The sequence below is a fragment of the Triturus cristatus genome, chromosome 5_1 (genome assembly GCF_964204655.1).
Source record: "Triturus cristatus chromosome 5_1, aTriCri1.1, whole genome shotgun sequence".
Classification (NCBI taxonomy): domain Eukaryota; kingdom Metazoa; phylum Chordata; class Amphibia; order Caudata; family Salamandridae; genus Triturus; species Triturus cristatus.
In genome coordinates this window covers 13930882-14002970 of record NC_140587.1, presented here as the reverse complement: position 1 = coordinate 14002970, position 72089 = coordinate 13930882, and the positions used below count along the sequence as shown (strand labels likewise).

General features: G+C 46.0%; 1 protein-coding gene across 1 annotated transcript; it reads right to left on the bottom strand.

Moving 5' to 3' along the window:
* Positions 1-25539: 25539 nt before the first annotated feature.
* Positions 25540-71253, bottom strand: LOC146829962 (GTPase IMAP family member 7-like). The gene is made up of 4 exons (XM_085604217.1): positions 71207-71253; positions 49942-49977; positions 47809-47865; positions 25540-27018 (listed from the first exon to the last, which is right to left on the bottom strand). The coding sequence occupies exons 2-4, from the start codon at positions 49961-49963 to the stop codon at positions 25850-25852; spliced, it is 1248 nt and encodes a 415-aa protein (XP_085460343.1). The 5' UTR covers positions 49964-49977; positions 71207-71253; the 3' UTR covers positions 25540-25849.
* Between the last annotated feature and the right edge of the window lie 836 nt (positions 71254-72089).

The window sequence follows — 72089 nt, the reverse complement described above, 5'->3', positions numbered from 1 at the left end:
AATGCCAGACCTGGCTGCCCTGCAGGAACGGGACTGTATACGACGCTACAGATTCACCGAAGGGTTGATTGATGAGTTGACTGGCCGGCTGGCAGCACACCTCCTCCCGCGACACAGGTATCCCAGTGCACTGACACCCAAGATGAAGGTGATGGCAGCCCTACATTTCCTTGCCACGGGTACGTTTCAACACACCATTGCTGATGTCGGGGGCATGTCTCAGACCATGTTCAGCCGTGTGCTGCATGATTTCTTAGAGGCCATGTTGGTTCACCTGGATGAGTACATTAAATTCCCTACTCCTGAGCAGTTGACAGGTGTCAAGCGTGATTTCTATGCCCTGGGAGGGATGCCCCATGTCATTGGGTCCATAGATGGGACACATGTTGCTTTGGTACCACCACAGGCACAGGAGGTAGTGTATAGGAACCGCAAGCATTACCACTCCATTAATGCCCTTGTGGTGTGTCTTGCCAACATGGTGATTTCACATGTCTGTGTTCGCTTTCCAGGATCAGCACACGATGCTTACATCATGAGGCGTAGCAGGGTGCCCGAAATGATGCTACAGCTGCGGAACGAGCGAGCATGTATTGTCGGTGGGTATACTCTGGCAATCCAGTGTTTAGCGTCATCTTCCTGTCTCACTGCTTCTCCTGACCCTCTTTTGTCCATGATGTTTCCATGTAGGGGACGCTGGCTATCCCAACATGCCATGGCTGATCACGCCTGTCCGCAACCCCAGCACGGCTGCCCAGCACCGCTACAACAACGCCCATGGGCGGACCAGGCGAGTCATAGAGAGGATGTTTGGCCTCCTGAAGAGTCGATTCCGGTGCCTCCACAAGACCGGCGGCGCACTCCCATATGCCCCGGTGAAGGTGTGCAAAATCATCATCGTCTGCTGCATGCTGCACAACACAGCAGTGGAGAAAGCTGTTCCACTCATACTGGATCAAGATGACCAGGACCATCCACCCGTGGAGGATGAAGGGCTTGATGACGGTGTGGAAATGTGGATTTTCCTGATCAGTTATGTCCCCTATCTTGGACCCCAACGGTTCTATATGCATGTTACAAGTACATGTATGTTCCCTCCAGTTCCAGTTTCTAAGACGCAAACATATGTGTGTCTACCGTCGACATGTTCTCTGTCAGATCCGCCATCAATGGGCTGGATATTCGATTCCTAAGTATAAAAGACCACCGACTTTATATGGCTAAGTTACTCAATTTTTACAGTTCAGGCAAGTAGGCCCGATTCTGTCCTCAAAGCCTTTCCCTGCTCTCTGTCTCTGACAGCTTCAGCTTGAGCTCGCATCTGTATCCATGAACTTTGTCCTACTCCCTGTGCAGCTAACGGTGCCTGCCTCGGCCAGTTTTCGCCTGCCTGCCAAGAAGTTGTATTTCACCTTCGAATTATCTATTTTGCTCTTCAGCCGATGCATTCCTGTCTAGTGATTTAGGTAAACATTTCCCTTAGCTCACAAGCAAGGACTCAGCCTTTCCGTCCTCCTGCAAGTGATTCATAGCCCTGCTGCCATGGAAAGTTTTCTATCCCTCGCATCTCATATAGACACTTAGACGTTTGTGCACGCACACAGTCAGTATAGACTAGATTCTGTCCGAGAGTCCTTCCTTGTGGATAACATAGTTCTTTAAACATAGGATGTTAGATATGATTTGGGATTAGGTTGACTTGACCCCCCAGACTTCTCGTCTCCACATGTAGAGCTAAATGTCAAGTCCCCTTCACCCCTAGTTGCACGTCTATCACACGTCATGCTGCTGCGCGCGCATCTATGCCAAGTATTATCTTATAGATCCACCTATGTCTGATAATCCTAACCAATCATGTTTCTTTTACTCCTTATTACGCCTAGTTTCGATTACGTACCTGTCATGTCACTCTTCTTATCAAATGTTACGCCTTCTACATTCATTTCATTGTAATGTACTTATTATAAAAATGCATGTCTGTCAATAAAGTATTGTACTTCACTTCCTGAACCCTCGTGGTGACGGAACCTGAAGGCCGCGACTCGAGTCGGCCATTTTGAATGGAATAAAGCCCATTTAGAAAACCTCTTATACCACGGATTCTGCCTCTTGTTATTTTGAGCTATTTTACTTTATTTTAAGATTCCGTATGAAATTCAGTCCGGTAAAGAAGATTTTATTTACCACATAATGGCGCCCGAACAGGGACACTTTCTCATCTCACGCGCCGGCGGTGCGTTGCAGGCCCGGTCTCCTGCCACAGCTGGACGGACCATAAACGCGTACCAGCAGGATTTCCTGTAAGCTCCCTCCGGTCAAGCGGGGGCGACTGAGGCTGCGATCAACCCAGACGAGGCGGTGAGAAGTGCGAAGTATCCCGACCAGAGCCTAGCTGAGAGAGCAAGATCCGAGGTATACAGAGGCCCACCAGGTCTTTCGAAATCCCGATGTCCAGAGGGTCCGCTGTCCGCAGTTATCGAGTCCTGTCCATTCTCTGAGGCCTTCCGTTTCAAGGAGCTACTCGGTGAGTACCATCGCCGGGGAGGCGTGTTGACGCGCACATAGGTTGTGCCGGTCAAGACGGATTTGGGTACACAAATCCGGTCTGCACTGTTTAGCAGTGTATATGTACTGTTTAGCAGTATATCAAGTATTCCGAAGAATTCAGTTATTGTCAAGAATTCAGCGTGGTGATTAGTTAGGCAGACTGTCATCATTGTCGATCATTGTTACAATGTTTAATGTTTAAAGTGTTCAAAATATTGTAGTATGAATGACTGTTCATTGTTCACTGTTCATTTATTGTGTTTTTCGTATTAAGAAAATTCAAGAGTAAGTATCAGATCAGTTGTAAATATGCCGCTCTTCTCGAAGTTAAGACAGATTACTACCAGAAAAGGGGTGCTTGAAGAAGCAGTTCCTATTCCTCCTAGGGACACTCCAGGGCATTTTATGTACCATAAACATGGCTTAGATGCCATATTGTTTCTTGATCTATGGGTAGATTATACCAAGGGATTGCCGGAAAGTCAAAGGTGGCCCGTAGCGGGAACCTGGGATGCAGAATGCATCATGAAAGTGGAGGAAGAGTTATGGAAAAGAAAGGTCAGACAGTCACAGAAAGACGCTGTTGAGTTATGGCGTAAAGAATCTCATAGACGAACAGAAAAAGCACGTAGACAAGAAGAGAGGAGTAAAGAAAGTTCAAATAAAGTTCAAGAAAATCTATTAATTAAGGAAGGTATCCGAGTGAAATCAGAACAAGTGAATAGACAAAGAAATGCTCTTATGAATGGTATGTATCCCCTTCTAGCCGAAGGACTACCTAAAGCTGTTACAGAAATACCAAAAGACTTGCCACCCCCATTATTTCCAATTAAGGTACATCCAAAGGGGCTTCCCAGAACCGCAGAAGATGTTTTTCTTTCCTCATATCTAGATGACGCAGCTCCCGAGTATGCTAACGCCACACCACATAGACCGTCTGGCGGAGGGGTTCAACGTCAGGATCAGGTATCTGTCCCCGTGCAACAGCAAGTCCCGACACAAGCTTCGGCAAGCACATCTGTTTCCGCATCTGTCTCCGCAGTCGATTCCACAGGGGTATCGACACCCATAGTTGCTGTGTCACGTTCAACGAACCCATTCACACCCGACGCCCCAGATGGGGCCACGGGAGGGGCTAGCAATACCTTCACACCACCTAGAATAAATAAACTTGTCTTTCAAGAGTCAGCACATTCACGTACACCTAAATTCGTAAGTGAACGTACGCTTAAGGAACTCCTTGTAAATTGTAGATATGACCCGGTGGTTGGTAAAGAGGACGAAATGGTCCTGGCATCATTACGTATCAGGCGAGCCGCAGAGTATTTAGCGAGGTTACCAGGGATGACTACGCATCTGGATAACATATATCATTTTGTTCAAACAGGACGAGATCCAGGATGTATTAACAGAGCTATGGAATTCCAGAAAGTAGAGATACAGGGGGAACTGTTACGTTTCCTCATAAACTGTGTAATCAGAAATCAAGATCGTCCGGGGGTAGACCCGAATGCAATGCTTATTCTTACAAGATGGAGTCAGAATATATCAGAAGGGAGACACGATAAGCAAAATTGTATAATAGCCATGTGCCGAAAAATACGTAAAGAAATAGAGCGTATTCATGAAGAAAGATTGGGAACAGACGAGTTTGAGCAAGATGAAGTGTCCGAATCAGGGAATTCCGCAAGACAGTCAGAGACCATAGCCTATGTAGGCAGAGGAAGATCCTGTGAAAATACTAGATGTTTTTCTGATCCCATACACTCTGTATGTCCAAATAATAGCAGAACGTATCCGACGCCTGTAATAAATCTGAAATCTCCTGAACATTCGTTTCAAGCCGCAGATAAGATACTACGAGAACGAAGGGGTTACCACCTCCTCGATTCCATGGATGAGCAAGAATTAGCCAGATCAGCCGTTCACTGGATTGACAGTCCTGAAAAATACGGTGATGAGACCGTAGCACACACGTTTTTTAATCTCAGTACAGATGAACAACGCTTAGCTGGAATCTATATGATTCAGCAACTCCTCATATTATATAAGAGCCAACATGCTGACCCCGGTCCTTTACCTGATATATTAACGGAACTACTCACGAACAGATGGAGAGGTTCTAGTAACAAGCTAATTAAAGAGATATTAGTGTCACGTAAACAGTATGTCCTTTTTGTAAATCCAGATTCTCTCTCCCTGCCCCGCAGAGAAAGAGCACCGTACTATATGGATAGACAAAATCCTTTACGAGAAGTGCACCCAATAAAAGGCGAAGACAATGAGTTTCACCGTGTATTTGTTTACACACCCATATCAAAAATGGAATTATTAGAAATGAAGAAAGTAGTACCTAGTCACGACAAGGACCCAGCGGGTTTCCACCGAGAAATTAAAGACATGTTACTGATGGGAGAGTACACCTTTCCTGATATTATGACGATATTAAAGGTGCTTTTGCCTGCTGGCATTTATGAAAAACTGAAAGAAAAAGAGTGGGAAGTAGGAGACCAAAAGATAGACTGGACAGCATTAGCAGAGGAAGAAAGGGGCCGAACTGCAGGTTCGGGGCTCGGGGATAAAGTTAAACTGTTACCAGGTTTACTAGTACAGGTACTGCCACGTTTATTAACTACAAAAAAGGAAGATTGGGGTGCAATCACAGCCTGCAAACAAAAGCAAGATGAAGACACAAGCGATTATTATGCTCGATTTGAAAAATGTTTTGGTATAAATAGTGGTATAAAAGCAAGTAGTGACTCATATCCACATTTATTTGTGACAAAATTGGTGGAAAATGCATTGCCTCCAGTGAAGAATAGAATATTGAAATTCGAGAGTACCTGGCAAAGTAACACTCCGTCGCAAATGCTACAAATGTTACAGTATCATCACAATAGAATTAGGGATGAACAAGAACATGAGCATAGACGCATGAAGGATACAAAAATGAAAATGCTAGTTTCTCAGACAGTACCAGCAGATGGTCACAAAAAGGGTGTGACACATTCTGGTGATTCTGTAGTTCCTGTAAAAGGAACCTGCAATTACTGTAAACAACTAGGCCATTATGTACATGATTGTCCAGTCCTGAAACGTAATATAGCTACAGGTATTGCAAAAGAGAGACCACGATTAGTTAGACAAGATCAGAATGAACAAGGAGCTATGCAGCATGGACAGTCCATGCCAGTTCAGCAACAGGCAATGCCAGCCTCACAGCAACCCATACAGTTTGCGCCAGCTGCACCACCGTTGCCTGCTACTGCCACACAAACAACGACACGACAAATGTATCAGACTGCACAGTATGAATACCCTGAATATCAGCATTACGCATGAACCAGCCTAGAGAGGGAAGTTGACTTACCGCTCATCGAGATTCCTGTAGATCAAGAAGGACCTTATGTACATAGTGAATTATTAGGTCAAAATAGAAAATTCTTACTCGATACAGGGGCAAGTCGAACAACAATAAAACGTAGTGAAGTTCCAGGGGCACCCCTCTCAGGCTCTCAAAATGTTTCCCTTGGTTTTTCAGGAAAACCTATTGTTAATGAAGTATCACAGCCTCTACCACTTACGATAGGACCTTTGACACGAACTACAGATTTATTGCTTACTAAATCATGCCCAGAAAATCTGTTAGGAATTAAAACTCTGAAAGCACTAGGAGCCATAATATGTTGTTCTCCGGAAGGAGTAAGGTTGTTTTTACGTGATTTTAAAGGTCACTATGTGTCTAGAGACATGGATCCCCGACTACAGACTTTACCAGTACATCTATGGGCACAAGGCCCTACGGATGTTGGCTGCATGAACATTACACCCTATCGAGTTACATTGAAAGCAGGAGTGGTACTACCACGAATGCGACAATACAAGTTACCGCATGATGCTGTAGTGGCTTTGCTGAAAATCATTGATGAGCTGATTGCCCAGGGAGTAGTTATAGAAACAGACTCCAATATATGTAATTCACCGATAATTCCGATTCTTAAACGAACTGACCCTACTGCCCCACCAGTATACCGATTGGTCATTGATTTGCGTGAACTAAACAAATGCATTGTACCACAATTCCCTGTGGTCCCTGATATATCATCATTGTTGACAGCAATTGATTCCGAAGCAACATTCTTTACTGTAATCGATCTCAAGAATGCCTTCTTTAGCGTCCCAATAGATCCGGAAAGCCAATACTTGTTCGGATTCAGTTTAAATGGGCGCAGCTTTAAATTCTCACGCGCTCCCCAAGGATTCACAGAAAGCCCCAGCATCTACAGCCAAGCACTGAAACGAGAACTTGACAGTATCCGCATGCCAGTCAATACTGCACTGCTTCAATATGTCGATGATCTGCTGATCACCGCAAGAAGCGAGTCAGAATGTGAAAAGGCTTCTCTGACAGTTTTACATTTTCTAGCCGACAAGGGGCACAAGGTGTCTCCTTCTAAGCTGCAATTCTGTGTCCAGCGAGTTATTTATCTTGGTCACTCGCTGTCCAAGGAGGGAAGGCAGCTTACACCAGATCGCATCCAGTTAATTGCTAACATGTCAATACCCCAGACACAAAAGGAGGTGCGGGCTTTCATAGGCCTCACTTCATATTGTAGGCAGTGGATCCCTCAGTACGCATTTCTAGCAAAACCACTCATTCAGTTAACCACACAGGAGGCAGCCACATCGACTGTTCTCCCTTGGACTCAGGAACATACACAAGCTTTTGAAAGCCTAAAGGAAGCTTTATGTCAAGCACCTGTTTTAGCAACGCCATGTTATAGCAAACATTTTACACTCTTTGTTACAGAACGCGAAGGTACTGCCTTGTCAGTACTCACTCAGGATCAAGCAGGATCACGCAAGCCATGTGCTTATTTTTCCAGTACATTAGATCCCGTAGCTCAGGCTTTGCCTGCATGCCTGAAATCAGTGGCAGCGACAGCCTTAGCTATCAGACAAAGCGATGCCATAGTATTAGGACACCCATTGACAGTACAAGTACCACATGCAGTAGAGGTTCTTGTGAACCGAACACAAACACAACACTTGACCATAGCAAGACTTACCGGTTATGAACTGACATTGTTTCAACCACACATAGAGATCCGACGGTGTAATACATTGAATCCTGCTACACTATTACCTGTAATTGGAACAGACCCACTAGCTCATGATTGTGTTGAAATCATTGAAATAAAGACGAAACCTAGACAAGACTTGACAGACGTTCCATTGTTAGATCCAGACCTGACGTTGTATGTAGACGGATCGTGCATGAGAGCAAGTACAGGAGACTTAGTGGCCGCGTATGCAGTCACAACAGACACTGAAGTTATTGAGACAAATTGTATAGATACTTTGTCAGCCCAAGCAGCAGAACTTATTGCTCTAACACAAGCCTGTATTCAAGCCACAAATAAGAAAGTTAATGTATACACTGACTCACGTTATGCATTCGGAGTTGTACACGACTTCGGCGTGCTGTGGCGAGAGAGAGGTTATTTAACCTCCCATGGTGCCCACATTCAGCACGGACCCCTCATTCATGCTTTGTTAGACGCAATACATCTACCCACTGCTATATCGATTATGAAATGTAAAGCACACACGAAGGTTACTGATACCATTTCTCAAGGCAATGATTTAGCTGACAAAACAGCTAAACAGACTGCTCAGAATCGCACATTAGACATGACAAAGCCAATAGTTCAGACACCAACACAGTGTATGACAATTAAGGATCCCGCACTTGACGTAATTGACATACAGACACATGCCACAGCAGAAGAAATAAAGAAGTGGACTGAACTAGGAGGGATCCAGACAGATCAAGGATGGATGACGAAGGAGAAATCTGTATGGTTTCTCCCTGATTCCATGGTTCAAGCCATTATAGCTACAGTTCACAGTCCAGCACATTTAGGAGAGAAGGCTATGCTAGACAGCATTCAGCACATTTGGTTCAATAAACATTTACGAGCAGCAGCTAAACAAAAAGTTCGTACCTGTATGATATGTTGTCAGTTTAATCCAGGAAAAAGTGTTCCCGTAGAGCAGGGTGGATTTCAGCCTCCTGACCATCCTTTTGAAGTCCTCCAGATGGATTATATTCAGATGGAACGTTGTCGAGGATTCAAATATGTTCTCGTAGTTGTCTGCGCTCTCTCCCGTTGGACAGAGGCGTATCCCGTATCAGATTACACTGCCCCAACTACTGCCAAGCAGCTAATTAGAGAATTCTTCCCACGGTACGGTTTACCACGTGTTGTATATTCAGATAACGGTCAGCCTTTCTCATCCGAATTAATGAAACATGTCTCACTCTTGTTGGGATATCAGTGGAAATTCCACTGTGTCCGACACCCCGAGGCAGCAGGTCTCGTGGAACGACATAATCAACTTTTAAAAATCAGATTGTCTAAAATATGTCAGGAAAAGGGTGTGGACTGGATAGTAGCCTTACCAGTTGCGCTATTTTACATGAGGATGGTAGCACACTCTCGAACAGGGCTATCGCCTTATGAGGTGATCTTTGGTAGGCCACCGAATATGTGGGGGACGCCTATACCCCGTAAAATAACTGATGTTGACTGTAATATGCTGACAGATTACCTGGCTTCCTTGATGTCTGCACTACAATCTTGCCGTTCACAGGTAGTCGCAGCTTTTCCTGACAACACCGAGGTGAAACCTCATGACGTAATTCCCGGCGATTATGTTCTCGTCAGGAATTTTGATCGGAAAACCCAACTGGAGCCAAGGTGGAGGCTTCCTAAGTTGGTCCTGCTGACGACCAGAACAGCTGTGAAGATCGAAGGGAGGAAAGGCTGGGTGCATTCCAGCCATATAAAAAAATTTCATGGACTTCCTCCTGACACAAACAGTACTCCCCGTGTGTCTTCCCCCATTGACTCAAAGCTACCTTTGGCTGAGGCCAGTAGCACCGAACTCTATAAACAGAAACTCAGGTCCAGATCTAAACTGTCGGACGATTTGATTGTTTAAGTCCTCTCCAAGGTGAAGCGGTTGAATCTGTCCCGACATGTATCCCTTAGGTCTGAATCATGTAGAGTCCAGAATCATAATGAAACGACATGCTTATTGTAAATCACTGCGTAGCCACTGTATTGTGACTTTATTAATTTTGTTTTTCTTGAGTTTTTTAATAGTTACTGCAAGTATATTGTTGCATATGTATTATCCTGTTTCTAAACGTGCTTTCAATATAACTGGAGAACATTCTTTTAGAGACCTACCGCCACATGAGTTGTCCTATAGACTTGCGCTGCGCAATAACACATTCATTAGTATGTTACATCATTCCCATCAGACTAGTAATGCCACCAATTGTTGGGTGTGTGGCCGACTTCCTCCCTATCAGAATAACAAAGGAGTTCTGCCTTTCTTTCCACATCCGTTCACACACAATGGCTCCTGTGGAGCATGGTTTAGTTTATTAAATTCCATAGACCCAGACACAGCAGTTTATCAACAACATTGGATATGGGGAAATCTGAATCTAGTTTTATTCAAAGTCTGTCACCCTAATAAGGAGGGTCACCCCAGTAGAACAGGAACTGATTTAGAAAATGAAGTGTATAAATTAGGTAATTTTACGCCTAATCTTATGATTTTGAATGTCAAATCCGAAGTTGAACTAATTCTGCCCACTATGTCAGTATTTCCAGTTAAGGGTGAATTATGTGTGAGAAAAGTTGGTTCCATACATATGGGCCATAGCCAATGCGTTACTACAGTAGAATATAGTGATCAAGGTAAATCTTCATTTAGAGCTTCTCGCCATTCTTACTTCATATGTGGCCAGACGGCATATATGCGTCTGCCTCTAGATTGGGATGGTACCTGTTACATAGCATTCCTTTTGCCACCTGTTTTCCTAGCTCCCCCTGATTATTATCGGAATGTTCATTTAGTACACAATAGAGAGCGAAGAGATCTCCCAGTTGTCGATTATACTGAGACAGCATGGGACAAATATGTAGATTTCAATAAAGGTATCTTTCCCTATATAGGTACAATATCAAATAGTAAGCTGATACGCAGACTCACCAAGACTCTTGAAGCTGTAGTAAACGAGACTATAGCCGCCCTAGGCAATCTGACAGAGGAACAATCAGCGATGAGAATTGTTGTTCTCCAGAATCGTCTTGTCCTTGACGTCATCCTGGCCGATAGGGGCGGAGCTTGCAGGGTCATCGGATCCAGCTGCTGCATATTCATACCAGAAAATTCGCCATCTGTATATAAAGCTATAACACGCCTTCATAAGATTGTAAGCCAGATACACGAGAATCCAGGCACTTGGACGTGGTCCGGGTGGTTTTGGAGTATGATATCAGCCTGGGGATGGAGAGTCTTATCCTTCCTAGGTATTGGCCTTCTTATGCTTTTCAGTTGTTGTTTATGTCTGCAATGTGGACCAGCGATTTGTGGTCTGTGTGCCACATCATGCATCCCATATCACAGGTCTCGTTCAGAATGCCGGAAGAAGAAGGAAGAAGAAATGATGCTCCATGAGCAAATCGATGGAATGATGAAGATTGATGTCTCTTGAAGGGCAAGAAGGGGACAAGGAGGGAATGTGGAAATGTGGATTTTCCTGATCAGTTATGTCCCCTATCTTGGACCCCAACGGTTCTATATGCATGTTACAAGTACATGTATGTTCCCTCCAGTTCCAGTTTCTAAGACGCAAACATATGTGTGTCTACCGTCGACATGTTCTCTGTCAGATCCGCCATCAATGGGCTGGATATTCGATTCCTAAGTATAAAAGACCACCGACTTTATATGGCTAAGTTACTCCATTTTTACAGTTCAGGCAAGTAGGCCCGATTCTGTCCTCAAAGCCTTTCCCTGCTCTCTGTCTCTGACAGCTTCAGCTTGAGCTCGCATCTGTATCCATGAACTTTGTCCTACTCCCTGTGCAGCTAACGGTGCCTGCCTCGGCCAGTTTTCGCCTGCCTGCCAAGAAGTTGTATTTCACCTTCGAATTATCTATTTTGCTCTTCAGCCGATGCATTCCTGTCTAGTGATTTAGGTAAACATTTCCCTTAGCTCACAAGCAAGGACTCAGCCTTTCCGTCCTCCTGCAAGTGATTCATAGCCCTGCTGCCATGGAAAGTTTTCTATCCCTCGCATCTCATATAGACACTTAGACGTTTGTGCACGCACACAGTCAGTATAGACTAGATTCTGTCCGAGAGTCCTTCCTTGTGGATAACATAGTTCTTTAAACATAGGATGTTAGATATGATTTGGGATTAGGTTGACTTGACCCCCCAGACTTCTCGTCTCCACATGTAGAGCTAAATGTCAAGTCCCCTTCACCCCTAGTTGCACGTCTATCACACGTCATGCTGCTGCGCGCGCATCTATGCCAAGTATTATCTTATAGATCCACCTATGTCTGATAATCCTAACCAATCATGTTTCTTTTACTCCTTATTACGCCTAGTTTCGATTACGTACCTGTCATGTCACTCTTCTTATCAAATGTTACGCCTTCTACATTCATTTCATTGTAATGTACTTATTATAAAAATGCATGTCTGTCAATAAAGTATTGTACTTCACTTCCTGAACCCTCGTGGTGACGGAACCTGAAGGCCGCGACTCGAGTCGGCCATTTTGAATGGAATAAAGCCCATTTAGAAAACCTCTTATACCACGGATTCTGCCTCTTGTTATTTTGAGCTATTTTACTTTATTTTAAGATTCCGTATGAAATTCAGTCCGGTAAAGAAGATTTTATTTACCACAACGGGGCAAGTGATGTGGAGGAGGAGGAGGCGGTAGAGGACATCCGGAGTCGGCTCATACGCGAGTTCTTTGCTTAGTGGTGAGTTCCAGTGTCTGTGTGTGCACGCATTGGGACGTGTGTGGCATGTGTTGCTATGTGTGTGTCCATCTGCATGTCTGCCAAGTGAGTCAGTGGTGTGTATGGATGTGTCACTCGAGTGCTGGCACAATATAAGAATTTTATTCCAGAGTCATCATTGTCACCTAGCATGTTGCCAACCTGATCCGTGTTGAGTACATGCACATGCTTGCGGATGTGCTTCTTTGGGCTGACTCCTTGTGTGTCTCTCTTCCACAGGTACCTGCGCATGCTGTCTGCTGGTGGCATTGTTGTGCTCCTGCTACTCCTCATGAACACAGCAACATGTGCTGAATCAGCGTCACATGCACGGACAAATTTGGAAATCACCTTAGGGTAAGGGATGCATCACGGCTTTTTGTGTGTGGTAATACTTTGTAATGTGTGTGCACTGCTCCAGTTCATGTTTGGTCATTAGCATACATGTGGATTCAACATGGGGTACATGACATGGAGCAGACTTCACCTGACTCAAAGGTCAGACTTGGTGACTGTCATGGGATTGGGGATTGTGATGAAGCCATCAGTGTGTGTAACACTGGCCTCGGAAACATACAGGTTGCACCGGGTTGACATGGTGTGTGATTGCCCCATCAGAGCCTCAATGGTGTATAGCAGCCTCTCCGTGGGCAGCAGGGGGTGTTTAGCTGTTACCCGTCACTTGTGTGCCAGTTCAATGGATTACCAGCATCTGTGTTGCAATGGGGGGTGCCAGTGTTGCTCCCACATGTTCATCCACATGACCTGTGTATGTGTTGACAGAGTTGCATTGTCATTCCAACACACATGACTAATAAATGTGTCCCTCTGTCTCCAAGGTGCCTCATCTCTGTCAATGGTGGTCTGTTGCCACTGTGCATGCGGCATGTCTGGCATAGTTTACAGGGGTGGTGCATATGAGTCTATGTGTAGAGTAGCAAGATGCTAGCAGTTTGTCAGGGATTAGATTCTGTGTTAGTGCACAAGATGCACAGTTCCATCCACCTCAAGGCAAGGGAGATCATCCCCCAGGGCAACTGCAACATCTGTGTCTTATCCTGCCCTGCAGTCTACGGACATGTGCGTTACTACTCCCATGATACTTGTCCACATCCAGGGTGCATCTGCACAGCTCCACTAATGCATCAGGCAACCAGGCCACATCAACGTCCAAACGAGATGGTGGGAATGTTTCACTGGCAGCTGCAGGATGAGCTTCTCAATCCACGCCCACACTCATGATGCAGCCCACAAGCCCAACACTACCTTGTGACACTGTGATCCAATCCACATTGTGCCATCTCCATGCGTCCAACCTTGGCCTGGCCAACCTTCTCAACATCCACCTGACTCAAGCATGCAGGACATGGTTGAGCCACATGTCGACACATACCTGGGAGTAGCAACCCAGGACACTCCACATGATCCCTGACCTCTGCGCATGACTGTTGCTCTCCTGAATATGTCTGTACCCACTGTTGTCCCGGCACCCCCTCAGCTGGTATGGCCCGGCACAGGTGAGTATGGTGCTCCATGTCTGTATGGGATGATACATTGTGACCCATGTGTGTCCTGTGCCAGACTGCCACCCCAGGGTTTGGATGGTTGGAGTTACTTCTGCTATCAGGCATGGTTTGACTTTCCAACACACACATGTAGTGGAATAATGCAATAAGACGGCATCAACTCGTGATAGTGGTGACTTTATTTGTGGTGGGATACAGGTTTGTGGGGATGACAAGAGGTGCTTTGCGGGAGTGTAGAATCCAAAGTTCACTGGGTGAGTTGGTATCCTTGCCATTGGTAATCCTCAGAGTCTATGCCACAGTCTTTGTCAACATTGGTCAGACAGTGACCAGCAAGTCCATGTGGCAGGGAATGTCTTTTGCTGCTGTGCTGCTGTTGGGCCAGAGGGCCAGGTGCCAGGCCAGGTGACCTGGGAGATGGTGATGTTCCGCTGACTCTCACAGTCTTCTGCATGGACGGCCCACCCTCCTGCGGGGACCCTCAGGTGCAGGCTGTGACGGTGCTTGTGATGCTCCGTCGGATGAATCCCCCTCCTCCTGATCCCTCCCTGTGGGCGGTGATGTTCTGCGCCTGGTGGCACAGGGAGGGTTGCCCATGTTGTCGGCAATCCGACGGAGTGCACGGCTCATATCCGTCTGCACCGCCACGAGCTCAGCCTGTCTTGCCTCCATCCGTTCCTGGTGTCGCTGTTGACAGGCATATTGCTCGGCCTGCAGGGTCTTCATCTCCTCGAGGGTCCCCTTGATGTCAGTGAGGGTTGACACAAGCTGGTCCATGCCCCTGTGGTCACGCCGGTATGTGTCCAGGATGTTGCCGACCTGGGACACTACCGGGTCCTGAGCTGCCTGGTCAGGTTCGCGCCTTCGCCGTCCTCCACTCCCGCCACCCCTGCCCACTTGCACCTGGCCTGCCGTTGTGGGCACATCGGGTCTCCGGGACCCCGGAGGGATGGCATTTGCGGTGTCGCCTGCCTCCTCCTGGGTGCCCGGAGGACCGTGTCCCTCCTGGGCAGGCTGGCTGCGTTGTTGTGTGCGGGCAGGGCTCCTGGATGTCTCCTGGGATGTGGCAGGAATGGGGGTGGTGGTTGGCACAGTTGTACCTGACGCAGGTGCTGCAGGTGGTTGGACCCCAGAGGTGCCAGGTTGGTCTGGGTCATCCACAGAGTGGTGAGAGTCGTCGGTGCCGGTGGGGTCCTCATCCCGCAGATCCTGGTCCAGTGAGTCTTCCCCCCCAGTGTTGGGGGGAGATTGACGACGTTGACCTGTATGTGAGAGAGACAATGTTAATTGTGTTACATGCGACATCCATGTTTCATTCATTTTTGAGTTGGCACAGTTCCTCTGGGTAGTTGGATATGTCTTGCATTCCTCCCACAGTGCACTTGTGCATGGGTATGTCCCTTGGTCACAGCTTTCAATACTTTTCCTATGTGTGACACGATCCCTCTGTCTCCCTCCCTCAGTCACCCTCCTCCCTCTGTCCGTCTCCCTCTGTCTCCCTCCCTCAGTCACCCTCCTCCCTCTGTCCGTCTCCCTCTGTCTCCCTTTCACCCTCCCTCTGTCACCCTCCTCCCTCTGTCCGTCTCCCTCTGTCTCCCTCCCTCTCTCTCCCCCTCTCCCTCCCTCTGTCCGTCTCCCTCAGTCTCCCTCCCTCTCTCTCCCCCTCTCCCTCCCTCTGTCCGTCTCCCTCTGTCTCCCTCAGTCACCCTCCTCCCTCTGTCCGTCTCCCTCTGTCTCCCTTTCACCCTCTCTCTCCCCCTCTCCCTCCCTCTGTCCGTCTCCCTCTGTCTCCCTCAGTCACCCTCCTCCCTCTGTCCGTCTCCCTCTGTCTCCCTTTCACCCTCCCTCTGGCAACCTCCTCCCTCTGTCCGTCTCCCTCTGTCTCCCTCAGTCACCCTCCTCCCTCTGTCCGTCTCCCTCTGTCTCCCTTTCACCCTCCCTCTGGCAACCTCCTCCCTCTGTCCGTCTCCCTCTGTCTCCCTCAGCCACCCTCCTCCCTCTGTCCGTCTCCCTCTGTCTCCCTTTCACCCTCCCTCTGGCAACCTCCTCCCTCTGTCCGTCTCCCTCTGTCTCCCTCAGTCACCCTCCTCCCTCTGTCCGTCCCCCTCTGTCTCCCTCCCTCTCTCTCCCCCTCTCCCTCCCTCTGTGTGTCACCCTCTGTCACCTCAGGCCAGCTTCCTGGGCACACACAGTTTTCAGGTCTGTCAATGGACATTGGTTTGTTCATGTTGGGTTTTGTCTCTTCCCCGGGCACCCATTGGGCATTGTGTCTGAGTCTGCGCTGCTGCTGTGGCGGTGTGTGCTGCCACTCTTTCAGAGTGATGCATCTTCCTTGGCTGCTGTTATGTGCAAATTGTGCCTTCATACCCATGTCATCCTGCTACGCAGCCACCCTTTGGAGGCAACACAGTACTGTGTGGGGACACACTGTTTGTATGGCTGTGCCCTAGGCCATGTAGGCTGAGGGCATTGTTGTGTGCTTGTGAGTTGGTCAATGTTAGTTTTGATGCCCCCCTCCCAGCATCGGGGATATCCTGTGTTGTGTTGTTGTTTTGTGTGGCCTGTGACTTGGCATAGCCGTGATTGGTGCATGGGGCATGGAGGCGCTAGTGGCATGTGTGTGTTTGTGGAGTGTGGTTGTGTCAGGTGCTGGCTGGGGGGGGTGCATACATGATTTGTATGTTGGTTGTGTATGGCGTTCCCCGCTCATGTGAGATGAGTTGTTTGTGTACTCACCAGGGTCTGGGAGTCCTTCTAGTCCGTGGAGTCCCTCCGGCGCCAGCGTGGCCATCACCTTCTCCTCCCAGGGATGGTATTGTACCGTTCTGCGGGGCGGCCCTCCTCCAGTGATGTTCCCCTGGTTGTGCTCGTCGGTCATTTTCCTCTTGACCGTCCTCCGCAGATCGTACCACCTGGCTTGGCACTCATGCCTGGTCCTTCTGGTGGCCCCAACAGCATTCACAGAATCGACAATCCTCTGCCACATGGCCGATTTTTCAGATATGCTGGTCTGTCTGACCAATGTTCCAAAGAGCTGTGGCTCGACTCTGAGGATTTCGTCGACAAGGATCTCCAGCTCATCCTTAGTGAACTTTGGATTCTTGGTGGTGGACATGGCGTGGGGTGTGGGTGTGGATGGTTGTGGGGGTGTGGGTGTGGATGGTTGTGGGTGTGTGAGTGTGGTAGTGAAGGTGTGTGTGTGAATGTAATGAGGGTGTGTTTGTGAAGGTGGTTGTGTGTAGGTATGCAAGTGTAAGGTGTAAGGTTGAAGTATGGTGCTGTGTGTTGTCTGTGGGCTCTGGCAGCAGTGTGTCTGTTGCAAAGGCTCATGGTTTGTGTGTGTGGTCCATTTTTATTGGCCCATTTGTGGGTGTGGCTGTGTTTGAAATTTGGGTGGGTGTGCTATAAGGAGTGGTTGTGTTTTGGGCCTCTGTTTAGCTGTTTGGCAGTTGCAGGTCAGTGTATGGGATGTTTATGGGCTTTTTGGGCATGTGTTGTGGTGTTGTGCGAATCAAATTGACTCTCCTTGTGTTATTTTGTTTAGTCCTGGTTCAGTATGAGCGTTTTGTGCATCTGTAGGGTGCGTACATGGTCCATGTTGTACAGTGCGGACCATTGGTGTGGCTTAGTCCTACTCGTACATGCGCGATGTTGTTTGAGCGTGCTGGTGTAGGGGCCTGGAGTTGGGCGCGTCCATACACGGTTGGGGGTACGGTCCGTACATACACGGGTGGGGGTTCGGTGCGTACATACACGGGTGGGGGTTCGGTCCGTACATACACGGGTGTGGGTACGGTCCGTACATACACGGGTGGGGTGTGGGTACGGTCCGTACATACACGGGTGGGGGTTCGGTGCGTACATACACAGGTGGGGTGTGGGTACGGTGCGTACATACACGGTTGGGGTGTGGGTACGGTCCGTACATACACGGGTGGGGTGTGGGTACGGTCCGTACATACACGGGTGGGGGTTCGGTGCGTACATACACGGGTGGGGGTTTGGTGCGTACATACACGGGTGGGGGTTCGGTCCGTACATACACGGTTGGGGTGTGGGTACGGTCCGTACATACACGGGTGGGGTGTGGGTACGGTCCGTACATACACGGGTGGGGTGGGGGTACGGTCCGTACATACACGGGTGGGGGTTCGGTGCGTACATACACGGGTCGGGGTTTGGTCCGCACATACACGGGTGTGGGTACGGTCCGTACATACACGGGTGGGGGTTCGGTGCGTACATACACGGGTGGGGGTTCGGTGCGTACATACACGGTTGGGGTGTGGGTACGGTCCGTACATACACGGGTGGGGGTTCGGTGCGTACATACACGGTTGGGGTGTGGGTACGGTCCGTACATACACGGGTGGGGGTTCGGTGCGTACATACACGGGTGGGGGTTCGGTGCGTACATACACGGTTGGGGTGTGGGTACGGTCCGTACATACACGGGTGGGGGTTCGGTGCGTACATACACGGGTGGGGTGTGGGTACGGTCCGTACATACACGGGTGGGGGTTCGGTGCGTACATACACGGGTGGGGGTTCGGTGCATACATACACGGGTGGGGGTTCGGTCCGTACATACACGGTTGGGGTGTGGGTACGGTCCGTACATACACGGGTGGGGTGTGGGTACGGTCCGTACATACACGGGTGGGGTGGGGGTACGGTCCGTACATACACGGGTGGGGGTTCGGTGCGTACATACACGGGTGGGGGTTCGGTCCGTACATACATGGGTGTGGGTTCGGTGCGTACATACACGGGTGGGGGTTCGGTGCCTACATACACGGTTGGGGTGTGGGTACGGTCCGTACATACACGGGTGTGGGTACGGTCCGTACATACACGGGTGGGGGTTCGGTGCGTACATACACGGTTGGGGTGTGGGTACGGTCCGTACATACACGGGTGGGGGTTCGGTGCGTACATACACGGGTGGGGGTTCGGTGCGTACATACACGGTTGGGGTGTGGGTACGGTCCGTACATACACGGGTGGGGGTTCGGTGCATACATACACGGGTGGGGTGTGGGTACGGTCCGTACATACACGGGTGGGGGTTCGGTGCGTACATACACGGGTGGGGGTTTGGTGCGTACATACACGGGTGGGGGTTCGGTCCGTACATACACGGTTGGGGTGTGGGTACGGTCCGTACATACACGGGTGGGGTGTGGGTACGGTCCGTACATACACGGGTGGGGTGGGGGTACGGTCCGTACATACACGGGTGGGGGTTCGGTGCGTACATACACGGGTGGGGGTTCGGTCCGTACATACACGGGTGTGGGTTCGGTGCGTACATACACGGGTGGGGGTTCGGTGCGTACATACACGGGTGGGGGTTCGGTCTGTACATACACGGGTGTGGGTTCGGTGCGTACATACATGGGTGGGGGTTCGGTCCGTACATACACGGGTGTGGGTACGGTCCGTACATACACGGGTGGGGGTTCGGTCCGTACATACACGGGTGTGGGTACGGTCCGTACATACACGGGTGGGGGTTCGGTGCGTACATACACGGGTGGGGGTTTGGTGCGTACATACACGGGTGGGGGTTCGGTCCGTACATACACGGTTGGGGTGTGGGTACGGTCCGTACATACACGGGTGGGGTGTGGGTACGGTCCGTACATACACGGGTGGGGTGGGGGTACGGTCCGTACATACACGGGTGGGGGTTCGGTGCGTACATACACGGGTGGGGGTTCGGTCCGTACATACACGGGTGTGGGTTCGGTGCGTACATACACGGGTGGGGGTTCGGTGCGTACATACACGGGTGGGGGTTCGGTCCGTACATACACGGGTGTGGGTTCGGTGCGTACATACATGGGTGGGGGTTCGGTCCGTACATACACGGGTGTGGGTACGGTCCGTACATACACGGGTGGGGGTTCGGTCCGTACATACACGGGTGTGGGTACGGTCTGTACATACACGGGTGGGGGTTCGGTGCGTACATACACGGTTGGGGTGTGGGTACGGTCCGTACATACACGGGTGGGGGTTCGGTGCGTACATACACAGGTGGGGTGTGGGTACGGTCCGTACATACACGGGTGGGGTGTGGGTACGGTCCGTACATACACGGGTGGGGTGGGGGTACGGTCCGTACATACACGGGTGGGGTGGGGGTTCGGTGCGTACATACACGGGTGTGTGTTCGGTGCCTATGCGGGCACATGTCTCCATGGTTGCTCTGGGAGTTCCGTTGGTAGGGTGTATTTTGCATACGGTTGTGAAATGTGAAGGACGGGAGGGATCGTACTTGCGTTGTCGGACTTTATTTTTCCGGTTGGTACGTTTGTTCGACCGGGGATGTGTCGGACACATTTTCCGACCCGAGGACGTGTGGGGAAATTTCCCAATGTGGATTGGACGGTCTTTTTCCCATGCGAATCGTACTTGGCAGTTTGTACGCTACTTGTTCGATTCGGACGGAAAAAAGACCGGATCCCATTCGTACGGGGAAAATTTCTCCAGGATCGGAATCGGCACCATGATGTCAAAACATTTTAAATACCTTTCAAGTTCAGGATCTGACGTTGATGTTAGCTTGATTTTGTTCACGAAAATGTTATCGAATTTGAGGCTTGATTTTCTTATAAGGAGTATAAGGATTTTGATCATGCTAATCTATTTTATTTTGGTTAAGCGTAGGGGCAAGTCACTTCCAGTTCCATTGGTCATAGTGGTCTACGTTGGAAAATTCAACACATACATTCTCACAACGGATCTGAGATATTGGTAATGGCTCCATTGTAGGAGTAAGGACTACGTTACCTGCACCTTTCGCATTGTTCGGTAAAGAGATGGTCCTTACTTGCCGGTTTGTGTCTTATATTTGACTGATGAGTGTGCTTGATCGATAGGTAAGAAAACTGATGGATATTTTTCCTTTGTTATCTCTGCAATCTTAACTCCCCAGTCATGGAACACACTACGCTTCAGTAGAATCAGATTAAACATTTTGGGAGATGACCAAGTTACTGTGTGCGCTCGTATGGATTTACACTCTTAAACTCTATTGTCTCAATACATGTGGATGGTAGATGTTTTAAGTATTTCTGTGCCACTAGTAGTTTCAAAATGTTAGATCTATTTAAAATGTCAATTCTACCCCATGATTTATAATGCGGTTGAAATAGGGTTTTCATATTTTCCCTTCACAAACATTCACTCCCAGTCACAAAGATCTGGGTTTAATTCATTGTTCTTATGCTTACCACGCCACTCCAGTTTGGACCCAGCTATATTCAAATCAGTCTTGACCCTGCTCCCACATGGGAACAATTCAGCCCAAACTGCCAAGCCAGGTACTCTCTGGACCAGAAACAAGCATTCCAGGACCCGTTTTGGAGCATCACCTCTAACCAGCCAGCATGGCTTGAATCCAGTGTGGGAGTGAGCATGGGACCCACGTCTGGGCATACCTTTCCCACTTAGGGTGACAAAAGCAAAAGGAACAAATGATGGATGGAATGCCGAACAATGAAAACATTTACCACCAGTCACAAAGATCTGGGTTTAATCGATTGTTCTTTTGCTAGCCACGCCACCCCAGTTTGGACCCAGCTATATGTACATCAGTATTTACCCTGCTCCTCATAGAAACAGTCCAGCCCAGGTCCTACCTGGATCAGAAACAAGCATCCTGTTTCAGGGCATCAACCAGGCTAGCTTGAATCAAGTGGTGCCGTGAGCACAGGACCTATGCCTGGGCATACCCTTCCCACTTAAGGGAACAAAAGCAATAGGAACATATGATGGATGGAATGCTTAATGATGGAAACATTCTCCCTCCGTCATAAAGATCTGGGTTGAATCCATTGTTCTTTTGCTCAGCAGTCACCCAATTTCTAACAAGCTGAAGCACAGAAGTAATTTTTATTTTCTTCTGAGTTTTTTATGAATGAGAGGATTGCAACTAACACTGGCACTGCAAAGAAGGCCTTTTTGGGACTAATTAACAGAGCAACGAAGGACAACAGTCTTTATTTTACCCAATATTAGGCAGGTGTACTTTCTAGTTCACTGTTTCTGGACTCTTGGAATATGCTTATCAATGCAACTTTATGATTTTTTTTGTAAATCAGCAGCATACGAGAAATATAAGTTTAAGGAGCCATTGTTTATTATCTGTTTCTGTATTTATGTAAATATAAATAGACCCCTATTGGCTAAGTGGAACAGGCAACAATGTTTGAAGTGCACACAGTGGGCCCGATTCACAGAACTAACTTAAGACAAAATCCTAAACTTACTACCATTTTCGTATTCACAGAAGGCACTTACTCATTTTCGTATTCACAGAAGACACTTACTCACTTCGGTATTCACAGAAGTTAGGAGTCCTAACTTTAGGACTCCTAAATGCCTTCTGTGAATACCGAAAGTCTTAAAATTAGGATTTTTCTCAGTTTAGGAGTCCTAAAGTTAGGACTCCTAACTTTACTACTACTAAACTGAGAAAAATCCTAATTTTAAGGCTTTCATTATTCACAGAAGGCATTTAGGAGTCCTAACTTTACTACTACTAAACTGAGAAAAATCCTAATTTTAAGGCTGTCGGTATTCACAGAAGGCATTTAGGAGTCCTAAAGTTAGGAGTCCTAACTTTACTACTACTAAATTGAGGAAAATCTTAATTTTAAGACTTTCGGTATTCACAGAAGGCATTTAGGAGTCCTAAAGTTGGGAGTCCTAACTTTACTACTACTAAATTGAGAAAAATCCTAATTTTAAGACTTTCGGTAATCACAGAAGGCATTTAGGAGTCCTAAAGTTAGGAGTCCTAACTATACTACTACTAAACTGAGAAAAATCCTAAATTTAAGACTTTCGGTATTCACAGAAGGCATTTAGGAGTCCTAAAGTTAGGACTCCTAACTTCTGTGAATACCGAAATGAGTAAGTGCCTTCTGTGAATACCAAAATGAGTAAGTGCCTTCTGTGAATACCAAAATGGTAGTAAGTTTAGGATTTTGTCTTAAGTTAGTTCTGTGAATCGGGCCCAGTGATTTCATGGCAGAGTATTGGATTGTTTCTAGTAAGATGATTTACAAAACAGATTGTTTTCTTTTAAAGGATGCCTGGTTGCTTATTTTGTCCAACAGCTGCCAATAAATATGCCTTCCATGGAGAGTTTAGGCTCTCAGGGTCATATTTACAACGGGGCAACGGGGTGCATGTGCGACGCAACTGCTCAGTGTGATTTATCAAGCCACCGAAGGCCACCTTGTGTAGCCGTTCATGGCTTGAGAAATCCAGAGAAACTCAACAGAGGTCAAATCGCTGCGTTGCCTTACTCTGGGCTAGGGAGGCGTAACATGGGGAACACCCACGCAACTCCCATGGACTTTGACGCATTCTCAGATTTACCATAAGTTGGAGACCTGGAAATGCCCTAAAACTGCTATCCCTCCCCAGGTGAGGCATTCCTACACATGTTTTGTGTAGGAAGGTGTCCTTTACTGCACAAAAAACAATCCCCCTTCCAAGGCAGGCACCTTGCACCGTGGTGCAAGAGTGCCTGCGTTGGCACTAGGCAGCACATTGTGCACCAGCCCTGGGTAAAAACAGGAATGCCTCTTATGATGTTACATACAGTGCATTCCTGCCCTCTCACTGTCTCATTGCACAGTACAGCAAGGTGGGTTGCTGCATTGCGATGCGTGACTTTTTTAGAAATAGGCCCCTTATTGCAGAAGGAATTTGAAGGGAAAGAACTTAAAATCATAGATAGTTTATCAAAATGATGAATAATGAATGCCAATTAAAAGAAATGCTAATAATTGTTTTTCTGATTAAAGTTTGGCAATTACTTTCTAAAAACTGGATTTAAGTGTACTTAGTTATTAGCAATACATTTCAATAGTGTTGTATTACAGATCCCTGCCACGCACTCAGTATGAAAACACAATGTTCAGTATTGGTCACTTGCTCACCACCCTCCCAGAACCAGCCTGTGTGTCTAAACCCGCCAATCTCAGAGTTTGTCTCTGTGCCCACATACGTAATATGGTGTGGGTGCAGAGGCCAAGGGGTTCCCTCATTTGTGTGAGGCCAAGCCCCCATGCAAATCTGGGAATGCCCTCAAATGATAGCAATGGCACTACACATGCTCTAGCGCTATCTGCATAACAGAAGGGACTGCACATGCGTCTGTGTCCCCTTCTGTAATACACATGCCCCCTTCTGTAATACCTATGTCCCCTTCTGTAATACACATGCCCCCTTCTGTAATACCTATGTCCCCTTCTGTAATACACATGCCCCCTTCTGTAATACACATGCCCCCTTCTGTAATACCTATGTCCCCTTCTGTAATACACATGTCCCCTTCTGTAATACACATGTCCCCTTCTGTAATACCTATGTCCCCTTCTGTAATACACATGTCCCCTTCTGTAATACACATGTCCCCTTCTGTAATACACATGCCCCCTTCTGTAATACACATGCCCCCTTCTGTAATACCTATGTCCCCTTCTGTAATACACATGCCCCCTTCTGTAATACACATGCCCCCTTCTGTAATACCTATGTCCCCTTCTGTAATACACATGTCCCCTTCTGTAATACACATGTCCCCTTCTGTAATACCTATGTCCCCTTCTGTAATACACATGTCCCCTTCTGTAATACACATGTCCCCTTCTGTAATACACATGCCCCCTTCTGTAATACACATGCCCCCTTCTGTAATACCTATGTCCCCTTCTGTAATACACATGTCCCCTTCTGTAATACACATGTCCCCTTCTGTAATACCCATGTCCCCTTCTGTAATACACATGTCCCCTTCTGTAATACACATGTCCCCTTCTGTAATACACATGCCCCCTTCTGTAATACCTATGTCCCCTTCTGTAATACACATGTCCCCTTCTGTAATACACATGTCCCCTTCTGTAATACCCATGTCCCCTTCTGTAATACACATGTCCCCTTCTGTAAAACACATGTCCCCTTCTGTAATACACATGCCCCCTTCTGTAATACACATATCCCCTTCTGTAATACACATGCCCCTTCTGTAATACACGTCCCCTTCTGTAATACACATGGCCCCTTCTGTAATACACATGCCCCCTTCTGTAATACCTATGTCCCCTTCTGTAATACACATGCCCCCTTCTGTAATACACTTGCTGGGCACTCTCGGTAATTCGGCCTCAGGCGTCTACCAATCTCAGCATTTAGGAAAGGGGAGCACAGGTACTTTAGCTCTGGTCAGCAGGGGGACAGTGCACAGCATTTGACAGCCAGCAAAACAGATAGGGCAAAAATATGGGAGCAGACCGCACATAAGAGGGTCATTCAGAGCAGACGGTGTACCTCATTTCTCAATCTATCTGAGCTCGGCATTATCTGTATGAGTGAGGATGGCAGCTGAACCTAAACCCTGTTACCTTGAGCATAAGTTCTGGCGCTGACACTTGCACACCGGGACTTGTTCACAAGGGCAAAGCATTGAAAAGTACCAACAGGAAAGAATTTCAGTTAATTATGTGTATTCAGAATACAGATTCTATTAAAACACGTTAAGCAAAATTATTTGCACAGTAGAAATTAGATATAATCATTTTGATAACATATGGAGCATGAATAAGTGATCTGAAATAAATTTGTCAATGATGATGAAAATTCTCGGTCCTCAGACATGAGTGTTGGTGCATATCACCTGTGACCCCGGGCACAAATTAAACAGATGGCCAAAATTCCATGGAGCGTATGAACGCGCTGATGCTGCAGCCAGTGGCTAGAACTGGAGATGGAACTTCGTATGCAATGAGAAGAAAATATATGATTACTTTAAAAGTAAGTTTAGCAAAAGGGCTCCCGGAAAGAAGTCACTTCTCAGATCAAGCACTAATCAAAACAGTTCCTTAAAGAAACCTGTAACCGCGCCTGCCACCACCCCGACACCTGAGCCAATGACAGCGCCAACTGCTGTCCCTGCCAGCGCGCCCACAGCTGCACCAGCCACCGCTCCCGCTGCCATTCCAACAGGACCCATCACAGCCCCAGCGGCAGCGCCCATCTCTGCCGCCACTACCATGCCTCCTAACGCCCCTGCACACCCAACCGTAGCCCCCCCTGCCACAGCTCCAGATTTAGCCCCCATTTTGGCGCCGTCTTTGATACACTGCATAACTTCAGACTCGGCCTCCTGTCGAGCGTTCTTTAGTTGATCATTTAACCGTTGATCAATTTCTGCAAATTTTTGTTTAGATTTTTCATCAATTTCCTTCTTCTGCTGCTGTGTTATTTCACCGTTGTTTTCCTTCTTTCGCCTCTCAATTAATTCTTCTTTCTCACGCTGTATTTTAGCGGTCTCCCTTTCTTTTTCTTCTTGGATTTTTCTCTTTTTCTCTTCCTCTTTTGCCCGCAGTGCCCGCTGCGCCCTCTCATACATCTCATTTGTGTAGAACCCCCCGTTATTCCTTGCCACCAGGCCTTTAATGACGTCATACAGTTCCCGCCTCTGATGCTCCGCCTCTTCTCCTCTTGCTTTGTTGTTGAGGGCGCAGTAAGGCCTCCCAGGGTTGACGATCAGATCCATAAACTTCCCGCCAGATTCATTAACAAAGGTATCTATCGACTGGTCATCTTCCAGGTCGTCTTTCCGGGTGAACAGGACTATCAGGTGCTCCTCGGCCCCCTTCCCGAAGAGGTCCCGCACCATGTTGACCGCGTTCTGTTCCTCCGCAGTGAACCGCCCCACCTGCAGCACCAGGATGATGGCGTGGGGCCCGGGGACGCTGAGGACCACGCTCTCGGCCACCTTTTTAATGATCTCCTTGTTACAGAGTTGTGTGTCAAAGAGCCCGGGAGTGTCGATGAGTTTGATGTTCTTGCCATTGAAATCACAGCTCGCCGCCGTACAGTCCGTGGTCACTGACTCTGCTGAGGCTTTGGACTCAAACTCTTTCCTCCCCAGGATGGTGTTGGCGGAAGCGCTCTTTCCAGTTCCAGTTTTTCCTACAAGAACTATCCTCAGCTCTGTCTCCTCTTGACTTTGCTTCATTGTAACAAGGTCACCTGACGAGAGAAAGCAAGAGAGAATGTTTCCTGTATCCTGAAAACAACATGCACAATACAACATGTTAAACTGTGATTATTACACTTATAAAATCCCATTTTGTTTCCGTATGAGTTTCAATAAATAGATCTTTTTTACATCCTCCAGTGTAGCATGGAGAGCAGCTCATATCATGCTAATGAGTGAATGTCCCACATTTAATAACATATGGGTGAGGTTTGCCAGTTTATGCTGAAGTATTCAAAATACACCTTATGTGTTGCCTACACATCTTTACTACATACTTTCTTAGTTATTGAAATATTTTCTACATATCCATCTGTATCTTTTTCTTTAGTAAGATAGGTTGATGTCATCAGTCCAAAATATTTTGTAAAAAAAAGCATTGTGGACAAATGACAAATGTATAAACACCTGCAAATTGTAGATGCACCCAGCAGAATAAGTGTCCACTGCATTCCCAGAACCCGGTGTAAAAATGGGCTTTGATAGAAACCTATCTAGAATTTTATGAATATATACTGATTTTCCTTGTTTATTTACATAGAAGTTCAGTACACCTCTGACATTTGACCATATGCAAGTCAAGTCAAGTCAAAAAGTGCTTTATTCGAGTATTACTCATAAAAGCAAACATAGAAACATATAATAAGAAAGAATTAAATCTGAAATGTCATATTGACATACGCACATATCTTAAAAAAAACAAAAAAAACCAAGTTATTTTCAGAGAGAAAAAAAAAAATATATATACATAATCACAAGTGTAAAATACATTGGTGTTAATAATACAATTAAGTACAATTTATAAAATCTTTATACTAAAAAAGAGCCATTTAAAATTTCATTTCACAGGTGTAAAGTTCATTGATGTTGATGATACAGTTAAGTATAATTTATAAAATCTTTATACTAAAAAAGAATCATTTAAAATTTCATTTCCAGATGTCACGATGAATTACACTAAACAGAGAATAGACAATACTCTAGCAGTCTCAGAGTGTCTAGGCAGAGAGTAGTCACCGAACTAGCAATCTCTGCCTTATCATCCATGCCCACCCCAAATACTTAGCGGTGGCAATTATAATCCAAGTTAAAGTAGTCGATCTAACAATACGCAAAGCCATCATACTACTTTTAGTACCCAGGTTCCTACACATAGGTGCCAACCAAACACGCCTTGGAGTAGAGTATGGTTTACAGGAGAACAAAAAATGTCCAAGTGTTTCGTTACCTTCCCCACAAACTGGGCATGTAGCAGGGCCTCCTTCCCTCCACTTAGATGTTAAGTTACGAAGAGGAAGAGAGCCCGCCCTTAGTTGAAAAAACAGTTTCCTATCCAAAGGTTTGGATATATAATCCCAATACAGTTCATACATGGGGTACAATTTAACCTCAAGAAAACTAGCAGTCATGGACCCACAGTTGATGCTAAGCAATCTCATATTAGCAACATTTTCCCCAAAAATATTTTTTAGGGTTGTCTTATTGGGAAATGATGCCCCAGCTGGGTCAGTCCATAATGTATTTAGACCCAGTTCAAATAGTGCAAGTTTTAATGATTTGAACCATCTAATTCTATTGAAGCAATCTGCTTTAATAACGTCAGTGAACCCAGCCGCATAATGAGAGAGCTCAGGTGTGGTCCATAACCTACGCCAGTATAAAATCGGTCGTAGTTTGCCCATTTTGGAGATTTCTTTCCTGCCGAGCTCGTATCTCAAAGGCAATAACGGACTACTCTGTGGAGTACCCGTTAATTTCCTAAAAAAGTTGTTCTCAGAGGTTTGTAACTCCTGTAAATTTTCATGCCCCCATAACTCGGCCCCATATAATACTGACCCAATTGCTTTTGCCTCGTATATAACAAGGGGTGGTTTGATCGGTTTGGTCAATGATTTCCTATGCTCCTTTATAATGGTTCCAGCTAATTGCTTATGCCTTAAAATTGCAATATTTAAATGCTGGTTCCACCTATTATCATTAGATATAAGGATACCCAGGTATGTAAATGATTTTACAACCTCAAGAGTGCGTCCACTCATGGTAATATTAGATTTAAAATTTCGGTACGGATTAAAAACCATGAGTTTTGTTTTAGACGCATTCACCTCCAGTCCGTGATCCCCACAGAACTTATCAAAAATGGCCAATGCTTTTAGCAGACCACTTGGAGTTTTGGATAAAATTAACGTGTCATCGGCGAACATTAAAATCGGAACTTTTACACCTGCAAGAGAGGGAGCATCCACTGCCTGTGATTGAATGCGGGGGACAATGCCATTAATAAAAAGGGTGAACAACGTTGGTGCCATTGCGCACCCTTGCCGAACCCCACGCTCAACAGGAAATTCGGCTGTATCTTTACTGTATCCACCCCATTGGATTTTAGCATAGGTGCCTTCATGTAATCTCATGATCAGAGTCAACAAGACTCCAGGGACCCCTAGGGCCACAAGTACTTCCCACAGTTTCGCCCTAGGTACCAGGTCGAAGGCAGCCCGCAAATCGACAAAAGCCGCATAAACTCTGCCCCCACCTAGCACCACAGTCCTCCACTGGATCAGCTGAAACCGGAAAACTTGATCCACAGTACTAGTGGCCCTACGAAACCCAGCCTGGAAGGGAGATAGAATATTAAATTCTTCCGCCCAATCGAGCAATCGATTAACAATCACTCGCCCAACAATTTTTTGCACTGTATCAATTAGACTAATTGGGCGGTAGTTACAAGGCTGGGTACGATCACCCTTTTTATACACAGGGATAATAACAGCACCCCGCCATGATACCGGGATAGCTGCACCCTTAGCAATGTGGTTTATTAGCAAAAGAATATATTTACACCACCTTCCAGTGTCATTTAAGAAAACGTCCGCTGGGACCCCATCAATGCCAGGAGCACGTCCACTGTGTACGGTTCTAAGGGCCAACAGAATTTCACCCTTCGTGAAGACATTATCTTCAGAAAATGTATAAATAGGGCAGGTACTATTTACAATCTGATCCCTGATAGCATACTGATCACTAAAAAAAATTATCCAGGCGTCCTGCGGGACATTGTTATTACAAGCCTCTTCAGACCTTTCTTGTCCCCATTTGACAATATGCCAAAATAATCTAGAATCTTTTCGATCACTAGCACACTTCAACTTGTCCCAATGGGCTTCGTCCCAATCTTTTTTCGCCTTGGCAATACAAATTTTGTAAAACTTTCTGGCAGAACGGATGTCCCCCAAGTTTTTGCTCTTGATTGCTACTCCCAAAGAAATTCGTGCCACCTTGCAAGCATGGTTATACCATTTAGCTGCTCTATAAACACGTGTCATCTTAGAATTTGCTGGTTTCAGAAAGTAGCTTTTGATTTCTTGGAAAAGAGACTCATGTACTTTAATAGTATTAACTTGACCTGTAGTGATCCCTACTTCACATTCTAGGGCCATAATAGCCTTATCGGTCGCAAATCCTATTTTTTCTATGGTTTGCTGGTCTGTCCTAACACTTGTCCATCTTAGCCTACGCATATCATTTGTTGGTACAATTAGCGGGGGTAGGGGATCATCCAGAGGATTAAAAGCATTGGGTTCGGACGACCACCATTTGTGAGTAACACATAGTGGATTATGGTCGCTCTCTAACATTTCTGTTACAACCATATCACTAACAGTTGACCAAAGGGAAAGGCTACAAATAATATAGTCGATGCGACTTTTGCTTCTCCCATTATTAAAGGTCATTGCTGGTACTCTATCTGACTTTGTCCTTCCATTCAAAGCTCTTAACCCTTGTTCAAGAAACATTGCATTCAGACCCAGAATATCCTCTGTCCAACGAGTTACTGGAATAGTATCTAGTAAGGGGATGTCCCATTGTTTGTCTTCCTCTGCACCTAAAAAGGCTTCACCTGTATCTAGAGGTTCAAACGTGCGGTTTAAATCCCCTGCAATTATTATGTTTTTCCTACTAGAATGTGTCTCAAGGAGATTATACAGGGTAAGAAGAACCTCAGATTTTCCTACATTTCCACCTCTGGCATATATATTATAAATATCGATGGATAAGGATAAATTACTCATGAGTCTAATGAGCTGAATATCTTTTTGACCAATCTCCACAGTTTTTGTAACAACCTTTAAAGATTGTTTGACCCATATAGTAAGGCCCCCCATCGGGCGCCCTGTTGTAAATTAAAACAACGATGTGATTAAGCATTTACTAAAGACATTAGTTCCCTTTCTTTAGAACATGTTTCTTCTGTTATGTTGACCGAAGTTCGGACTCCATTTTGTATTGTCATGCCTCCACGTGTTCACCATGAGAAGAGTCCAGCCTCTGTGTTAGTTGCTCTTGTAATCTGCCTAGTAACAGTCTATAAATAGCTTCTTTGTCCATCTGGCGCATGCCCAGACTTGACCACATCTGTTATCAGTTAGCCTTGCTTGACCATGTCTTCGCGGGCTCAAGGAGTGTGTTAGCTCCGCCCACACATATTGATTCAGTATCGAAAATGACCATAAATGGTAATGTTCTTCGGCCTCATGTTGTATCCTCCCACTTATGAGCCCCTCTGTTGTGTATAAAAGGGGACCATGTACGTAAGTTCTTTGTGCTACTCTATGCAATACTGAAGAGTGTTGTATGGATTGTAGGACCACCCTTAAGGGTTAATAAATCTTGTCTTTGTACTTTGCAGTTTCCGTGCCAACTTCCTTATAGATTCCATTACAGGAGAGCGAACCCTTGTGTCCTGCGGGCCTAGCTGGGGCCTGTATTCATCAATTGGCGCCCGTCACGTGGGGCTCATCGGCGACTCGGATGCTCGAAGGATTGGTCGCGACGAAGGTGAGGAATTTGGCCGGGGAAGTGATCACTGCCAGCGGCGTTTAGCCCTGACATCCCGAGGTTTTTCTTCCTTCCCTTCCGAGCTGACCGTCTGGGTGGCGCCGGTCCTCGACTGAGACCTCTTCTGTCGGTCCTGCCGTGAGAGCCGTTTGGGCGATTTTGGAGCTTGGCAGTTGGAATCTGGACTCTTGATTGGTAAGAACCGTTGTACGGTACTTGCTCCGAGTTTTTGAAGCCTGGTCTGGCTATTTGAGTTTGATTTGTGATGACTAGTCATGTTTTGTATTTGTCTTTGTGAATATATATGCGTTGCAACACATATAGGCAGGTAATGTGGAGAGATTTCTCCGGAGCTGTGTAACTTTGAACGGCGCAACGATTAAGTGCCATTTTCCTTACAATACTGCATATTTTGCATTATTTCTGAACATGCCTGCTTTTAGCGCACTCCGTAAGTGGTGTTGCTGCTTTGGAAACCGGTTGAACCTCGAGGAATCTGCTCCGGCTCCCCCAGAGGGGACTCCTAATAGGGATATGTATGTGAAGCATGGTCTTTCTTCCATAATGTACAGCACAGTATGGAGGAAATATACTAAAAAAGATCCTGAGTTACGATGGCCTTTGTATGGATCGTTTGATATACGTAAGATTGAGTATGTGGAACAGTGTATGTGTAAGCGGCGTGCTCGTCAGGATATGTTTGAGTGTGTACGGTTGTGGGTGAAGGAAGTGCGTGAGCGAGAGAAGCGTGAAAAATCGCTGTTTGATAAAGCACAACGGAAGAATGATCATGTGCGAGTACAGGAAGCGAGGCGTCGGGAGGACAGAGAGCAGACGGACAGACAAGAGAAAGAGCGTAGGCTACAAGTTTCGGGTCAATACGCTGTTCGGCAGCCACTTTATCCTGTCCTTAATAATCTTGATGATGATTTTTATTTACTAGATCGCTCTCCGCCCCCTTATGTTGGCGCGTCTGCTCCGAGGCCACCTGATTCCGACCCGGCTTCGGGTAAGGTAGATACGCGGTCCATGCTGTCAGCCGAGCAAATGGCTGAGCTTCGGCAATTTTCCTTCCGTGCACTTAAGGGCAAGCTATCCGTGGATGACTTATTCCATACTTGGGGGGCGTGGCAGGCGAGAGATAAATTGTATTTTTTGGGCCACTTTGCTGATGAAGTGACTGCTGCTTACCGGAAATATTCCAGTGTTTTTGAGCCTGATGATGTGACATCGGATGCTAAAGCATTGCATAATGGTGTTTTCTCTCCCTCTAAGGCTCCTGACACAGCCCGGCGGCTGTTCGCTTTGCGGGACGAGGTGCTGGCCCTTAAAGAGAAAGCGCGCCAGCGAGCAGGGGAAGAGAAGCAGTCGGATTCATGCACAGCAGAGGGCCACTCATCCATCTCCCAGTCAGATAAGGATGGCATAGTGCATGCTAAACCAATGCGGGAGGCGGCACCTTTGTATGTTCCTCCTAAAGGGGCGGGGACTAGCTCGGACACCTCCTCTGCCGATGCAAAGGGATATTTTGTGTATAATTGGGTTTATACCCCTTGGCATAGGGCTGATGTTATGGCGTTGAAGAATGCATTGCCTGATCCCCGCAAGAATCCAGCGGCCTTCTACGAGGAAGTCGAGGGGGCCTTGAATTCTTGCGTTATGACCTTAGCAGATATAGACCTGTTCTTTGGCCTTATTTTGCCACCGGATATGTGGCGATCTGTCCGAAAGGTAGATGATATAGTTGCCTTTAAGGCTCGATGGTCTGACCTCGAGGATGAAGATAGGGAACGGAAGCCCGCACAGAAACCACCCCAGAGTATCTTAGATCTCCCTGCTGCTATTGTGGCTAAGTTGAAAACGATTATCCCCCCTAAAAAGATTGACTGGAATATGTTAGCTGCATGTAAACAGAAAGTTGACGAGTCAGTTGCAGACTTCTTCACGCGTTTTGAAGAAACGTTTCATGATTTTAGTGGCCAGTCGCTTACTGACGAAACAGGCCGCCACCTTTTCGCGGATAAATATGTGGCCAATCTGCTGCCGGCAGTTGCGGCCCGTCTGAAAGCGAGTGAGAGTTCTTGGTCCTCCGCGACCCCAACGGCTCTCCTGACTATCGCTCAGTATTATGAGCGTCAGGAGCAAGAAGCAAAGGGACAGGAGGATAAGAAATCGAAAGATCTCAAGACGAAGGTGATGTTGGCGCAAGTATATGATCCGCCCCGACGGGGTGTTAACAGAGGTAGGGGAGGATCTTATGGTCCTCCCTCGGGCCGCTCTGATTTGAATAGGAACCAGTGTGCGTATTGTAAGCAATCGGGCCATTGGGCCAGGGATTGCCCAGTGTTGCGTGCTTCGCGTCAGGGACATATTTCGGGTGGCCCGAGAGGTAGAGGGGGTTTCTCGAACTTTAGAGGGAACTCTAACGATAATGCTCGTTTCGACACTGCTGGGCAGCACCGAGATAGATCAAATGTTTTCGATCGCCAGCATCAGTATCACGTGTCGGAGATTGACCGATCGGGGTATCATGATTCTCAGCATGCATAGGAATGCGTTGGATGGGGGTTCGAATCAGTTGAGGTGCCGGTCGATCAGAAGGGTCCTTATGTATCGGCTGAGGTTTTAGGCTCTACTGATCAGTTCCTAGTGGATACAGGAGCGACACGTAGTGCGCTGTCCAAGCAATTGGTTCCGAGGGCTCCCCCATCCGGCTTAATGGTTACATCGGTAGGGTTTGACGGTACACTCTCCCGAAGCCCTCTTTCGCAGCCCCTCACATTTAAGGTTGATTCTTTTTCTGCACCCTGTCCGTTTCTGCTTGCCCCGTACACACCGGATAACATTATGGGCCTTGATATGTTAAAGCATTTTAGGGCTACGATCCGCTGCTCTCCTGCTGGTGTGCGGGTAATATTGAATGACAACTACCCCCGGTCTGAGCGGATGTGTGCGATATCAGAGGATGCGCTGTTAGCTACCCTCCCGCGTGTTTTGTGGGCAACTTCGGATACTGATGTGGGTCGAATGGTGATCCCACCGGTCCACATTAGTGTCCAGGAGGGGGCGGTGTTACCACGCCTCCCACAGTACCGTATTTCCCAGGAGGGCGAGGAGGCTCTCATACAGATTGTGCAAGATTTGATTGCGGTGGGGGTAGTGGAGGAAGTTCCCTATAATATCTGTAACAGTCCGATTCTCCCCATTCTGAAAAAGGATACGGATGCTAAGGTTTATCGGTTTATAATTGATTTACGAGAAGTGAACAAGATAGTGATACCTCAGTACCCAGTGGTTTCCGATATCACGACGTTGCTCACCTTGGTCCCGCCTACGGCGACCATGTTCTCAGTGATCGATTTGAAAAATGCCTTCTTTTCTGTTCCCATTCACCCCGACAGCCGATATCTTTTTGGGTTTACTTTAAATAATAGATCTTACCATTTTTGTAGGATCCCTCAGGGCTATACAGAAAGCCCTAGTATTTACAGTCAGGCTTTGAAAAGGCAATTGGATTCCTTTGTTCTGCTCGAGGGGGTCGCCCTCATTCAATATGTCGATGACATCTTGCTGGCGGCTGACACCCTGGAGTTGTGTGAAAAAAGTACGATATCCTTACTTTCCTTTTTAGCATCCCACAATCATAAGGTATCGAGGAAGAAATTGCAATTCTGTAGACCAAAGGTGACTTATTTGGGTCACCTTTTGTCTAAGGAGGGGCGGGCACTCACACCGGATCGTATTCAAGTAATTTTGGACACACCGAGACCGTCCACGCAGAAGGATGTGCGTGCATTTTTGGGTCTTGTTTCTTTTTGTAGACAGTGGATATTGGGGTTTTCACACATAGCTAAGCCATTGTTAGCTCTCTTGACCAAAGACACGCCCATCCCGATCCCCTGGTCAGATGAGTGTGACGCTGCTTTTCAGCAACTACGACAGGCCCTTTGTTCAGCACCAGTGTTAGGGACCCCTGATTATGCAAAACCCTTTTCGTTGTACGTGCATGAGAAAGATGGATGTGCATTATCAGTTTTAGTGCAGATGCACGGCGATAAGCAGCGCCCTTGTGCATACTTTTCGGCTGTACTTGATCCTGTCGCCCGAGCATTACCAGGGTGTTTTCGCTCGGTTGCGGCGACAGCTGTGTCAATACGCCAAAGTGAAGGAATTGTGTTATCCCATAAGCTGTTGGTGTTAGTTCCCCATGCTGTTGATGCCCTGCTTAATCAAACAAAGACGCAGCATTTGACCAGTGCCCGTTTAACGGGATATGAGTTGACGCTTTTGGCTCCTCATATTACGTTGAAAAGGTGCGTAACGTTAAACCCGGCCACATTGTTGCCATACCCCGAGACCCAGCCTGAGGCGCGGAAAGCGCATGATTGTATCCTTGTGACTGAGGAACAAACAAAGGGTTGTATCGATCTCCAGGATACGCCCTTTCCAGATGTAGATGGAGAACTGTGGGTGAACGGATCATGCCTGAAACTACCAGATGGTACGACTTCAGCAGCGTATGCAATCACCACGTTACAAACGATAGTGGAAACAGCACGCATACCACAGAAATCAGCTCAAGCAGCGGAACTGATAGCATTAACACGAGCATGTGAGCTCAGTACAGGATTATGTGTAAATGTTTATACAGATAGCCGCTATGCCTTCGGAGTAGCGCATGACTTCGGCCTGCTCTGGAAGGAGAGAGGGTTTTTAACGTCACATGGAGTACAGATAATGCATGGAGAGTTAGTTCACAATCTTTTAACTGCATTGACATATCCAAAGAAAATAGCCATCGTTAAATGTAGCGCCCATAGGAAAGTAGTTGATAAAGTTGGAGAAGGGAATGCGTTAGCGGACCGAGTAGCACGGGAGACTGCGATGCAGCCCGGTGCTACTGCCATGTATGTAGTAAAGTCACAGGTGGAAAGATGGCGTGATGCGAAGGAGGAAGTGCGAGAAATGCAAAGGACCGCTTCTGATAAAGAGCGGGAGCAATGGGCTAGAGAGGGGGAATTGGATGATGAAGGCTGCTGGAGAAATAAGCAGATGGATAGATGGAAATTACCCACGGCTTTTGTACAGCCTATGGTTCAGATGGCACATGGGCTAGCACATGTTGGAGCTTCTGCAATTATAAAATTGCTTACCCAAGTCTGGGAGCATCCAGAGATTGCTAGCACGGCAAAGAGGGTGGTGCAGACCTGTATGATCTGCTTGAGGTATAACCCAGGAAAGGGTACTCGGACTCCAGCAGGAGGATTTGTAACACCCACTGCACCCTTCGAGGTGTTGCAGATGGATTACATCCAGCTTGAGCGCTGTAACAATTTGAAGTATGTTCTAGTAGTGGTTTGCGCCTTCAGTAAATGGGTTGAGGCGTACCCTACGAAAGACAATACTGCAATAACAACAGCGAAGCTGCTGCTGAAAGAGTTTTTCCCTCGATATGGCGTCTGTAGACTTCTGTGGAGTGATAATGGGCCTCACTTTGTAGCGGATGTTATAAAGTATGTCTTGAAGGGCCTAGGCATCACTCAGAAGTTCCACGCCGTGTTTCACCCTCAGTCTGCAGGACTAGTCGAGAAGTATAATGGTACACTGAAGCTTAAGATCGCCAAAATTCAAGCTTCGACGTCTTTGACTTGGCCAGACGCTCTACCGCTGGCGTTATTGTCAATTAGATCAGTGCCACACTCTCGAACTGGCCTCACACCGTATGAAATTGTTTTTGGACGCCCAATGAATATTTGGGGTCCACCAAAACCTAAGGCTGTGTACGATGTACCTTGTGTAATGATGAACGATTATCTGGCACAGTTAACGGATAACTTGATTTCTATTCATCAACAGGTCCGAGAGGCGCTCCCTGATCGGTCTACCGGTGAAGGACATGGTCTCCGGCCTGGTGACCATGTCATGGTGAAAGTCTTCGACAGAACGAACAGTTTGGAGCCGAGATGGGTGGGCCCTGAGCAAGTCCTCCTCGCAACGAGGACGGCTGTGCGAGTCTCAAACAGAAAGAATTGGATCCATTCTCTGCACTGTCGAAAGGTACCGCCCGGATTGGTGGAGCCTGCCGTGCTGACCGATCAACGAGAAATCCTGGCTGCAGAGACAGGCCGTGCTGCGGAGCCAAACGTCACTGAGGAGCTCTTTCCGGACCACGCGACTCCTGGAGGAAGGCGATATCATCTTCGACTAAGGAAGTGAGTTTCCTAGTACCGGGACATACTGTCAGAACGGCCCTTGGGTTAGTGAAACGGAGAGCCGATGAGGCAAGGGGGGGGGATCAGCCCTGCATTAGTGTAGCGACACCCGTCTTGGCCCGCTGGTGAAGAAATCGACCGCTGCCCAAGGGGAAGAGTTCTGACAGACTTTTAGTTTCAGGAAGATATTAGGGTATTACTCTTTTTGACATGGAGAAGAAGAAAATTCTTTGTGCGTCAGGGTTCATGCTGACAGTAGCTATTGTTGGGATAACCACATGGTTTGTGGAGGAGGTAACTCCTGCTCGGAAAACACTTGTGTTGACAACTCCGGTGCCTGAAGAGCACTACTTTTATACATTACCGTACCAAGAGTTGAAGCATCGACAGTCTTACTTGAATAACACTTTTATCCAGATGCTGCATCATACCCACGTTGCTACGAATGCTACGAACTGTTGGATATGTGGGATGATGCCAGCCCATCAGAAGAAAGGAGGAACGCCATTTATACCACTTCCTTTCTCTCACAATGGCTCTTGTAGAGCATGGTATACTCTGCTCTTTGCTACTCGAAAACCGACAGTGGGACGATTACTCTTCAGACTCAATAAGGAATGTCAGCAGGATAAAAATGGGTATCCGCAAGCAAATGGGACAATTTGGGAATGGGAAGAGTACCGACCAGACAATGAATCCATTCCCTATATCTTTACGAACACTAGAGACACTGTGGGAAAGGACAAATTTGTGATTCAGGTGGCACAAGCTCAAGCAGACCTGTGTGTCCAGAGTGTGGGTTTTATTCCTGTTGGTGTCAGCGATTGTATCACTGTCCTGAACATTGATGGGTTGAATAATAGTACCTTTTTAGCGTCTCATAATACATATTTTGTGTGTGGAAATAAAGGTTATTACCGTTTGCCGGCTGGGTGGTCTGGGGTATGCTATGTATCATTTCTATTACCTCCTGTATTCCTAGCACCAGCATCCTATCATAAAGATTTGAAATTATTGAATAATGTGACTGTGAATAGGTATAAGCGTACTCTATCAATTGATGATGTAGATCAGACCGATACCAGCTTGCAACAGTATATTGATTTTAACTTAGGACTGTTTTTCTTTGTTGGAGCCGCTTTGAATAGTAGGAAAATCCGAAGATTAACAAGAGTGGTAGAAGCTGTGACTAACCAAACTGCTGCTGCTCTTGGGAATCTTACGGAAGAATTACAAATCACTAGAATTGTTGCATTGCAGAATCGTATGGTATTAGATGTCATGTTAGCCGATCGAGGTGGAGCTTGTAAAATTATTGGAAGTAGCTGTTGTGTGTTTATCCCTGATCATACGCCATCAGTTTATAATGCCATTAATAAGCTACATAAAATTGCAGCTGAAATCCATACAGAAAACGGCACTTGGTCCTTTTCTGGATGGTTTTGGGCATTGGTTACTGCCTGGGGATGGAAGGTCTTAACTGGTTTCTGTATCATTATAGCACTTCTGTTCTTTTGCTGTACCTGTGTTCAATGTGGTCCATTGCTCTGTTCCTTATGTGTATCATTCTGTATCCCTGATAAGAAAGCTATTGCCGATGCTGCTCATCAGAAACGTTTAGCTAAAGAAGTTGAAGAAATGATGACAATTGACATATATGATGATTATCCTAACAAACCGGATGTCTTCAGTAAATGCTGAAAGGGTCGTCTGTTGTAAATTAAAACAACGATGTGATTAAGCATTTACTAAAGACATTAGTTCCCTTTCTTTAGAACATGTTTCTTCTGTTATGTTGACCGAAGTTCGGACTCCATTTTGTATTGTCATGCCTCCACGTGTTCACCATGAGAAGAGTCCAGCCTCTGTGTTAGTTGCTCTTGTAATCTGCCTAGTAACAGTCTATAAATAGCTTCTTTGTCCATCTGGCGCATGCCCAGACTTGACCACATCTGTTATCAGTTAGCCTTGCTTGACCATGTCTTCGCGGGCTCAAGGAGTGTGTTAGCTCCGCCCACACATATTGATTCAGTATCGAAAATGACCATAAATGGTAATGTTCTTCGGCCTCATGTTGTATCCTCCCACTTATGAGCCCCTCTGTTGTGTATAAAAGGGGACCATGTACGTAAGTTCTTTGTGCTACTCTATGCAATACTGAAGAGTGTTGTATGGATTGTAGGACCACCCTTAAGGGTTAATAAATCTTGTCTTTGTACTTTGCAGTTTCCGTGCCAACTTCCTTATAGATTCCATTACAGGAGAGCGAACCCTTGTGTCCTGCGGGCCTAGCTGGGGCCTGTATTCATCAGCCCTTTAGGGCCCTTAGAAGCTGGTACATGAAAATTTAGGTACCCCAAAGCAAAAACGGGGTCACAGGCCCATGTTTCCTGAAAAATACAAACATCGAACTTGCTAACAAACCTAAACCAATCACCACAATCCAACTTGGAACATAGCCCAGCCACATTCCAGGATAATAAATTCCCAATACCCTGTACCATTACAGGTTTGGGACTAGAGACATACCCATTCGACACAATATCATTTATACCATTGTATTTTACATTTTCAATAATTGAATCAGCTATGGCCTCCATATTAACAATCTCAAGTCGAGTGCCTACTCGTTGACCTAGCTCATCAGTAGAGCATGAATCATATGAATGGTGAAATGGTTGTCAATCACAAGCATCCAGGTTTGACAGGGCAGAAAATCTATTTTCCACACATAGACCCCGTTCGCAAAATCCAGCATCATTACTACCCCTATTGGTCACAACATTCCATTTAGTTCTTAAAATGCTAGGATTCGGACCTCTTCCTTTCCGAGGATAAAAAAAGTCCAGGGTCAATGGTACAATTGAAGTTGACCTTCGCGGTGGAGGCAAGATGTTAGGCAAGATGTTTGATAATACCTCGGGGTCAGTAAAGTTAAGGACAACACAATCCCCTCTGAACCTCTTAACTCTATTACCAATCCACTCAACCCTTCTGGCATTAACAAGTTCTACAGATAGTTGTTGCTTCCCCCAGGGGGATATTACCATGTTGTTTGTAAGCCACGATAAAGATTTATTTAATAAAGAAGGGACAGATTCGACCTCCCCAGAAACCAAAGGGGGGACATTTGCAAGGACAAGAACTAATGGAGAGGCTTCAACTACAAGCTCAAAAGACCCTTTCCCCATGTTATAATTATTGGTGGCAGAGATAGAGGGTATATCTACAAAAGCACCACTAGGTACATTAGACAGTGGTACAGGATTAGAGTCAGATCCACTATTCTCAGCAGGTAATGTTTTACTCGTTACTGGCTCTACCCTGGACACAACAACTTCAGTAATATTTCCTGTCTTCACCAAAGTTTTCTCTAGTAAACCACCTAATCTATTAACCTCAGCGGTTAATTTGTCAATTTTACTAACCAGAGGTTTAACTATACCTTTAATTTTTGTGTCCATCATGCTCCATAGTTTAGTAAATTGAGCATTAGAAAGGGTTACGTGAGCTTCACTGAACAGATCATCCTCCTTGTCCACAGATATTTTCCTCGGAGGGGTTGCAATTTTATTTCTGCCAGATCTTAAACCCCCCCGTTTTGGGATAGCCTTGCTTTTACCCCTAGTAACCCTCGGAGCTGGAACAGGGGTTATAGAAAGAGGGGACTCAATATTAGTGGATGTCACTGACACCTCTTCACTATCACTATTGGCTTCAGTAAAAACAACTACGCCACTAGGCAAAATGGTATTTGTATCGTGAAGAGGGTCATGAGCCACACAAGATGTACTACTACTATTATGTAAAGCCAAGGAATCCCCATACTCTTTATCAGCCATAAGAAATTGGTTAGATGAATCTAATCCCAGTGAGGATCTCCTGTCGCTGTTGATTTTAGCCACAACTTGGATAAGATAATTATCTATAGTATTATTAGCTGGAGTTTGTTTTTTTCCAGGCATGAGTAAGGTGAATAAGGTGGCTAAGGTGAACAATACACGTGAAACACAAGATTCAGATAGATGTTATAATTACCCTGATTAGACCAAGCTGCTCATATGTCCAAGAATAGTAAAAGTGAATTTTCAGGCAGGGTCCCTGGCCCAACCCAACCTAGTCCAACCTCGGACGGCCTCAGACGGTCCCGCCCTTGTCCCGGGCTTCTCCCGGCGCGTCCCGCGCGTGTCCCGCGGGACGAGGTTCCACTCGTGGCTTTATTCGCCTCCTGGCGCTCGTGACCAGCGTCGTCGGCGTCCTCGGAATCAGCGGGGCTGCTGGGGGATGAAGTCCGATGTTTCTAAAATCGGCGGAGCCAAGCCCGGCCACAAGGAAATGCAGCAACACAAGGACACAGGAGGGAGAGAACAGCGGAGCAATGCCCGGCCAAAAAAAGAAGTTCAAAAAGGCTTCACAAGGGCCTCGGCCCCACTCGTGGCTTTATTCGCCTCCTGGCGCTCGTGACCAGCGTCGTCGGCATCCTCGGAATCAGCGGGGCTGCTGGGGGATGAAGTCCGATGTTTCTAAAATCGGCGGAGCCAAGCCCGGCCACAAGGAAATGCAGCAACACAAGGACACAGGAGGGAGAGAACAGCGGAGCAATGCCCGGCCAAAAAAAGAAGTTCAAAAAGGCTTCACAAGGGCCTCGGCCCCACTCGTGGCTTTATTCGCCTCCTGGCGCTCGTGACCAGCGTCGTCGGCGTCCTCGGAATCAGCGGGGCTGCTGGGGGATGAAGTCCGATGTTTCTAAAATCGGCGGAGCCAAGCCCGGCCACAAGGAAATGCAGCAACACAAGGACACAGGAGGGAGAGAACAGCGGAGCAATGCCCGGCCAAAAAAAGAAGTTCAAAAAGGCTTCACAAGGGCCGCGGCCCCACTCGTGGCTTTATTCGCCTCCTGGCGCTCGTGACCAGCATCGTCGGCGTCCTCGGAATCGGCGGGGCTGCTGGGGGATGAAGTCTGATGTTTCTAAAATCGGCGGAGCCAAGCCCGGCCACAAGGAAATGCAGCAACACAAGGACACAGGAGGGAGAGAACAGCGGAGCAATGCCCGGCCAAAAAAAGAAGTTCAAAAAGGCTTCACAAGGGCCTCGGCCCCACTCGTGGCTTTATTCGCCTCCTGGCGCTCGTGACCAGCGTCGTCGGCGTCCTCGGAATCAGCGGGGCTGCTGGGGGATGAAGTCCGATGTTTCTAAAATCGGCGGAGCCAAGCCCGGCCACAAGGAAATGCAGCAACACAAGGACACAGGAGGGAGAGAACAGCGGAGCAATGCCCGGCCAAAAAAAGAAGTTCAAAAAGGCTTCACAAGGGCCTCGGCCCCACTCGTGGCTTTATTCGCCTCCTGGCGCTCGTGACCAGCGTCGTCGGCGTCCTCGGAATCAGCGGGGCTGCTGGGGGATGAAGTCCGATGTTTCTAAAATCGGCGGAGCCAAGCCCGGCCACAAGGAAATGCAGTAAGACAAGGACACAGGAGGGAGAGAACAGCGGAGCAATGCCCGGCCAAAAAAAGAAGTTCAAAAAGGCTTCACAAGGGCCTCGGCCCCACTCGTGGCTTTATTCGCCTCCTGGCGCTCGTGACCAGCGTCGTCGGCGTCCTCGGAATCAGCGGGGCTGCTGGGGGATGAAGTCCGATGTTTCTAAAATCGGCGGAGCCAAGCCCGGCCACAAGGAAATGCAGCAACACAAGGACACAGGAGGGAGAGAACAGCGGAGCAATACCCGGCCAAAAAAAGAAGTTCAAAAAGGCTTATGCACAATCTCTCATCGGCTCATTGCCTTCCCTCTTCCAGGGCCTACACAAGACAACGCATGTAACACTGTTTATCCACCTAACTGCTCAAAGTCGGCTTTTGAAAAGTTTTAAAGATAAGGTCACGAGAGAGATCTGAAGGAAATCAGTAGATCCGTTCAGTACCACCACAGACGCAAGAGGAAAACTTACAACTCAAGCTAATGATATCCCAACTTGGATGGACATCTTTTGAATTACTGCCATGGTACTTGTGTCTCCATAATTACTTTTTATCTATATTGTCAGGATCTTCCTCGCTGTTCATAAAAGGAAACTTCAGTCCAATTACAACACATGGATCAGGCTGCGGGTGATCATGGGATCCCAACTCTTCTCAATGTCAGGGTGATGGCAATCTCTCCTGCACCCGCACAGCCTTCACCAAGGGTTGAACCAGGTGGCTGGTCATACTGCCGCAGGAAGACCTGAGGGTCAGATCTTGGTACCCTCACACACCTGTTATGGTGTCATGCTTCATCATTGGGCGCTCCGCGTCAGGCCGGCGTTGCAATGCCTGATGGGCCTGGGGGCTTTGTGTCGGAGATCTTTTGATCCAAAGACGCAGTGTAGATGAGTGTAAATGAGGGGGCTAAATAACCGTGTGACCTTTTAAGATAGAAACACATACAGCATGTGGGGCAATTTCTATCAGAGTGACATAATTCCGCTGAGCTTTACTCACTCAACTCTGTCCCATGACCCAGAGCTCACACCTGATCCTTTACAATGAGGATAGTAGAGTCTTGGTATTTCACACCTTGTTCTCAATCTTTCACATTGCATGCTTCTTTTTTTTCTCTTCTTTTTCTCTCCTATTAAGGTGTCCCTAAACTTGACCGGGAACCTCCATCTTCCCCAAGCAGCATTACTTTGCATCTCTCGAGGTAAGTTACGTTTATGCCAAAATATACATCTGCACACGCTCCGCATCGTGTGCAAGCCTGTTATCCACTAGATCATGTGAGTGGATTTCATGTATGTGATTGTACTACTATCCACATAGCACGTCTACGTGTTGCAACCTAGACCTTTTTCACGTATGTCTGTTGAGCTTTGGACCGTGAGTATTGGACACCTCACTGTCTGGCCGAGCAGGCACACATCACCTGTTTTAGTGGCCTGTATGACTTCACCGTTGCACCACTATGGTGGACCTATTCCTTATTTCTAATTACCTGCATGTATTTCTCCACCTTATGTTTCCCTCTCTTTTAGGTGGAACCATAGGCTGGCAACCATTTAGGGGTAGGCAGGTGAATATTGTTAGGTCATCCCTTAATAGAAGAGAGACCTGAATCCCCAGATTAGGGCATTACTTGACAGTTTTTTTGGACCTGACAAATTGCCACACAATCCTTGGGCTGTCAAGGCACGAAACATGTTGACACATCTCACTAGTAGCTATCCTGGTACTTGGAGATCACGAAATAGCACCACTGTTTTTATTCAGTCCTGGTACCTTTTTCTTATAAATAATTGTTTTTAGGACACCAGAGCCTATTATAGCCACCAATCACTTATCTCACTAGTCACACGGTTAGTTAGCCCTCTCATTTGCTCTCATCTATAGAGCGTCTTCGCATCAAAAGAGCTCTGACAAAAAGCCCCCAGGTCCTTCAGGCATTGCAGCGCTGGCCTGACGCGGAGCGCCCAATGATGAAGCATGACACTGATGGAGCGGGTAGTATAACATTTTGTATACCCCCCTATTCTGCATATTTATACTAATCAGAATAATCTATTAATTGTAATATTATTAATGTGTTTGCATGAAGTCTAATCAACATTACTAATATACGAAATACACGTGGGATTTGCACTGTGCATGGCTAAAATAATTTGCAATTAACACACGTACGCATACTAATACTAGAAAAAATAGAATATCGCATAATATATGTTGCTTTTGTGACGTTATCGTATGTTGCACCAGATGACATCAATGGGTGAATATGAATGCTTTAAATGTCACCATACGCTAGATAATTACCAATCCAGACCTTGATAAGTCAGTTCCCTAAACCACCAGAGTAATCAAAAACCTCACACCATCCACAATTCGATCCACGGCGTGGATCAAATCGCGGATGGTCTGGCTGCCCGCCTTATTATATATGTTCGTTTTACCACTTAAGTGACAGTGTGCCTGTGTACCATGTGGAACATTACAGTGTCCTAGTTGGGGCCACGACTTGTGATGGTGTTCGCTTTACAACATTCAGAAAACCAGATATTAATTACGTATTTGTTAGATTGGTTGATTTGCCAACTATTCCAAGATCTGTTTGATTATTCTTGCTTTTTTCACTTGGACACCACCTACATGAAAGACTTGTTGCGACGTGAAACCCAGTCTCGGTTGTCTAGATTGCCTTCATAAAGTCTGAAAACTGACATTGTACAGACGAAACACGTGTTGGCTTCGATAATTGCTGGGAATTTTCCATACGCAAATAAAGGAGATCTGTTTCTATCTGCTGTGGAAAGTCCTTGAGAACCTGTGTGTGAGTTGGACACGTTTTATTTGCCTTTCAACTTCACGATTTTGACATACAATATTGTGATATATTCCTACATGAAGGATATGTTCTAATGAAATTCATTGTGACTAATTAAGGGTGTGCTATAACTGTATTCTTCAATTGATTATGTGCATGTTCTTGCGACTTGCCTAAATCATCATGTGGGAGTTGGTGCTACTAGTTATTTTGGCACCCCAACCCTTTTACGCTGTTGTACAAACATTCACGCTAATATCATTGAATAATTATACCTGCTTTTCATCTTGAGGTGCGGTTTGTCCCTTTTGGGATTGCTACTACCAATTGTATATATCTGTATTAAGCCAATGGCCGGAAATAAGGGAATCCGCAAAACTACTAAATTAATTCGAAGACATTTCTTGTGGCCAAATATGTCAAAAGACATTAAGCAATATGTGGCAGACTGTGGAATCTGTGCTCGGGGAAAATCTAGTAGACAAGCCCCTCAAGGGCAATTACAGCCCTTACCTATTCCACCTCATCCTTGGCACACTGTGACAATGGATTTGATCGTTGATTTACCCTCTAGCCATGGCCTAAAGACCATTTTGGTAATGGTGGATGCTTACACTAAGATGGCCCATTTTGTTGTCCTAAAAGACACTCCCAATGGAAAACAAATGCTCAGAATAGCTCTACAGGCAATTCGCCTTTCTTTCTAAACTATGGTAGACATCCACATGCATTCCTCAGTACCCGAGAGATATCAGTCCCAGCAGTTCAGGTGATTGTGAAGCGCTTAGGTAAGATTCATAAGTTAGCAAGACAAAATCTGGCCAAATCCAAGAGTCAATATAAGTTAGAAGTAAATTATCAAACTGGAGATAAGGTATGGTTGAGCAAAAGAAACTTGAGGTTGAAAGGATGTAGAAAATTTCAACCCCATTTCATTGGTCCATATTTAATCACAAATAGGTTGAGTTCTCTTACTTACAAACTGAAGCTTCCCCCAAAAATAAAGATTCATCCAGCGTTTCATGTCTCCCTGCTAAAGAGAACTTGGTCAGGCAAAGAGCATTAAAGATAGCCGCATACACCACTGAACAGGTAAGCGATCTAGTCGTCCAGCCGGAGAGCGCTCAAGAGCAGAGATTGGAGTGAAGTGCGAGCAGCACAACCGCTGTGACTGCGCAATTCACCAAAGAAATTCAGGGAGTTAGTGTCTCACTAGAGAGTCTCCTCATTTTTTCCTTTTAGAGTAGTTTTTATGGAAAGTTTAGTTGCGCTTGCACGTCGGAAGTACAGGGAAGCGTCTGGCCATTGGGCTGTCATCTGAACTTACCCGGTACCTCTTTCTAGAGAAATTATTCAAGTTGAACTATTTGTCAAGTTCAGGCAATGTTTACAAATATTCGAAACCCTTCAGTTGACTTCCCCTCCCACTTCCTCAACTCCTTACCAGATTTTCCTGTGAGAGCTTCAGTCACCTCATCATAGGATGCGGACATGCAAGTACCTTAAAAAGAAAAGGAAATAACTTGAGCTGAAATGTTGTTAAAGTCTAATTTACTTGTTATTTAATACTCATATCATTATTGAATTGTCATTGTTATTTTCAAGAGACTACCTGGAGTATTCACTACCCAATTTAGCATTTGGTTCTATGTACTCTGCTGAGTCCTGTCCTGAGGCTAATATTCATCTGTCCTACAGGGCATACACAGGTTATTTTGAAGAGGAGCTATGCCCGTCCTCTCAAGGGGTATGTGTAGAGGTTTAATAGTTAGAAAGACATGAATTGCTAGTCAGTCAGGGCATCGTATTGAATGCTAATGGCTGCCTTTTCTTTCAGGGTGCTATTGTACTTCAGAAAAGAAAATACTTCTGGAAGAACATTGTGCCGTCTAAGAGGAGAGACGAGGCAGACTCTTTGTTATTTTATATTTTATCCACTTCCCCCCTCCCCATCTGAAAATTCTTTAAATCCTGTAAATATCAGTGGGGGTTGAGGAGACACCCAGAAGTGGAAATGGGACTCAGCTTCGTTCTGCTCCCATGATTTCTTGGGAACTACAGATCGCTCTGACACCTTGTCTCATGAAGGTCCTAGAGAGGATGATAAAGGCCCCACAATGAAGCCATTCAAACTGGTGAAATACAAAAAGCCCTCCAGCAAACTCAAACTAAATGGAAAATCTTATGAAAACATTCCATATCGCGAGAAACACGACTAGGACGACGCCTCTCCTCCTTGTTATTTGAGCCGTGAATGGAGCATTTGGTTGCCAGGATTTTCAAAACCAAAACATTAGGGGTGTGAGAGTGGGAGAATAGAGCACAAATAATTTTGATTTTTGCTGATTTCATCTTTTACTTTACAACTAACCCTGAGACATCCTTACTAAACTCAATCAATTCAGAGAAACATTAAGGTACTGTTGGACTTGGCCCTTTTTGCATCTCTAAACTTTTTTGCCTTTCTCCTAGCCTTTTCTCTGACATGGTGTTGGTGGATTTAGGACTCTGGGCACTGCTGTCCAGAGTAAAGTGTGTGTGTGCTCTCTGTGTTAAATATGGTAAGATTGGTCTACGCCTGTTTGGCCTATTTAATTCACCTGTCAGTCCCTTGTAAAGTGGCATCTCATATACCCAGGGCTGGTAAATTAAATGCTACTGTTGGGCTTGCAGCGCTGATTGTGCCACCCACCAAAGTAGCCTTTTAAACCTATCTCAGGTCTCTGCCATTGCAGGGCCTGTGCGCGCAGTGTGACTACCGCTCTGACATGGCACCTAAAGTGTGTGCCATGTCTGTGACCCCCCTTTTACCACGTCAGTCACTATTAAGGTAGGCCCTAGCTAGCCCTACGGGCAGGGTGCATTGTAGGTAAAAGATAGGACATGTACCTTAAAATAAATTGAGCTAAATGAATAACAGACAAAGATCCTCATGTGATGGTGAAGATATTCTATCCATGGAAATGTTCAACATATCACACTGAAAGATGTATCTGTATTATCCGTTTATCTGTCTGTTCCACAAAATCTAAAATAAAGTTGTTATAAAAAAAAAAAACTTGAGCCTGATGAAGGATCTACATGGAATGTTTGAGGGGAAACGGCATTTACAACATGGACTGAGCCACGCATGCTGTTTCAACGCAAGCGGAACAACGCTTGCCTGAAGCACGCATATGTCTTAACCACACATATGTGTGGTTACGGCAGTAAACAGTCTAGATGTGAAGATGGCGGAGTAGAGGAACAAAAAGGATCAGGTGAGGAAGCTCCTGGAAGCGGCCTGGTAAATGGGGATGGGGGTAGCTTTTAGGGCTGGGAACGGTTTTAGGGCTCACGGCGGGGTGTCTGCTTATTTTTTAGTGCTCTGAACTAGGTTTTAGGGCTCAGGGTAGGGTGGAAAGGGTCAGTTTTTAGGGCAAAGGGTCAGTTTTAGGGCTCAGGGAAAGGGGGCTGGGGTTGGGGTAATTGTTCGGTAGGGGGCCAGCTTTTTGGGATCAGGGTGAGGGTGTCAGGGTAGTTTTAGGGTCTTGGTCGGAATGCATTTGGGAAAGAGTTTGCTTGCATATGTACTCACTCAATGTTACACCATCTTCCATTGCAGAAACAGGATCTAAATAAAGAGCATATGATAAGAATTAGAATGTTATACTAACTGTTGGCCAATCTTAAAACAATATTTTAATTAAATATACCTACAGCGAACGAAAAGGGGGAAGCATGCAGGTGTTTATTCCATACAGTTATATCAGCACAGGGCACAATGGCAGACATCCAAATACAATTATTTGTTGTAAAATAATTTTAAAAAGCTGTTCGTAACTACTGAATTGCAGATCCCACTAGAATGTAAAACTCTATCATTAGTCCATGTACTCTGAAGTATTCTCACTTCCATCAGGGAAACTTTGAGCAGTGGGCAATACCAAGAATGTACCCAGTACTGTGTTGTTTATAATGTGCAAAGCTCTCTAGCTGGTGAAGTGTGCCTCCAGAATGTCAAGACCTGTCCACCTTGAATACTGCTTTCAGATCGATTGTCCTTGCAGACACCTGGTCACCTAACACATTCACTGATCGAAGGTCGGACAACGCCCCTTCACGTTTTTCACAGAACAAGCTTCCCTTATCGATAACGGACTTTTAAAAAGTCATTGAAATCCAGACTGATTCCCTTTAACTAGTTCTTGGGGCACACTTATAGCTCCTCGGCTGGCCCTTAGAGCCAGGATACCCTTCTGGGTGACTAAGCAAACTCTGTGGCACGGTTAGGTACCAAGCATTATGGTACGGGATGAGATATAAGATATGATATCATATACAATATGGTACATGAGATGATACATAATTTACGATACAATACATGTTACAACATGATATCATATGATTAACCCGGGCCTTACGGTCAGTATCATTGATTCAATATAATGGGTCGCTTAGTTCCTCCTTGTGACCAAGAGAAAGGAATAAGAGCACTTGTATTCAGTTGTCAGGATGTTCACAGGCCTCAAGGCTAATGCCCAGGAATAATGGTCTGACTTGGCTGGACTACGGAAGTGAAGATGTAAGCATCAAAGGTGACGCCCAGGGTCGTTACCTTTATTAAGGAAGGTGATGGAGCGCAGGCCGGCTACAGGACCCACGAACAGACCGCTGAGTAAAAGTACCATAGTCTTGGTCACAAACACAAGATGCAGGTTGGGTTGATGTCAGTTATGCAGTTGAACAGATGCCTTGATTTTCTCCACACGTTGATGGTGATGTGCCAGTTTACAAAGATGAGTATCGAATCCACGATGCATTGATTTCACACCTGATGTGCCAGGCTTCTCCACGCTTATTGAAGGGATGTGTAGATCGTCTTTCAGTAATGGCAGCGATGCAGCGGTCGATGGGGTGGTTCCGGTGACGCTGCTTAGTCCTAAGTGTGAAGCACCAATTCTGCTCCCGCTTCAGCAGAAATGCATCAATTGTGCTCATTGCAGCAGAAGATGTGTGAATTTTACTGGAGAAAACACCGGGTTCACTCCCAATGACCCAGGCACAAAATCAGGATTAATTACTTTGATGTCCCTGAGTCTTTGAAGAACAGGAGGCTAGTCAGCTAGCCCTTGGAGACATTCTGAGACACTCATAAGGTGTGAGCAGGCAACAGAGAGCACATCAAGGCAGCAGTCTTCCAGAGCAGCAGTTCTGCAAGCAGCACTCATAAGCACGGCAATCCTTCTTCTTGTGAAAGTGGTGTTTCATGGTCCAGAAGTGTACTGAGCTGATAGGGTGTGGTAAAGTGCTCAGATTCCTAGAGCCAACAAAAGAATCAGCAAAAGAGAAAGTAAGCAGGCAAAAAGTCTGGGGTAAGACCACCCTAAGGAGGCCAGGTCTAACACGTGTCCCCCCAGTTGAAAGTGGGGACAGCTACCCAACCTCCTGGGAGTTATCACTAAGGCAGAAGCATCTGGAAAGATCATCAGCACTGGTGTTGTCAACCATAAAGTCCATTCTCTATAGGGAGATGGATCACATCAACAATTTTGGATTCTCAACCCTCATTTGCATTAGCCACCTGGTGTGCCTGTGACATATATGAACCCATAAGTGAGTCCCAAACAGGTTTTGTCTCATCTTCAGAGCCCAGACAACAGCAAAGACTTTCAATAGCCCTCCACCTTTGTAACCTCCTAGAGATGAAGGCAACAGGTTGGTTTAGGCCATTTTAATTTAGCCATGTTCTGAGGCATCTATTTGAGTAATTAAATCCATGGAGAAGTCAGGGGCTATGAGCAAAAGCGATGTGCAGATGGCCTTCTTCAGGGAGTTAAATCCCTTTTGGTATGCCTCTGTCCAAATCACATTACTGGGCTGCTTCTTCGAAGTCAGCTCTGTCAAGGGGGAAACAATGGTGCCATATCCCTTAACAAATCTCCTATGGCACCTAGTGAGGCCTAAGAATGCTCTTTCCTCAGTCTGGATTTTGCTGGGTTCCCAAGCCATGATTGTCTCTATCTTGGCATGGAGGGGATGTATATTACACCACCCCATCAGGTGTCCAAAGTACACCACAAATCCCTGCCCTACTAGGTACTTACTGGCCTTGACATACATGCCTGCCTGTTGAAGAGCCTGATGATCTTCCTGAAGGTGAAAAAGGTGATCCTTCCAGCTGCTCCTGAAGACAGATATGTCATCCATGTAAGAAACCCTAATAGCCACAATCCGGGATAAGACCTAGTTCAGCAACCTCTGGAAGGTGGCAGGGGCATTCTCGAAGCCAAAGAGAGTTGCCCAAAAATGATAATGGCCCTTTGGAGTAGAAAAGGCTGCCCTCTCCTTGGCTCCATCAGTTATGGCAACTTGCAAGTATCCTGAAGTAAGATCAAAGGTACTCAGGCACTAGACAGCTCCCAACTGATCACAGCTCTCAACCAGTCAATCAGCTCATCAGCCCGGGGAATGGGGTGAGCATCAGTCTTAGTGACAGAATTGGGCCCCTATAATCTACATAGTACGTGAGTTCAGATGAAGCGCCCGGTGGGGCAGCTTTTGTTACTAGCACCACAGGGCTGGACCTGGGGCTACTGGAGGGTTCTATCACCCCCATCTCTAGCATCTTAGAAACCTTATCTTTGATGCTGGGCCTCACTTTGTCAAACAACCTGCAAGATTTATTTGTGACACAGAGGCTGTCTTGTTTGTCCAGATCATGGGTAGAGAGCTAGGTAGTTCCAGGAGTGAGGGAAACAGAGAGGCAAGCTTCCCAAGCAACTTGTGACACTATGTCTGCTGTTCAGAAGTACGAGTAGTGGAGAGGATCACACCTTCCACTGGCCCATCCTTCTCCATGGAGGCTAAGAGATTAGGGAAGGATCACTCTCCTCTTCATCTCCTCCATCAGTCACCGGCAGCATGGTGACTTCAGACCACTCAAAGTGTGGTTCAAGACAGTTGATATGAAGTACCCTCTAGGGGTGACTAGAGGTCTTGAGATCCACCAGGTATATGACCTCACCCTTCCTCTCAACTATCTCATAGAGCCCGGTCTACTGGTCTTGGAGGGCATTGGGCTCCTGGGGTTTCATCACACACACTTTTTGGCTACAATTCCACAGGGGTAGCCATTTGGTCATACCACTGCTTCATCTCTTCCTGGTTGGCCTCTAAGTTGTCAGAAGCTTGTCCACAACTTGGATATTTGGCTTCTAAATGCCAGCATGTAGCTTACTACATCCAGGGGCACTTTCCTGGGAGCTTGCTCCCACCCTTCTTTCACCAGACTCAGAGGCCCCCTTACAGGATGACCATACAGATGTTCAAAGGGGCTAAATGTAACCTTCTTCTGTGATACTTCTCTGTAAGTAAAAAGAAAGCATGGCAAGAGGACATCACGCTTACACCTCCGGACCTTGGGTAGGCCCTTGATCATGTCTTTGAGGGTCTTAATGAACCTTTCCACAAGTCCATTGGTTTGTGGATGGTAGGGAGTGGAAAACGTATAAGTTACCCCTCGCTCCTTACACATTGAGGCATATAACCAGACATGAAGTTTGTGCCCCTGTTAGACACCACTTCCTTGGGGAAACCAAGTCTGGTAAAAAAAACAATTAAAGCCTTAGCCACTGTAGGTGCAGTTGGAGCCCTCAGAGGTATGGCCTCTGTGTACCTTGTGGCATGATCCACTAGCAGTAGGAAAAATCTGCAGCCAGCAGCTATCTGGGGATCAACAATCACCAAAGACAGGCAAGGGATGAAATGGGGCTTTCAGTCTCTGCCCTGTCTTCCTGCTGTCTTTGCAGGCCAAGCAAGTCCTTCACTATCCGTCAAAGGAAATCATTGTCCCAGGCCACTAAAAGTGGGGGACAAGCCTAGAAAAGGCCTTGTCCTGGTAATGATGTCCTGCCAGAGGTATTTCATGAGCCAGCTACAGTAGGAAGGGCCTGTAGCATTGGTAGACCACCAAGGACCTTGTAGCCCCATGCACAGCTGCCATAGGCTCACTGTAAGGAGGTTGTTCTCCTAATAAAAGTTGAGATTGCCAGAGGCATCACCTGCTACCTGGGCTTTGGCCTGTTGCCTCATGTCCTCCAGGGTTGGGCACTCTCTCGGTGCCTTACAGAACTTCTCCATTGTGGGTCCTCCTACTTGCCATCCAGCAAGTTCAGTCGGGTTACCAAGGGAGACAATATCCTCCACAGTGGGCTCCGGGGTGGGCTCCGGGGTGTCCTCCTCAGGCGCCCCAACCACCACAGCTGGGAGACATTCAGGGACTGGTTTCCAACACCCCCTGCCCTTCCTCATTTGACAGCTGTCTGGGCTTTGTTCTATGCTCCAGACATTCTTGACTTCCAGGTTGTGTGGTCAAAATCATTGCCCAACAAGCAATCCACAGGCATAGCAGGGTTCACAGCAACTTTGAGAAGACCTGACACCCCCCTATTACTCAAATGGAACAAGGGCCACTGGGTAGTGACCCTCCCTGTTGTCAGCAACCACAACCTGGTGGAATGCATTGGGTATGACTTGCTCTTGGCCACCAGCTGACTCCTTACCATACTCCTGTGTCCCTCAGACCCTCAACACCTTGCCCATTGGTGGAACCATATCCATGTCACCCAGGGACAATTGGGTAACCTCTCTGAGTTCCCCCCACTTACTGGGACAAACTCCTTCTCAAGCAAAATATTCGCCATCCCTGGTGTCATTCCTGCAGTGGGAGGTGGTGCCCTTTTTGGGCATTTGGGATCCCACTTGTTGTTCCTATACTCAAAACACTCATAGCATTTGGAAGATGTTGTCCGACTCTTGTCAGGGAATCTCTTTTTTTGGTGGCCAGATTGGGAATGAGACCCTTTCCCCAGTGAAGTATTTTGGGGGCCTGCAGAGAACTCTTCCCCCCTCCTTCTGTTGGGAACCCTAACCACCTTTTGGGAGTCACCACAACCTGAAATGGTGCTAGTTGACCTCATTGAACAGATATAGAGGCACCTCATAAAGCATCTAGCTCTGCACTCCTCTGCGTTTCAGCTCGAGCTAGACGTTGGGGATGCACTGCCTTTAAGTGCAGCAACATCCCCATTGTTCCTATACTTTACTGTTTCGTGTTGCCTCTGCTAAATTCCGTATGTTAAGTTATGTTATGTGGATTTGTAGACAGTTGTTTGGATGTAGTGGTGTTGGTGTCTGAGGTGTTACAGGTGAAATTTCAATGGGTGCAGGAGAAAGGTCCTACAGTGGAGCTGGTGGATGCGCACCGCAAATTGTTTGATGGAGTGTGTGTTTGAGGTCGCAGGGGAGTAGTGGCGGCTTTCACTGGCTCCGGTGGTGGCTGTGGTTGTAGTGTTGCATTGGATGGTCATGGAGTCAGGGTTCCCAATGCTAGGCACTGGGCAAGGTACAGGCACAGACAAATGCAGACAGGCTTGCCTTTAGTGTGTCTTCAGCGTGCCAGAGCCAGAGGTGCACTCACTGCACACGTCCGCTACGCAGTCATGCTGACGCCTACATGGAGGAGATCCTGGGGTGGGCAGTGCTTCTGTTGGCAGAATAGTTATTTGGAAAACCAGAGCTGAAAATGTGATACAAAGGCCCAAGGTCAGCTGACACTTTAGGAAACTTAGAAAGCCGAGATATTTATGAAAACTAGACATGTGAGAGAGTGCAGTGTTGTGTGGCTAGCGCATATCTAGCTCTGTTTTCTTACCCAGAATGCCAAATAACAGTCAAACATTGTTTAAAACAGGGATCTCCAACCTATTCTGTAGTGAGAGCTACTTATGTTCAGTGAAAATAAAGCTGAACTAATTAAGGCCATTGTTCCCAGAGACACCCTCTCCCCCGATGCACAGAAATATAGGCTGCAGGCTGGGCGGAGAGGTGGCAACTGGAATAGAATGTGCACTGTTCTGGGCAGCAGACTGCTTTTTAAAGAGTGCAACTATTCTGAATTGGGAGGTTACAAAACTGTGGCATTCAGTGCACCACAATCTGGCACTGCAGTATAATGTGCATCTCTATTTGGAGGTGGAGCCACAATGGTACAATATGCCTCTCAGTCTGGGAGAAGGTACTGCCGGTTGTTTGCATAGTGCCCCTTCAAGGCAGGGCGAAATTAAGCTTTCTCTCTGGCAACCCAAGGGAGCTGCTGCTGCTTTCTGACTGACATGCTTCATATATTCTGCTACCCTAAACACCCCGCTTTCACCGATATTACACCTTGAAGATTTTCCAAACCAATCACAGTGCAATTAATGCAATACTATAATCCATCAGATGAAACAGCATTCTAAAAACAAGCATTGAAAATGCAACAGGTCTCGCCCTCGTTTAAGTTAAAGCTAGTGTGTTTGTGAGTTTGAGCTATTGACATTGCAAATAACAATGCCTTTTATTTTTGTTTTCGTTTTAAAAACATAAATAAAAGGCATTGTCATCTACAATGCCAATAGCTTAAACTTGCTTACACATCCTTTAAGTTTGTTTGCAAAACTGCGAAGACAGGTCGGCCCTCTTTCTGTGTAATATATAGCACCTTCCTTGTGACTCTGAGCAGTTCCGAACAGATGACACCAAAATGTCAGGCGGGATTCTGTGGATGTGGTATCATGGCTATGTCCAGTCCCTTGGGTGCCCTTCTGTGCTTACAGGAGCTACACCGACGGCGCCTGGAATTATGCGACAAGGACCAGGCAAAAATTATGCGGCAAGAAAAGGCAACATAAAAGACGTAATGCCGCACATTTGGATATTACTTCATGATTTTGTCATGTCTACACATGTTAACACCAGCTATGCAAGGTTTCACTTCATTAGTACCAGTTTAACACCGGCATGCAGTAAAAGCAACTGTAAGGCCAGTCAACCTTTGCCAAGGGCCACGTAACGTTTTAATAAATCTTAATACGGTTGAGACAAATTTTTTGTGGTTGCTAAAAAAAGCAAATATGCAGCAGATGATAGAGTATGTGGCAATTACAGTAAATCCATAATTATGCGGAAAACTTTGCGCCCAAAGAACATCAGAATTCCACTGCCCCTGGCTGCACCTCTCTTGAATGCCGTAGCACGGACAAGCACAGGTGACGTCCAGCAGCAGAGGCCGTATTTAGTTTCTTTTCTAGCACTTTACATTTTTGGCGGAAAGTGAAGGGAGGCTGCCGATGAAGTAATTGTGACAGAGCTGCACAAAGCGGGGATTAGGCCCAGGTCTCCATGCCTCGACCCCCACCCCATGTTTGTGGCCCCTCCCCCATTGCTTGAATCAATGTTGTAATGTTCCTTGGAACATTAACAATCGTTAGCAGTGCTTGCTTTAGGCAGAACGTTTTAAGAATTATGATCATATGCGTAAATATTTTATCGATCTCGAAAGTTTTAACATTATTTACACATGCTGATGAGCGAACTGTAAAACACTAATGGAATCAGGTGCGCCTCCTTCCGGTAGTGTAAGAAGACTGATTATGCACTGAAGCCTCGACAACCTCTTATTGCTCGAAATGGGAACTCCGTAGCTACTGAAGTGTATGGGATAGCGCCAAAAGCGCATTTGAAATCACCATCCAATCTGGGAGCTGGTACCAAAAATGGGATCTGTGATATTACTGGGTGCTCCGGTCTAAAGATTGTCCCAGTGACACCAAAGAGGAATGCGGATTGCATAGAGATACTCAGGGCGATTGGGGCTATATTACCTTACCTCAGTGTGAATCCAGAGGGAGTGATGGTGGTGAATCAAGCCAGTAGCTCAGTGTTTGGCAGATGTCTGGATGTGTAACTAGTTGTATGTACCATACAGTTTCACAGAGATATCTTGGCGGGGTAATGCCACACCCGCAGAGGATGTGGTCTGATGGCTAGATTGACAACTTTGGTGCTGGAAACCAGGGTTCGAGCCTCGGGTCGCGTCCACATGCTGTGCTTCTGAGCAAATCAAAGAAAGAAGTCAGTGCTGAGCTGTACAACATCACCTCCCACCAACCCCTTGTGCTCTGGTTTTCTAGTGGTAGACCTCTTCTAAAAGGAAAACGGGCACCGTGGTAAACAAAGCACGGTGCCCGTCTTCAAAAAACATTTGAACATTCACGCGGCTATAGATTATGCCCACAAACAGCAAAAACGCTTTACACACACTGACCTGCCGTTCAGCATAAGCGCTGGTGCCCAAAGCTCTGCTCACAAACAGCGAGTGTTGGTGACCATAGAGCTTGCTAGGAGCAGGAAGCAGGAAACGAAACAAGCAGCATGCGCTGCCCACTCCTCGCGCACACCGGCTCCTTGCGCATGCGCCGCTACCATGTTTAGGTCAGGCAGCGATGCGCAAGACAAACAAAAAGTCCGAACAGTGCGGACTAAAACTGTAGTTGGTGGCCGCGGCTTCTGGACTACACGGAAGTCAGTTGGGCCACTGAAAAACAAGGTAAGAAACACTAAGCCAACACTAAGCCAATGGCAAGCAGCAGGAGAAACTACCGGCTGCTGAGACAGCGCATGCAGCGCATGCAGCGCAAGCGCTGCCAAGGTGAGACCTGAAAATGAGACAGGTTCTCAAACGCCACATATTTTGAAAACTTAGTTGTTAGGATACAAAGCTCTCAGAAAACACACTGTTGAAATATATAGCTGCATGACTATTCATTGGGTCGACTTAATAAACAGACCACCTCCGGGCATGTCAATGACAGGTGCTATGATACAGGACAGAACACATGTTATGAACCTAGTAAGGATGACAGACAAAGTAGGCCCTGGTTGAATTCAAATTGGTACTTGTAGATCTCCGGTCAGAAAATCAGGCAATTGAGGCATCCTACTAGCCTATAAACCGAGGGCACTCTACATCACACAATGTCATTCGCAACAGAAACATTTTAAACCTGGGGTGCTTGTTGTGCACTTAACAGTGGGTGTGGATGAGAGCAGTCAAATGGGGAATGAAGACATGCAAATTAAACAGCACTGCACAGCAGCCTGCAAATTTGTTTTTCGTGTACATTTCTTTAGATGAGGCCTGCTTGACATAACATTTTATTTCATGATCAAATTAAAGCTGATATTCATAGGAATTTCTTTTAAAAAAAATATAATACCTATCGCATTTGACATTTCTACCATTTCACCAATAAAACAGCGCTTTTTAAATATTTTTAGAAATGTTGGTCACAAACTGGAGTCAGGAATCTTATACCAGTCCCAAGCCTAACAATGGTTGCACACTCTTCGGCCCACGGTGGTATGGGCTGTGGTATGAAGCTACAACAAAGTCAACCAGGTTCCCGGACATTATAATAAGGCTCAGTGCAAAGGCTGATACTCCAGCCGCTCCGGATTGAAGCTCCACAGTTGCTGATATTGCTCATTCTGGGCTTTTTGCACTAACATAACCCTCTCCACCCCACCCCACCCCTCCCCAGCTAAGCTCAATTCAGCTGCTTTGGGTGATGGCTGGCAACCACAGCAAAAGGCATCAAAAAAAGAAAAACAATAAGACAGGACATGTTTACTTTTAATTAACGGTGGGCGAAAAATTCCGTTCCGCTTGCGGAATTTGCAAAATTTCGGCATTTTCGCATCTCGTGCGGAACGCGAAAATATCGAAACTTCCGCGATTCGCGGCGGAACGGAAATATGCAGGGCAGGATTCATTCTGGCACGATGCTCCTGTCACTAAACCTCAACAGGAAGCACTTACAGATATAAATAAAGCAGGTGCCCGAGTTGAAGCTCAAATTCTGGAACGCATTAATCTGCCATTCATGAGCGTGGTGGCGGCTAAGCAGATGTCAGTTCTCCCCATTTCCACTCTGAAATGTTAGCTGTAATCCTTGACGGTGGTGTTTGCATCCTTCATTTTCTTGAGCGCAATCCTCGTGTAGTTGAGTAGAGGTATTGCACAAAATGGTGGCATCTTCTTGGATAAAAATGCAGAGCAGGATTCATTCTGGCACGATGCTCCTGTCACAAAAATTAAACCTCAACAGGAAGCACTTACAGATATAAATAAAGCAGGTGCCCGAGATGAAGCGCACATTCAGTAACGCATTAAGCTGCTCAGAATCTCTGCGAGCACGTGAAATTTCACGTGTTCGCAGAGATTTTTTGCCGTTTTGCGAAATTTAGCAAAAGGCAATTTCGCAAATTCCGCCCACCCCTACTTTTAATGTATGTTGGAGTGCTAGCTGGAGTTCGCAATAGACTGGTTGGGGACCTCTAGTTTAAAACATAATATGTCATCAATTTTCTGTGAGATACAGCTCTGGAATTGGTGTAGTATGGCAAAAGTCCTACCAACACGGTTCATACATGTCTGATAAAAGTGGCATCCCACATGGTTGGGTGCTGCTAGTGTCCAAGTAAGGAAAGGCCCTAGAAAGAAACCCTGGAATGATCAAGAAAGTTTCTGAAATAATCTGAATTTCCTATCAGTTGCAAAGGAAGATTGGTGAAGGATATTGTCCTAAGGTGTGCCAGTGTCTGTCCAAACCTGGGCATTTACAGAAATGACCCATGGCATTTAGGGTGGAGTGGCTTTGATCTCTGCAAGTTTTCTTAACAAGAGCGACCTGGAGACATCAATACCATGCCTAATGAAATCACAGTGTCCAATCGAGGTTTACTGCAGAATGATGAAGTCATGATGGTGATGATGATGATGGAGGCATCTGTTATTAAACAAGGGTCTCCTAACCCTCGTAGGACCTACCTGTGACAGATTCTCTGAACAGTCAAGGCTGTTTTGGACCCCGCTCCGATGCATGCGAGCCCCCCGCCTCTCTTGCATCATCTGTCCACTGGCTCTCTCACTTTCCCTTTCACACTCGTTGCTCCACATTCTCTTGTGCTTTATTTGTTTTGTTTACTGTATGTCATGGATATTACATTACTTAATCAATATTTGACATTTGTGCAGTATTCCTGGAAAGGCTTTCTTTGTGGCATCCAGGCAAAAATGCCTGGGAGTGGTAGGTTCCCTGAGTGCTGACAACTCCAGCTCGAAATTTGGCTCCTACACATACCCTTAAAAATGTGTTTGACAGAGTAGGTATAAAAGCCTTTCTTTGGTTTAGCAATTTTCTGTTTCATCTGATAACTGGGTGATGTTTTATCAGAACACACCTGAGAACATTGGGTGATGAGACTTTTGCCACTCCCTTAGCAAAGTTTGACAAATGCATGGAATTGTGGGCCAGAAAAAGGGGCAACAGCTAGATAGATAACCAAACCCCAAAAATTGATCTAATTCAAGCATTTTTCTAGCATTTTCACATTTTCGGGCTTTCCATTTTCTTGGCAATAGGCCAACCCAATTGTGGTACCTTTTTAGTTGGGAATGGGCAAGCATGCGAGGTGGAAGTATGTTGTCTTCTGTTACTCATTACGGGAATAGAAATGTCAGCAGAATAAATGCTTCAGTCTTGGTTTTATCATTGCAGGACATTCCGGGTAAGAAAAAGAAGCTGGATCAATGCTAGACCACCACCAAGGGCTCACGTGGGCACCTCATTTTCTGAAATGTGTGGTGTCTTTATGTTTAAGCTTTCATGAGTGCTGGGTGACCAGCTCAAATGCCTCAGTTACCCACATCTCAAACATCGACCCATAATTAACCAACTTTACTTAACTATGGTAAGTTGGTTAAGTGAAAAGCCGGGTCTTCAGCTTCTTGCAGAATTGAAGAAGAGAGGAGGAGGCCCTGATGTGGAATGTATTGTAATGATAGATCACACGCAGTCCGTAGTCTCTTTTACGTGTTTAATCTTAACACCCACCAAATATGCAGCGATGACAGCAGGCTTCAGCTCGAACTGTCCCTTCAGTCCCTTCTCACCTCTAGCTGCTGTCATCACATTCTAACACAGAACCAGGGCTTAAAGGAGAAGTTACAACACATCTTCCCTTTATAAAAATGTGAAAGAACTCAAAAGAAGGAATAGAAAAGAAGAAAGATACAATAAAACAGATTGAGCAGATACATAAGTAAATCACAAAATTTCGGAAAACAGCCAATCAATTTTCAGTTAACTTGCAGATACAAAGATAAAACCTACCAAATACTATTTGTACTTTACACAATAATCTTGAAGATACAATGGTGGTCTCCTGATTCTGGAACCACGAATAGACAAATCAGTACGAGTACAATTTTGATTACATTTTGGAACATTGGGCTGATACAAAGAATCTCTGTAACCATTTGCCGAATGAGCACATTTTGACAACCGGGACATACTCCACACATCCCCCTTATCAAGCATTACTACATTCTTCATGACTTTAACAATACGTCTCGGACCAAAATACTTTGTTTCGCCTTTGGGAGATCAAACTGCTTTCTTAACAAACACAAAGTCACCAATTTTCCAAGTAGGTTGACACACACCATTTTTTATATCAAACCTCCGTTTGTAATCCTCTTGATATTTATTAAGTCTCCAATTCTGCACAACACAACCCCTATCTTTCACACTCAACCAAAGAGGATTTAACTTTGAACCAGCTATCCTCCCCTTAAGTTTTTCAAACGGAGAACACCCAGTCACACTATTTGGTGCATTCCTATGTGCCCACAATTCTTCTCTCAGGATGGGCTTGAGTGGGGCACTTCTCTCCAGGGCATTCTGAGCAGAAGCTCTAACTAATCTATTCATACTCTCAACTAACCCATTTGCCTGTGGAGCATAGAGAGCAGTTCTGTGATGTGTAATAGAAAGCTCTTTCAAAAAAATCTGCCATTTCATATTCCACAGTAAAATTGTATTCCCATAGTCCCTAAAAGCACCTTTTAATTGGAAGTAGGAGTCTTGCAGAGCAGAGGTGTCTGGATAGCTGGTGGAAGGAGATACAACCAGTTAGGTAGGGGGTGCCTGGGTTGTGGTGTGCCTTAAATGTGTGTGTGAGGAGTTTGAATTGAGTGGGTTTGTGTATTGGAAGGCAGTGCAGTTCCCTCAGCTGTGGTGTAATGTAAGTTCTGGGTAAGAGGTTGAGGAGGAGTTTGGCTGCGGAGATATAGATGGTCTGTAGTCTTCTAATGAGTTTCTTGGTGATCCCAGGGTAAAGGGATCCATTATCCAACTCTTGTTCTCTCTCCCTGCTCCATTCTCTCTTGTACTTTGTTTTTTATTCCCACTGTTTCTTGACTTGCCTGTCTGTTGTTACCTTGTCAGTTGCCTCTGACTTTGCTGAGTTTCTGCCTATTTGTCTTTGATTTCCTTTTTTCACTGCTTTTTTCTGTCTGTTTCACATGCTTGCTCATTTCACTCTCATTCTCATGCTTGCCTCTCTTCTTAGCTACACATATCCAAAAATCCATCTATTGTCACCCAACTTTCTCTCAATACTAGCTCTCAGTGCTCTCTCTGATCTTTCTGCACTTTTACTTTTGTTCTGCCTTACATTTCTTATCTCTTTTCTGCCTTTAACATTTTCACCGTGTTCTCCTTGACAATTTTCATGTCTTCCTTGTTTTTCACATCTTACCCAATTCTGTTTTGGTTTTCTAATGCCACTTTGCTTATTTTTCACTCCTTTCTTTGTTCTCTACCCATCTTTGTGCTTTACTATTGTTTTTCCCTCCCTCAGCCTCCCTGCAGATCTTTACCTCTTTCCACACCTTTTGCCTTGCTGTGCTATCCTATTTCCCCGCTTACCACCTCCTGTGTTGCTAACCCTCCCCTCCCACAATTCCCTGCTCTACTCAACCTAGACTGACAATAGCAGACACAGCACAGATGTGCCGCTGGCCCACCAAAAGCATGCCAAACAATACCCTGTCTGTGCCTGTCCATGCCATGCCTGTGCCCTGGACCAGGAATCCTGATCCTTCCCCACAGCTATCGAATTTGACCCTCCACATCCTCAACCACAAGCTCACTGCTCACTGCGCTGCTACAGTGCCACACTTCACTTTACCAAAGATGCGTTCTCCCACACCCACTACTCACACCTCCTATACATATAGCACCCACAACCTGACACACTCATAGCCACATTCATTAACCACTGACTGTACCACAGTACCAACTCTGCTGCATTCTTCCTAATACCTGATCTCTCGCCAAACACACCATAGAGATCTGAGACATGACCACACACCAGACTTACTGCCCTCATGAAACCCGGCTAAACCCAACATCTGCCCCCCACATCAGCATAGCCATCCATCCCGGCCACAAGATCATCAGACAGGATGGACTACATAAGCCTAGCAGTGGAACAGTTATCATCTACAAGGACACCTTTAGCTGCATCAGACCAAACATCCAGCAACATGGAACAACTGTCCTTCAAGCTCCACATCACAGTGAACTCTACTCTGAATGACACCCTTATTTACAGACGTCTGGGACACCGGACCAACTTTGCCAACATCATCACCTCCAACAACATCTCAGTCAACAAACCCAGACAGATCACTTGGAATGACCACGCCCTCATCAAATTGGCTTCCAACACAGATCAAACAAACCAACCCAGCACGTTGAGATCTAGAGGAAGAGAGGAAGGCCAACCCCATAGAACAGTGATCCAATCACACCAGAAGAGTACCTGATTTAATCACAAACTTTAGCAACTGAATGAATGCCAACACCAACAATCTAGCTCACCTCAAACCCAACAAGGCCACTAGATCCCAGGCCACAAGGCTGCTGGTGCACAGAAAAACTCAGGGTGATGAAGTTCTACTGCAAACAAAAGGACCATTTCTGAAGAGGGAGCTATGACAGCGAAAACAGAATCATCCTCAAATCCAACCTTGAACGCTACTACCAGCAGATCAGTGTCTCTAAAAGCTCATCATGATAGGTTTCACCTATCCAGAGGCCTCCTCTAAAAGCATCCTCCCCTCAAAGTATCTCTGCAAAAATCTCCCCTGGTTCTTCTGCTGGAGCGGGCTTAATTATTGAAAAATGATATAACCCCTCCATTTTGCATGTTTACATTTAAAAGACTAATTGATTAATGGTAATTATATTAATCATTTGCTGTGAGAATTTACCAACCCTACTAATACATGAAATACACGTGGGAATTGCTTTTGCATGGCCTAATTAATACGTAAACTAAATTGTGTACGCATATTAATAATAGACAATTAGAATATTGCATGATAAGTGTTGCTTTCGTGATGCATTTTGTGATTCGTGCTCTATAAAGTGAGTATAACCCACAATGAGTGTTGCTTTTGCTAGATAAATACACACACATATGGGTTTTAGTGAGGGAATAACATTTTATTAGTAATTTCTATGTATTAATTACATTTTTGTGTTTCTTTTGCTTAAGTTGGCCATTCGGGCCTGCCTAAAGATGGCTGCCTCTCATAACCGACATGACAACACTCTACGAGTTTCTGGGTGAAATGCGCATGCGTCACTATTAGTAACTGTGGCCTGGACCTGACCCCAGAAGAACATGTACCCCTCAAGGACGATCTGGGCTGCAAGCCAGATGCCCTGAAAGAACAATAAAAAGATACTTTGGACCGGAAAATTATGAACTACATCTAAAGAGACTTTTAGCGCATGGGAACCCTGTTGAACAAATTCGACCAACCAATCAGAGACATTCAAAATTAATATTCAATACTTTTGGAATGTGATTTTACTATAAAATGCCATAGAATAGAGAGGTTGGGTCTGCGCTTTTCGATTTCCTGACGTTATGCTGACGGAGAGGACGGTGACACTGCAGGACAGCTGTTTCCCTGACTCTATGACGGACTGATAGAATGAACCCTTACATTTGAGTGATAGAACGACCGAATCTGACTTAGAGGACAGCTTTTAGTCAGAATAGGTAAATATGATGATCAGCTGCGAAATTGATTAATGAATTTCTCTTGCATTATTTAGATAAAATTTCATTTATTAATTATAGAAATGTGTTGAGTTGTTTATTTCTTAAATGAATTGATGGTTGGGAACTGTAGAATTGGATGATCAAATCAACAACTAAGGAGAACTATGGCCTATTTATGAGAGGGATATCAAGAGGAGAATGTAAGCCTAAATAAATAGGGAAACTAGAGAATCAATTAGATCAGGCATTCCCTTTCATTACAGCGGTTGGAACAATTGCCTCCTTAAAGAACAGACTAATGATGAGTGAATGTGGGTGTTATGGGCCCCACCAGTGAGTGTAATAAATGAGTGTGTTAGTAGAACTTTTGGTCTGTGACGAAGGGAGGGATTTTGTATTCCACGCTGCATCACTTCTGCTGCAAGAACACCAATGCATATGAGAAATCTGACCCCTAATCTGACCCGGCAAACCTTGCAACGCAGCTCCTTAATTCATTCAAGGAAACCACACTGACAGTATGGGCCGCAATCTCCTTGGACAAAACCTCTTATGCCATGCAGTTCATTCATTCTGGGTCCCCTGCTCCCACCATGTCTTCACCAAAGGTCCCCAGACCATCAGCTCAGCCTTCACCCTGATCCTAAATTCACCATTTACAAAAGCGTTCTACCCAGAAGTCTGGTAACATGCTACAGTACTCCCTCTGCTCAAAAAGCCATACACTAACCCAACAATGCTTGCCGACTACCTGTCCATCTCCCTGCTACTGTACCCGGCCAAAGTTCTGGAGAAGCTCATTAACAAGTATGTAACCATCCATCTCAATGAGCACCAACTTCTCAACATCACACAATCTAGATTTAGACCAAACCACATCACAGAAACTGCCCTCATTGCAGCACAGATGAGGTCCTTATGATCGAGCACAAAGGAAACACCACAGCTCACATACTCCTAGGCGCAGATTTACAAGCTCCCTGCGCCACCACTACGTGATGTACTGGTGGCGCAGGGGGCTCCCCCATATTTACAAGGAGAGGAAAAGCCACCCTGCGTGACTTTTCCTCTCCTCGTAAATATGGCCCCTGCACACGCAGCACTGTGCGTTGAAGGGGCGTTCCATGGGTGTTGCTGTGGGTGTTCCCATGCAGCACCCATGGAACGAGACACATCTCCAGATTTACGAGAAATCGGAAATCTGGAGATGCGTGTGAATGCTACGCCAAGCTAGAGGTGGCGTAGCGAGGCGCAACGAGGGGAAATGTTTCATTTCTCCTCTTTTTTTCCTCTTTCAATGCGTGCTGCATTCTACATCACGCATTGAAAGAGGAAAAAGCCTCTTGTGATTGTTATTGTGCAAGAAGGAGCCCCTTCCTGCACAAAAGCAATCTCCCCACGACGCAGGCATCCTTGCACCATGGTGCGAGGCTGCCAGTGCCGGCGCATGGCTGCAGTTTGTGCGTCAGCGCAGGGGAAACACAGAGATGCAACATATTTTTGTAAATATGTCGCATCTCTGTGCTTTCCAAACTAATGCAGCACGGCTCAGCAAAATGACTTGCTGCACCGTGCTGCGTTACTTTGTTGTAAATCTGCCCCCTAGACTTCTTTCTGGTCTTCTACGCTTTATCTGCCCTATCCTCATCTGCTGCCTACACAAGATTGAAAACCAAGGATTAGCACTCCAGATAGGATCCTGCTGACCAGCCGTGATGACACTCTTGAGCAGCCAGTCGCTGCAGCTTGCTAAGTCTCTTCAGCTAGTAAACAAACAGCTGCAAGCCCAGCAGGTGGAGAGCGATAAGTCTGAAAGGAATCTAAAATTAAAACCATACTCGCCTAAGCTTCAATGGTACATCAATAACAACTGGGAATTTGCAACCCCTCAAGTTGTTCAAAAGTGCAGAACGTAAAACCTGACCAGGGGTAATACTTGAACTCTGAATGACTCCACTGATGTGAACCGTACTCATCGAACTATCATTCATATCCCACATAGAGAGTTGATACGCAATACGAATCAGTTCGGCTCCAGCAATTCGATGACTTTTCAGCAGGCCCTTGAACTCCAGCTGACCAAAAACATCACTATGGACAATTTTTTCTAATTTTTTACTTTTGTTATTAGTGTATGGTTTTTACATTTGCCATGAGATTTTAAACACTAGCTGCTATGCAAATGATGTGTCTTTGTAAAGGTTTTAACTAACCAAATAAATAAAGATATTTTCTTCTTCCTACGGATGTTTCATCCTGACTAGAAGAACCTGATCAGTTAGATCAGCCCCCGACTGCTCTGACATCCGCAGTCTTATCCATTGAGTACCACAGGGATCATCTTCCAGCCTGACCCTCTTATGGACATACACGATTCCTCTTGCAAGCATCATCCGTACCCATGAGGTTACCATCCTATCCTAGGCCGATACTACTTCCCTGATTCTCTCTTTCAACTAAAGCCCTCAACCCCAGGACCAAATTCACCAGCTGCATGACTGAAATTGCTAACTGGACAAAAACTGTCCCAAACTGAACACTGGCTACACAGAGGTTGTGATCTTCAGAAAGAACTCATTGCCATGGGACTTCTCCTGGTGGCCAGCTGAACTCAGAGAACACAGACCCCCCAATATTCACACCAAGAATCTCAGAATTATCATCAACAGCTTACTCAACACAACCATGCAAGCCACCGCCGTCACAGCCTCCTGCTTTCAGACCCTGAAAGTGCTGAGGGAAATCTACAAGTGGTTCCCCACCAGCAATGACACAACTGTCACCTAGACCCTCACCACAAGCAAGCTGGATTCGAGATCATCCTTTACACCCGTATGCACACGCAACTTACCAGGCAACCTAACCATTTAGAATTTGGCAATCAGGTTCACACTCAACAATCCACACAGCACACACATTACACTCCACCTCAGTTAGCTGACTGTCATCCAATACACAAAAGAGCTTCATTCAAACTCCTCACACACACCTACAGAGCCCTACATAATATAGGCCATGTTTACCTCAACAACCGAAATTACAGACGAGAGAAGCATTCTGTCCGACTGCAAATATCGTAGTCAGATTGACACATGTTTTTGCCTGTCTAAATATAGCTTTGAAAAGTCATTTGTTAGGGTCAGTCCCTTATCCTGATTGCAAAAGTCTCTTTCAAATGTAGAAATTCTATTGCTGTGGGTTTTCCCACTGAGACTTCATTTAATAGGGATACATTTGTGTGTTCATAGGAGGGTCGACCTGCAAATGTTTGTGGGCAACCCAAAACTTTAAGGTTTGTGGGATTTCGCAAACCCCTTGTCAGCAGCTTCTCTTCCTATTTTACATGTATATTAAATTCTGTCGAAGGCAGAAGTGTGTTTCCAGGTGCAGCCTCAGGTGTGAACTGCTTGAAGGTGCAAAGGAAGGGTTTCTCCACAGAAACAAAAATCAATCAGAGAAAAAAAAAGTTTAAATGTGAAAATTCACTTTAAAGTTGCAAATAAGCGTGTTTCGGTGGGTTGAAATTACGCATGAACAGATTTTACACATTGGAATAACAAATTATATCTTTGCCTCATATTTTATTAGAAATCCCATTAATTCAGGAATTTTCCACAATCACAAGCTACTTTTGGAGATGATTTCCATCTTTTAAATCTCTAGTTTGTGAATTGGTCTCATTATCAGCATCAGCACCGACCTTTCTTCCACCAAAACATAGCACTAAGCAGAACCATGTTTACCTTGGATCTAACGAGACGCGATCAGACTGACCAGTACACAAACCAAGGGGCATATCAACAACATAAACAAAATATTCCCAACTCTCCTTAAGCAGTGAAAAGTGGTTGCTCTCACAGCTCTTTTTAGGTTGAAGCCTACCAGGCAGCGGTTTGCTAACGACAACTTGAGGGCATTCGGAAGGCTTGCCTGGGATGCTTTCGGCCATTGCTTACCATTGGCTTTATCGTTTGTAACTCACATGGGCTTGCTTTCTATTGGCTGGCTCTGTTTGGTTTAGGTGCCTAGCTTGAGCTCATCATTTCTATTGCCCAAGCTCTATTTACTGTTTTCTTCTACCAGTGCTTGATCTCTGTAAAAAGACCTTCAAATCTTGTACTTAACTTGTCGCATCTGCTATGCATTCAAAGAGAGAGGTAAAATCTCAGTCCCTGTGTTTCAGGGAGCTTGGTGAGGGGATTTATGTGGCAATCATACTGGCTACTGCGGCTGGGATTGAGGAAGGCTGTACCATGCTATTTCTTTTCTAGCACACAACTAAATGTAAATGTCTGTAAATGGACTGTGGAGATATTTCATGATTAGGGCTCTTGGTTTTATGGTATTTTGATCAGTTCATTTACAGACAATTACAGTCCACAACACTCTACAACACTGCATGACACTCCACCCCACCCCACTCCATATCACTCCTCTCTACTCCACTTAACGACACTGCATTCCGTTACACTCTCCTTTACCCCACTAACTTTACCCCTGCTGAACAGCAGCCACACTGGTTTACAACATGACTAAAACCTATTGGCCAAGTCAATAGCTCTTGCAAAGGCGAGACCTATTGGCTTTGCCTATGCTTGTTTTTACTGTCACAAAGGAGAAGGGGTCATTCAACTGAAGTTTATCAATGGTTCATTGGTACATACGGATAAGAATGGGTATTCTTCTAAGACAGCTCCTGTCCAAATATTGATTCCTTAAAGATTTCTAATCCCAATTCAGGTGTCAGAAACAAGTTATTAACTCCTAAAATGGGTTTAGTACATTGGTAAAAGCGCATTTTTTCGAGTCATAAACTGCGAATTGGAACCTTTGGGCACCCAAAAATGTTTTCTACATCCGGCCTCTAACTATGTGGGTAAGTGGAATACTCAATTCTGCTTTAGAGGTTAAAAAAGAAACGCTTTACTCCTATTTATAAGCAGAAAGAGATAATAGCTGTTACGATGAGTTTGCAGTACAAGATATTGTTGAAATCAAAATGAGTAATAATTCAGATCCTTAAGAGTTAAATCTCTGGGGGCCGCTGTACTCACCTGGGGCTCGCTGCCTGTGCTTCTGCCTCCTCAATGAGTGCTAATGCAGAGCCTCTGACGACGCCCATCTTTAAATACTAACCCCAGCCGGTGCCCTTCAGTCATTTTCATATTAGACAAACCGTGCAATTTACCATCTCGGCCACACGATGGCAGTAAAAGCCCACTCATGGCCCCAACATTACAGGTCTTGTGTAATAGATGTCTCCAAACTCACCCCAGAGCAGCAGGTCACTGCTCGGGCTGAGGGAGGAGAAACTCTGCTCGAGCTATAAATCACCTGAGGCTTGTCTAACAGTGCAGCAGGTCATTGCTGTACAAGTAGAGCCTGACAGAAAGCACGAAAATAGAGAATGAAACGTGAAAAAAGGACAATTAAATTAATGAATACACAGTGAAAGCAATAAAGATATTTGCTGGAACAGATGGACTCACATAATGAGCAATTTGAGCATTTGCAATACAATAGGTCTCGCATTCACGCGAGTTTGAGCTATTAGTAGTGTAAATGACAAGGCCTTTTATTTCTGTTTTTGGTTTTAACCCCTTCGCTGCCAGGCCTTTCCCCCCCCCTCCTGTGCTAAGCCTTTTTTGGGCTATTTGGGGTAGTGCGCGCTTAGGCCCCTGTAACTTTTTGACGACATGAGGCAATACATATATTTTATATATATACCTGGTGTGGTTGTCTTTTCATTTGGTCATTCACAAGATTAAAGACTGGTAAAACAAGCTGCTTTACATTCCTTCAAGACTTAGCCTGAAGGCTGCTCTCCATAGCTACCACTAGGATAGCTTTCATATAAGGTTGTCTTTAACCTATCACCATAAGGGGTTGTTTGGACTGATACAAGGTGCCCACTAGAACTAGTGGACAGCATATACC

Bases quoted from the DNA above. Each gene is read 5' to 3' on its own strand.
- LOC146829962 (XM_085604217.1), bottom strand. From the start codon at position 49,963: ATGGAAGATGGTGTAACATTGA. The intron at 47,866-49,941 runs GTGAGTACATAT...TTTCTTTTTAAG, and splicing joins GGAAGATGGTGTAACATTGA to GTACTTGCATGTCCGCATCC. The intron at 27,019-47,808 runs GTAAGGAGTTGA...TTCTCTCGTCAG, and splicing joins AGCTCTCACAGGAAAATCTG to GTGACCTTGTTACAATGAAG.